The 69,696-nt window shown below is 50.3% G+C and overlaps 3 protein-coding genes across 3 annotated transcripts in view; 1 reads left to right on the forward strand and 2 right to left on the reverse strand.

The window, feature by feature from the left end:
* Positions 1-34,095: 34,095 nt before the first annotated feature.
* Positions 34,096-43,483, reverse strand: LOC128850593 (serine/threonine-protein phosphatase 1 regulatory subunit 10-like). Its single transcript, XM_054055551.1, has 12 exons — positions 43,473-43,483; positions 39,933-40,054; positions 39,747-39,833; positions 39,514-39,649; positions 38,328-38,379; positions 38,157-38,234; positions 37,896-38,066; positions 37,666-37,768; positions 35,933-36,042; positions 35,170-35,270; positions 34,944-35,091; positions 34,096-34,859 (listed from the first exon to the last, which is right to left on the reverse strand). The coding sequence occupies exons 2-12, from the start codon at positions 40,037-40,039 to the stop codon at positions 34,648-34,650; spliced, it is 1,305 nt and encodes a 434-aa protein (XP_053911526.1). The 5' UTR covers positions 40,040-40,054; positions 43,473-43,483; the 3' UTR covers positions 34,096-34,647.
* A 7,965-nt stretch (positions 43,484-51,448) lies between these two features.
* Positions 51,449-55,833, forward strand: LOC128850591 (germinal-center associated nuclear protein-like). Its single transcript, XM_054055549.1, has 7 exons — positions 51,449-51,478; positions 51,671-52,094; positions 52,191-52,448; positions 53,201-53,330; positions 54,248-54,454; positions 55,047-55,128; positions 55,675-55,833. Exons 1-7 carry the CDS (start codon positions 51,449-51,451, stop codon positions 55,831-55,833), a joined length of 1,290 nt encoding a protein of 429 aa, XP_053911524.1.
* A 10,027-nt stretch (positions 55,834-65,860) lies between these two features.
* Positions 65,861-69,696, reverse strand: part of LOC128850592 (ubiquitin carboxyl-terminal hydrolase 36-like) — a 4,614-nt gene continuing 778 nt past the window's right edge. The window contains exons 2-10 of the mRNA XM_054055550.1: positions 69,591-69,696; positions 68,805-68,915; positions 68,367-68,469; positions 67,695-67,762; positions 67,217-67,287; positions 66,885-66,967; positions 66,563-66,674; positions 66,164-66,304; positions 65,861-65,965 (exon numbers count right to left, since the gene is read on the reverse strand). The exon at positions 69,591-69,696 is cut by the window's right edge and continues 116 nt beyond it. Coding sequence (XP_053911525.1) covers positions 65,861-65,965; positions 66,164-66,304; positions 66,563-66,674; positions 66,885-66,967; positions 67,217-67,287; positions 67,695-67,762; positions 68,367-68,469; positions 68,805-68,915; positions 69,591-69,696 — 900 coding nt within the window. The remainder of the gene's footprint in view (positions 65,966-66,163; positions 66,305-66,562; positions 66,675-66,884; positions 66,968-67,216; positions 67,288-67,694; positions 67,763-68,366; positions 68,470-68,804; positions 68,916-69,590) is intronic.

Here is a 69,696-nt window from a genome sequence, read left to right on the forward strand (position 1 = left end):
AAAAAAAAAAAAAAAAAAAAGAAGAATAGCAATTTAGGAAAGACTAATAAATGAAGGTGAAATCACTATGTAATAAATCGAGATGTCAATTATTTTAACAAAGAACAACTAGTGGAACCATTGACTTAACTACATTTCTAAGCACTTTACTGCACCAATAATTTTTGTTGACAGAAGGTAAGGTTATTATAAAATGCCATTGGAGATTGAAGAAATTTAACTAATAAAAGACTCTTTATGAGAAATTAGTAACAAAATAAGAAAATGCTTGTGTTTCAAGGCATTTAGGTTAATTATTTCAACCTGGTTGACAATAGTAAGGTAAATCTTAGTTTTAGCCTTAACATTTCTACGTAAAGTAAAAAAGGTAATGACCTACACACTGTATTTAAGCTTCTAAACCTACCTTCGCATTCAACGAGATATATTTTCACCCTACTGAAAACTATATGATGACACCTGCAGATCACATTATTCCTTTTGCACATGGAACACTATTAATTGTGATGGAGCAATTATAGATGTCCTAGTTTATTGTACAATTCCATGTTTTAAAAATCGCTCCAATTCCAGAAGTGTAATTATTTGAGAACCTTGGGTTTAACTTGTATTTTAATGATTCTTAGTTTGGTTTGAATGACAAGTAAGCTGAGACTACACAGTTCTGACCACTGTGCCTATTCAGAAGTGTTTCCGACATGCCTTTCTGCTCATTCCTTAAACCTTCAGCACTCAGTGGATGCCAGGAGAATGAGCTTCTCCTAAATAAACTGGGAGACATTCGGCGATCTCAAAGATTTGGTGGCCAAGAATAAGTACCGACATTTTGTGGTTTCATGGAATACAGTCACTGATGTGGCGAAAGTCCAGACTCATCAGTCAGACTGGGATCCTTCAGCTTCAGTGTTGGAATGAAGCAAAAATCAGCAACTCGTTCCCATAGTACAACTTGTTTCAACATTGTTTCAACTTAGAAATAGCTTTCTAACAGCACGCTTCTCAAGAACCTTTAATAATCCATTTGTAACTCCCTGCGGGTTTCCAACACCAGCAGAACAAGCTATGGATCCAATCACAGACTGCATCAGTAACTGTTTCACAACTTTCAAACGTCTCTTCGTAAGCGTTCAAAATAAGGCCACAAGTAATTTTCGCTAAGTGTACTACATCACGTTCCCTCTACCTTCAGTACACAAATCACTGCTCACCGTGCCCGATTATTCCTCTACTTAGTAATCCAGATTTCATTTTTTTCTTTCATTCTACTACTTTTGCCAATCCTTTTTTTTCCTTCCCAGGCATACCTACAAAACTTCTTTATCAGAGTTAAGCTCATTTCCTAATCATGGTGTGCTTTTGCTGAAATTTTGCAAATTCTGAAGCCTCAGAATAGTCAAGCCAGATGGTCTGATGGGGAAGCCATCTCTAAGGAAGGCAGACTTCAACAGAAGCTCTTTGGCAACCAACCAGAGCAAGATATTTGCTGCTTTTTTGTCAATTCAAGGTCTATGACACACTGCAGCTGTCACGGTGAAGGGCAGACAGATAAGGCAGTCTAATGACTACAAAAATGCATTAAACCGTACAAGTTTTATAAAGTATTCACTTGGCATCTGTCTTATGTAATGTGTCTCCATATTGTATGAGGAATTTCTCTCCTTCCTCACTCTTTAGAGAGATATGAAGTTTAATGTACTGAGTGGTACTTAATCAGATTTTGTCAGCTTTTGTGCTGAATGGCATCTTCTTTCTCCCATTGACTTTCACAGCACTATTCACAGTGTAAATTATTGCCTCATTTTCAGTGAAGGTGACAGATCCGTGTACTAGCTCAGAGCACTGAACTCGGGAACTATGTTCGGTCAGGCAGATCACCTTGATGCCACATAAATCCTCACTACTGCCACAAGGAGCACTTCCACATTCTGCCTGCCTCCCTTCTGCTCTTCCTAGTACTTACATATATATATATGTGTATATATATATACACACACACACATACATATATGTATATGTGTAAATATACACACCCCCCCCACACACACACACAAACCTGCCTGGTGCTGGAAGGGGATAATTTGCAGGTTGGGTAATTTGCTGAGGAAGGGGCAGAAGGGGTGTGCTTTCATAGGCCCCCGATCTGGCTCTCAAGGGAGGCTTTAGGAATAAACCGCCCAAACTCAGGTGGTTTCGGCACCAGCCTAAGCATCATACGTCAGAGTAAAGGCATCAGGTAAACACCGGCCTACTCAGCAGAAGAGAAGAACAGATGTAAACAATGAATATATATTAACCTCTGCCACATCAGGTAATTTTATAACCACTATCCAGGTGCACTGCATCCAAGTGCACATATTCAGATGTGCTGCTGAGTGGATGCTCCCTGTTACAGAAGAAACTGGAGCAGCACCAAAATCAATAGATTTCCCATTTTAAATGAGAACGGATGGAGCACGGGGAAGAACAGAAAATGTCTGCTATTTAATTTCTGCTGCTGAATAAGGCACGGTTTACAGTGGGATTGTGCCGATTTCCCTTAGGTTCTGTCCAAAAGGACAGGTTTCTTTCTTCATATATCACTTTTGGTTCATGTTGAATTTTATATTCACCGTTCAATTTGTATCTTTAAGCTATTTATACTAATAGTTCTCATTAGTCTATCAAAAGTAATACAGTGTTCGGAAAACAGTTCAGAAATACAAGCTTGTCCCTATGAGTACCCTGATGGGGTCTATGTGTATATAAATATATGTATTTCCATGCCTTAACTATTATCAGCACTGAACACGTAGAAAGTGCACTGATTTACATGCTACTTACAGTCACACAGAAGAAGGGTGAAAACAATTCCATAATTTATCAACCTTTGGTAATCCAAGCAGTCTTTAACTTTAACTCGCCTGACAGTGTCAGTCTGATCTGACATACACACTTGCTCTCTACAAGACAGCTCAAGGACACCTAAGCAAAAACCTATGCTCTCACGTACAGGTAACGTATGCCCTTGTACTGGCTAAAACAAACACAAGAACAAAAACTCCAATCTCTTCCAATTTCTGCATCTTGCCGCTTGCCCCGTACCTTTCATCTACAGCTCTGCTCTTCTGCAGGTAAAGCCCTATAAAAAGCTGAGGTTTGACCGGTTGGTGCTACGGTGCATCAGGAAAAACCATGTCCACAACAGTGAAAACCAAAGTATTAAGGTACCATCTGGTAAAAATTAATTGATTCTCAAACAAGTCATTTCCCTCAGACCAACAAGAGACTTGGACACTAGTCTCTTGTTACTAAAACATGCCAAATTATAACATCTAACTCAAATTGCTGTGAACCAAGTTCATCTGAGTGATTTCACTGTTGACAGCAGCTATACAAGGGCCTGATTTAGTTCAGCAAACCATGTTATTCGGTTGAGAATTGATTCATTTGTGCCCAAGAAGTTAGATAGTATCAACTGGAGATTCTGTGATTCTATGAACAAAATTCCAAAACAACTGCTGGTTTAAAAACTTTGTTTTCATTACGAGGCTATTGAAAAAGACATTCAGGTCAGATGTTCGAGATCTCAATCAGGCAGACAATTAATGGAAGCCGTTAGCTGAAGAAGCCTATCCATCAACAGGAAGAACAAGCACGTGAGAGGAGTAGGCTGGAAGACCTTCAAACAAAATTCACCTCCACTCTGTCACGATGAGAAAAAACACATTCATTTCAGAAAGAGCAGCAATACAGCAGTTCTTACAGTACTCCAAACACAAGGCATGATAAGATACTATTTTAAATATAAAGTTCTGAACCACTTTGTATAACCCAGCCCAGAGCACACACCAATATTTTAGATCTCTTCTCGTCATTAGGGGAAAAAAAAAATCTAGGAAGAACGGTTGCATTCTTCATTCAAAGGTGAGGAACTGAAATAAAAATGTCATTGTCACTAAAGAGAAATAGATTTTAAAATAGGCTGAAACATTTGAGTTTCAAATCTAGTAGTAAGCTCATTTCCTGGAACTATTTAAAAATCAGCTACTGAATAAATCACCCCATTCCTCCCTTCCTCTTTATCATCTTCAGATTTTATATATCCTATTTTTCCCTGACAAATAATATATTACTGAAAACACAACTGCATCTGCCTTAAAGAAAAGAACAGGTTTCTTAAGTAATTTCATCTCATACAAGAAATCATTTAAAATAACATTACAGCTCAAGTAAATTTACAGTTCCTGCCACCGGCATACAGTAAGTATTTTCCACTTTAATTTTAATTGTGTTTATAATGAATTTCACAGATTTTGCTGATACAAACACTACCCATTCTGAAGAATTTCCTTATTAGTAACAGCAGCAGAGATGAAAATCTGAAAACAATGTAAAGTGAGACTAGAAGAAGTAAATTAAGAATGAATGATTTGGATTTTAAAAATCAACTAGAAGAACTCTTATCTATAAAAAAGGAGGCAGAAAAATTATCATCATAGCTATATTGTATACACACGCATGTAATCTGCACACAAATATACAGACTGTTATTGTAACATCTAACACGTTTATTTTGACCTTGGGGATAAAATAATGATTAAAAAAAATCTACGCCCATGCACCTTTTGAAAATAAGTTATCTGCAAAAACATGAAGAATAAAAAGGAAAAGAAAATGGAGGCATTTACAAGTTATTACTAAAGACCTTAGATTGCTCATATAACACAAATATCAGTATGTATACAATAATGGCTTTATACCATTTTCTATCACAATTTCTGTTACAGAATCAGAAGCCCCCAGAGGTCTCTGCAGGCAGAGCAGGTTGCTCAGAGCAGTGCCCAGGGGAGTTTGGAAGAGCTCCAAGACGTCAAGTCCCCCCGTGAGCCCCTCTTTTGGCTGCTTTGATGGTAACAATACACCAACAGAGCAATGCACATCCCGTCCTAAGGACGCACCTGCCCACCTCACCAAAAACTTCAGATAATCTTACAATCACACAATCATAGACTAGTTTTGGCTGTAAGTGAACTTAAAGCCCACCCAGTCCAAACCTCCTGCCATTGGCAGGGACACCTCCCGCTAGATCAGGCTGCCCAAGTTCATTTAGTTTAGTCTTGCTTAGTTTTATTAGTTCAAATCTGTTCAATCATGAATTGATGAATATACGAAACGGGACCTAAAAAGGTGAAATACCTAAGATAACCTAAAGTAGCAAAATATCCTATGATTAAACGAACAAACTGTGTATAGTTTTGGCATCAAGAACACAGAAAGAATTTGCAGATTATTTAAACTGCATTATGTGGCAAATCCAATTATGAAGAGGAACTTTTTAGAAAGCAGTTTGAATATTCTGGTCACAGGCCTAACTGCTTTGCAATGAGTTCTGAACACAGTTAGTTATCTTACCAGTTCACCACTGTGTGTGTTTAATGCCTAATTTCAGCATAATGAATGTTGTGATATTCCTAAATTACAAAGCACCATTTTTTGCTGTGAGAAATGAAAAGGTGAATTTGGCTTACCTTCCTCTACGAATTATTCAGGATATTAATAGTTTGCCAGCAGACTAAATTAGAAATCCGGGTGAGCAGTTTTAGTGTTCCAAACCTGATGCAGGTTTGGGGTACTTTTGTTTTGTTTGGAGCTTTTGTTTGGATTTTTTGTTCATCCAGCAAACCAATTGCTTGACTCTAGTGAGGACACCTACTGAAGCTGCAGTCAGTGATTTCTGGCACTGTAACTTCACCGCTTGCCGTCCCGTGTTGACACTCAATATCCTTAGATGACCGAGGACCACAGTCTTTGGACTGAAAGGAGCCACCAAAGCTTTTAATGGAATCAGGTGACCAGTTGAAATAGTGATCACCAAGTCTGCTCCAACGGCAGGATGGCGAGCTGCCTTCCACCGCAGCACAACTCCGCAGCCCCAGGAGCTGGTGAGTCCTCTGAAGTCAGGACTTCGAAATGGATATAGAATATGTATGGATATATGGGTGGAAAACATGAGTAATTCATTTTCATAACCTTCTACTGAATACCTGCGACACAAAAACTACCAGCCATGTATCTCCCAGACAGTTGATCTCGCACTGAGAATAAAAGAAATAAAAGCACGTTTTTGTTACAAAAAGCTGTTTCATAAGGAAAAAAAGGGCGTCATCCAATACTGAACACCTCTTTGTTACAGAATCCTCTTGAAATTTGAATGATACTCCAAAGGGATTTTCAACTTCAAACCATAAAACTATCAAACAATAGTTGAAAAGTTCTAGTCTCTATACAATAACTAGTCCAAAAATTAAAATACACGCAAGCTACTTTCACTTGAGGAGAAAGATGTGGAGAGGAAACAAAGATACCATCAGTCACGACAGCCTAACTTTAAACTACAACATCAGTACCAACATAAAACGGATACTGATTGCAGTTTATGTTACCTTCTACGGAAACATAAACCAGCCTATACAGAAATATTCTAAATTTGAACACTTTACGCTAGGTAAGTTACTGAAAACTAAGTCACAGTATCTAACAACATTTTTATATGCCCTCAGAAACCTCTCTCTCGAAGATTCTTCATAAGTAAAATTGCATTTGTAGGGAAGGACAGAGGACAGACTAAATAAGCTTTTCAATTAAAACTTCAAAGCTAATGAGGCAGCTGACTACCTTCATTTCTGCCCTAAACGGGTATAATTTGAGAACTGATCTTAGTTTTTCTTCTCTCAGAAATAACACTTCTATCTCTTGCAGTATTACCTTTTCAGAAGAAGTTGTCAATAGCTGCTAGTCTATGAACATTCTGAAATACATTCTCCTCACATTTTATAACTCAGACAATGATTTTTTCTGTGTTCTTAGCTAGATGAGCGTCTATATGGAACAGCTTTCTTCCTGTGCTAGCAGAACCTGCATACTATGGGAACTGGTAAGGCCAGAGAAGCTGACACATGGGGTTTTTTCCCCTCAGTATACAGAAATTGAAAAACACATTCCATGAGATGACAGTATAAAATGTTAAGGTTCACAAACAGAAAACTGCTGGCAGATATAAATAGAAGGGATCTAATTTACATGGCAAATTTTAACACTGACTAAACTATCCACATTCATATTAATAGCTGAACTATGCATCTTAAGTTTTAAATAATTTTACTATCAAGAACATCACAAATGCAAGAACATAAACACCTTCCAAGAAGTCTGTAGTCAGCTGATAGCAGATTGTTACTGCTGGAAAACATTTTGCCAGATAGAACTGGACAGTGTGTTGTATCTTCAGAAGTCTTTGAAACAGGTGATAGAAATTAATTCCTGAAGTTTCATCTCCTAATAGGTATTCCATTGTGCAGTGAAACAAAGTGAAAAAATTGGTATATAAGCAGTCCAAATGAAGTATTAATTCCACCTCTGTAAAAAACCCAAAACACTACATTAAGCAAATAGTTAACCTGAGCAGACCACCGGGGCATCGCATCGTGGAAATACAATTCCACAGCACAAGCCTGCATCCCAAACCAAGAAGTACAACGCTAGATTATACACAGATAACTACTTTAAGAAAAGGTCTATAGAAGTATGAAATGTCTAAACAGGGATATTTGGAAAATTAGTACAGAGTAAAATTAATTTTATCCCAGGAGAAAGAGTAAGTCTATCCACGGTAGAACCAGCGTCAAGATCTCATGCACCAAAATTATCACTACTTTGCAACGTTCAAACACATCCGCAGTGCCAAACAGAAACATTGTCTGCTGTGGCTCTTTAAGTACCCATAGCTTCAAATTGTAAATGTGTAGTTCTACTTCTTGAAAATTATTTCTTTTTTCGTACAAAACATGAGATAATTTCATGAGGGGGTATCATAACAGAAATAAAGGCTTTTTACAAGAGTACTGCTTTTACGAAAGAGGGAAAATGGAACTAGGTTAGATCTTGAATTCTTAAAATGAGATGGGGAGACTGGGAGATGAATGATGCCTTAACATCTAAGGGTCTTTTTGTGTCTGTTCGGACACAGGAGCTGCTTCTAGTGCCATAACAGCATAGTAAAAGCTGTGGAACTCCTGAACTAGTAAATACTAGTAAATACTCCTGATCAGTAAATACGAAGAAGACAGAGTTGAAAATTGGCCATCTCTTACATCTCAATACTTTTACTATATATTTTTGATCATGGAAATGAATTACAGGCCATAATTTGTCAGTAAATGGTGTAAGACGCTAACAATCGATTTCCCAATTGTTGCCCATAACACAAAGGACACAGTAGCTGCAGGAGATCTTCTTAAAATCTGAATGACAACTCAGAGCTGTGTCTATCTAGATACAAACCAAGGACCACGATATGTTCTGGCCCTAACAGGAAGAACACCATTCTTCCACCTCCAGAAGTAACAGTCCGTGTTGGAAGGCAGAGAGCATGTTCTAAAGATGGTGGAGGTGAAACACAGCATCCTACACAAAAATCTCCTTGTTCAGTTGTTAAGTGTCATTCAAACTCCAGGAGACATCAAGTGAGGGACTGCATTCATTTTCTTTGTACGAAGATGGCAAATGACAACACATATTGATTCAATGACACATAAAACCAGTAGGTGTCAAGAAGAATAAGCGTTCCCTTTTTCACTCATACTGTTTTGAACCATTTCATAATCTATAACACATACATTCAGAAACATATTCATAAATATCAACACTAAATCACTTACAACAAGCATTAAATAGTATCTCACTGGCAGGGCATATATTATTTTCTGGCATGTAAAAGATAAAGCTTTATTTCCATACATCTGAATACCAGAGCAACTTATTTCAAACCAGTAAAAAAACTCAAGTAACTAGAGTGTTAGATGTGGTGCTTTCACTCATATCGGAAATTGCAACAAAACAATGAACCCAGATTGACCTCAGAAATGTATGTAATAAACTAGATAAAACACATCCTAGATCTAGGTATAAACCCACCAGCCTGTACCACTGGCTAATAGAGAGCTTACTTGCCTTTAAAAAGTCTTGAACGCTTTTTATTTGGTAGTTATTCTATGCCTGGCTGGTCCCCAAGAGCCTGATTTGACTTGTATGGGCTGTCGGTGGGCCCATGGAGTCATTATGGCAGCTGTATATAAATGAAGTGTATGAAATGGCCTTGATAGTCTCCCTTTTCCTTCTCCAGGAAAAAGAAGCACTGCTCAGATGGTGAAGGTGAAGCTCACCCTACACCCACCTTGTACTACTTTTCTTGCAGTCAGTCAAGTTGATTTTAGATCAGCTTTACACTGCGGTTGCAGTCTCGATTAAGCAACGCATATAAAACCAATATCTAATTCCTCTTTATTTCCACAGATACCCTGTCTGTACTTGGGTTTGGCTCATCAAACCTACTAAGGTCAATGTATAAAACTAGATTTTATGAATATTTGGTTTGAGTTGCACTATGATATCCTATTTATCACCTACGCAATTGCTCTCTGTAATAATCAAGGATTAACAAGATAAGAACATATCCATTTGTATCCATTACTTTAATCAGCTTTTCTCTCCTTCAGGCTCACCTTTCCTCCAATGAGGTAAAACAACTGGCTCAGATTTAAAATTTAGTTGGTACAGCTGGGGCTGAGGGTTAAAAGCTGCTCTGGTTTTCCTTCCTGAGAAATGCTTTCTTTAAATCACAATGAAGTTTGTGAGTATCAAGTATTTGAGAGTATAAAAAGCCTCACGTAGTACATAAACACTGGAACTAACGAAGTCTGGATTATCTCTGGATGTGCATCTTAGAGTTGACTGCCTTGAAAAATACAGAACTTTTTCTATCCTCAAAAACATACTTGAAAACACCACACTGTTGATTATCCTGGTGTTCTAAAGAGGTCCAGTCAGTCTTCAGTGCAGCCTTTCCCTTGAGGCACTGCTAAGACCCTCATCTCGTGACTGGTCTGCTGCGACCCAACCACAGTTCACCCCCAAAACTCAGGTATCCATAATATCTGATAGAGAAAGAGTCTATTATTCATGGAAGTCAGTAATCCATGCCGAAGTATAGCCTGCAGTAGTTTCAAAGATTACCTACCTTCCTATTGTAAGATGGAGGCAGCAAGCTGGAGCTCAAACAAAAGAACAAAGATCACGAGGTGACTTTTGGAAAATTATGACATTCGTTTTTAAAAAAACATGAAAAAATAAGCCTCTAGGATTTGTCAGTAAGTGCTTAGCACTTTGAAAGGCTCTCATCAGGATGTACCTTTAATAATACATCCACGGATACTTCACAGAGAACTCAACAGTCCTGTTGAGGAACCGAAGGAGCAGCATCCACGTAAAGACATGGGAAGTCTTTCACTCAAGATGAGCCTAAGCAATAACTTGAAAACTAAGCCTAAGACAGTTGTAACTGCTCAGTGTTCACATATCATTCTGGTTTAAACTTGTACGATTTTAACTGCTACATGTGTGGAGAAAATATATTTTTTAAATTTCACACTACAATCACTAATGTCAAGAGAAAAGGTAAGAGGAAAGGCATACAGCAGCTGCAACACTTCCGGTTCCCCTTATTCGTCTACGCAAAATTAAAATAAGAATTAGTATTAGAATAACATGGGTTGTTTGATATTGTTTCTTCAGCCTTGTATGAGACACCAATCTGCAAACCTGCTAAATTTCCAGATAGTTCCATGTAAAATACCCAAATTATTTAACATTTTATGCTTAGAATGCCATTTCTATCAAGATAACACGTATATTGATATGCTGCTGATGTCAGACTCTCATCCAAAAATAGTATTTTTATTAGCCGCTTTAATGCACACATGATTAATAACTGATTTGAAAGCCTTTTGGGGTATGTTTTCAACCTGTAAGTTATCCTGGGAAGAGCGTGTTCCTGGAGGAGAACACTCGTAGGCCTTTATTCTAGACTAACTCCACTGACTGCTTCAAACTGCTTTTCTATATGAATTATTTTCTATCTTTTCACAAATTTGAGAGCAAACTATTACCCTTTTTGCTGCCAGACTAATCAGTAGCAAAACTTTACATGTGCCAAAAATACTAGAACAGGGGAAGAAGAGGGAGAGGGAGGAATAAAAATCATTCACTGAAAACATATATTTTCATTGACTTTCAGTTCTCTTTCCTTCAGAGGAAAACAATTCCTGAAGCTTACATCAATACAAAGTATTGGTTTTATGATATAAAACCAGATACTGTTAAATTTATTAAAGCATACCAATATTCTTACAGGCACACAAACTGTTCTCACATCCAATGTATAAGGCAAACTGTGAGACAAACAACAAATGGAAACCCCACACAGAGAATTCAGAGTTTCCTTCATTATCCGAGGGAAGCATTTTGAATAAGACACTTGAGATGCCATGCATTCAACAGGACTGAAGTTTGGTATCAGTTCCTGTCATGTTACCGATATGCTTATCTTTCGATTTGCTATCTTTTTAACGCAAAATTTTTTATCAATGAATAAATGTCTGAAATGAATGAATGAATAAAAGAAAGGTGAAAATATTTTTTTTTTTTTTTTTTTTTTTTACATGCTATAGCTGATTTCTGTTTGGAAAAACACATCCTTTCTCATATACTGATTCTCAGGGCTTTCTTCAACTTCAGAAGCCAGGAAGAAGAGGAACCCTGTTAATAAAGCCACACCTGAACGCAAGCATTTCCCACTTAGGGACCATATACTCCCTCTACAAGATCTCTCTCTACAACTCACAAAGGGGGATACCAGAAAAGGAGCAGGAATTTTTATTACTAACATTAAAATTTATCAGACATCATCATTTTCAATTCAGCCATTAGGAAATATAAAAGCCTAAAAGCCTTAAATCAGAGAATACAAGAACGCACCTTCACAATCCTGTTTGATAAGACGCTCAGACAAGTAACTGCAGCAATCCAATGAATTTGACTAAGTTTCCATACTTCTTTGCCTCATGCATCCTTCCAAGAGAGTTAGAAGACAAGACGCTCTATACACCACCAAGTTAAAAAGATACAATTTAAAAGCAAGTGTATATTTTGGACAAATCAGTAACATAAATCCTATTTACAGAAAACAATTCTTTATGTCTGTTTTTTCTCAGAGAAGGAGTACGGGGCTGGCAGCCGCAGTGCCGTGGCTAACAACAGTAACACACTGTTACGCCGTACAGACGCCAAGAAAACACCATATTCATTTAACATTGATTTATGATGAGATTCCACATTAGAAATGGCTAAGTGTTCACAGAATCAATTAAAGTTTATGGACTGGTATACTGTCATATCCATACCTGTCTAGGCCTTTAGCATCTCTATCAGGATAAACCTGAAAACGAGCAACAGGCCACAGAGATAAAGACTTTGCCTCTTCTCAGGATTATTTGTGCAACTAATCATGCCAGTGATTAGTACAATGTGACAAGCAGCAAAGCAGCAAACATCCGAGAGACAGGGCACAGCATTAGTTTCAAAGTGATTAGTTTTTTGCTGCATTACTCAAATTAACAGATAACTTTGCTTTGCTGAAAGACTTTTGAAAGATCATGTTGGAAATTTATACGACTTCTGATCATAAAAATCATAGAAGTTATTTAACCAAAGTGAGTGAACTATTTTTTTTAAAGTGAAGTTCTAATTTACAAAGAATAAAAGGTTTAAAAACCATAAAAGCACTTTAATCTATCTTACTGCTTATCATAACGTTTTCAACTTTTGGCCTGTCTCACCTGCTATGGGGGATTCCATCACAAGAGAAGAAAGGATGTGCTCCTCTTAGAAAACAGAGGCACTTTCAGTGACAGCTTCCAAAAATTGGCCTTTTGTACTTCAGTAGATTGACTGTAAAAGCTCACTGTCAACCAGCAGTAACAGCAACCTCAGTATACAAAGACTGAACTATTAACTGTTTACAACCTGTTCAGTGGTTTGCAGCAACATCATTCTAAAAAATGTAAAACTGCATTTGTTCTTTTTTAAGTGCAAGCGTAAAACATTTAGAGTCTACAGAAATGGAATACGTGACTGACAGTTTCATCCTTCATTTCTTTATTATAATTGATAGTTAAAAATTTGGGGCAATTACAGTGAATACTTTTGCACTGGTCTCCGATTTGGACTAACCAGAACTGCTGGCTGGACAACCCAAGATCAGCTCGACTTTGCTGTTGTAGAACTATCAAGAATCATGGAATCATAGAATAGTTTGCGTTAGAAGGGACCTTAAAGATCATCTAGTTCCACTGATCAAGAAGCAGGTCAAGTGCATGTTTCTGATCCTGGACAAAATTAAAGACACTAGAAGCACAGTTGAATGATTTATGAAACAAACATCAATCTATTCCCAAAATAGAGGGAAGAGTCAAATACCTCCAAATACTTTAATTGGCTACAGAAGCCTCACTGGCATTATTTTCCACTTCAAAAAAAAAAAAAAATTATATATATACATATAAACTGAGAAAGTATAAAAGGTATCTACTCATTCTTCAGTGATGGATTCTCAGGCAACTCAAACACAAATGAAGTGTGGCCCAAAAATGCCCAAATACCCATCAGCTCCCTCTGGCTTGCACATTTACCAGTTTGAGCAGTAAGTGAACTAAAATTTATAGTAAATCTTAATGAGAAAAAACGCTGAAACACTTGTGCAAACTGAAATAACCAGGACAAAGCCAAGACATACAAATATTTCCTAAACTAGCTAAGTCCAGCATTGTGCAAAGATGCAGGTAAGTACTTAGGATTTTGCACTATAAATACTCTCTGGAAATTATCTTTTTGCATGCATATGAATATCTGTAGGCTCAGGACCTAAAGTCACCCAGCTGCATTAGGACAGTGAAAGAACATATTCAGAATCCTGCAAGAGAATCGCAGCACACCAAATGTAATATGGAAATTGAAACGAAATTATGTATTTACAACGTCTGAACAGACACCGGTTTCTCAGAAAATGACGGCATTATCATTGTGCTTTCTAATTTCTGCACTAGCAGGTAGCAACTTACTTTATCTATGCATGCAGATGTGCACACACACACACACGTATGGAGGCACATATGTAGACATTCATGTCCATATACACACCCTGACAGAGCTACTCCGAGGTCAAGCAATAACTGCCATAGCTTTCACAAGAACCTTCTTATCGATCATCTTTTAGAAAACCCTTCAGTAGCACGACAGGATATAACATGTACTATTAATTATTCTTCAAGAAAATTCTTCACTTAAAGCAAACAGAAAGTAAAACCTTCCAAAACAAAGAAAAACAACTTAACAGAAAATGTAGAACAAAGAGTATAATTCTGTATTAACTACAATACCTGAAAGTGGTGTTACACAGAAAATAACTAGGTTAAACATAAGATCATGTGCAGGTACATAACTTGACTGAAGCATTCATTTAATATAACTTAAGTATCTCCAAAATTCTGCTTACCTGATTAGAGTAGATTGTTTGCATTTTGATTTATTGCTTCAAGATCAGTGTTCATTAAGTCACTTAATATAATGGCACCCTTACAGCTGCTACCCTATTAAATGTAATATTTTTTCCCCAATTCTCTCTGTAGCATGGTCTACTGTTACATTAAAAACAGTGTGGAGTCATTTATTAATCATGACCACGTTTTCCAGGTATAAGCATCTTCAGAAAGAATTCATAATGGTTTAAATCACATAATCGTTCAGCTTAGAAAGGACCTTTAAGATCATTGAGTCCTACCCTTAACCTAACACTGCCAACTCTTCCACTAAACCGTTCCCTAACCACCACATCTACATGTCTTTTCAATGTCCCTAGGGATGGAGACTTCACCACTGTCAGTAAAGAAATTTTTCCTGACATCAAATCTCAACCTCCTCTGCTCTAAGTTGAAGCCATTTCTTCTCATCCTATCTCTTGTTACTTGAGAGAAGAAACCAACATCCACCTCACTACAACCTCCCTTCTGGAAGATGCAGAGAGTGATGAGGTCTCCCGTCAGTCTCCTCCGAACTAAACAGCCCCAGTTGCCTCAGGCGCTCCATATAATTCCTGGTCTCCAGACCCTTCCCCACCTCCGCTGCCCTTCTCTGGACATGCTCCAGTTTCTCAAGGTCTTTCTTGGAGTGAAGGGCCCAAATCTGAACCCAGGGTTCGAGGTGCAGCCTCCCCAGTGCCGAGTGCAGAAGTACAATCTCTTTCCTGCTCCTGCTGGCCACCTCATGGCTGATCCAAGCCATGATGCTGGTGGCCTTCTTGGGCACCTGGGCCGCCGCTGGCTCACATTCAGCTGCTGCTGACCAGCACCCCCAGGGCCTTTTCCACCAGGCAGCTTTGCAGCCGCTCTTCCCTGAGCCTGGAGTGTTGCACAGGGTTGTTGTGACCCAGGTGCAGGACCAGGCACTTGGCTTTGTTGAACCCCATCCTGTTGGCTTCAGCCTGTCTGGGCCCCTCTGCAGAGCCTCCCTGCCCTCAAACAGATGAACTCAGTGTTATCTGCAAACTCACTGAGTGTCCACATAACGGGTAAAGATATTAAACAGAACTGCTTAGACTTTATTTCATACACAGGAATTATTAACCGTATTTTGTCTCATAAATTTGAATTTTTTTGGTAGCCTAGAATATTATCAGGGATACCCTGAGGTAAGCATGGAGCTGACCAATTCGTGCTTAAAATCTTCAAACAAAAGTTTCATAATGACCTTCCAAGCAGTGTTTTAAATTTCTGGCTCCTAAATAGAAGTCTTAGTTTTCAGAGCTTCTCTTAACCCTCAAATTGTACTTAAAATTGATGTAATTGCTCTGTAACTTTAAAAAAAAAATAAAACTTTTTAAATTAGAATTGTAAATATAACACCTCATCTCTCAGCACCTGGATGCGAAACAATAGGCCAAATAAATACCTGGTTTAATGATTCTGGCTGATACGTTTTACATTTTCCCTTTGCCCATTATCAAAAAGGAGAGAATAATCCTGTGATAATGACGCATTATTAACTCAACCAACGGTCAAAAGGGATTATAATACGAGAAAAGCTATAATATATGCTTACTATTTTGTTGTATTTATTTACGCTTTACGAGCTCTGGAAGACTAATAAGAAAGTATTACGTTAGACACACAAAATATACAAGATACAATACACTAGACATGACTTTCAGTAAATTCCTATGTACACCATGTTCTGTGGCATGTGGTGCATAACACATTAACAATACTGCCTCCACTCCACCAAAACACTGCACTGTTTGAAAAACTATACAGGAAACAAACATTATCTTTTAGATACAAAACAAGAAATTAGCAGCTGCAAATTCAGCGTACGAGTTATCAGATTTTCTAGTACTAATCAACACACAGGTGAACAGTGCTCATTTTTTGACGTAGAGAGCCAACGCATAATTAACATTCAAAACATCTTAAAAAAGATTGATTCATTTTCCCAATTACGTATATTAGTCTTAATTGAGAAAAAACATATCCTATAACTGTGTTAATAACCCAGTAATGATAAAATATGCAATGGCTTTTTGTTAAATCCTGATTACAAAGGCATTACCTGAAAAAATCTGGTATGATTCTCTCATACAAAGTATTTTTTCATGGTGTTATATACTGTTAATTAATCTACCGAAACTTCTAAGAATTAAACAAATTAAGTTTTGCTATACTTCTTCAGTGGTATAATGCAACGCAGTTTGAAATTACTTCCATCAACTCATATTTCATAGGTTTATTATTATATTCATTATTTTATTAGATTGCCCTGTGCTCTTTTGCTAAAGGATCAGACATCCTATCAACTCCTTTGCTATTGAAAATAAAGAATTTGTCATACAACTTTTATTACCAGCCGTTCATACGCCCAACTGTATATATTGTTACTCATCACCTTTCTTTCTGTGGTTTCTCTCCAAAATCATTACAATTAATGAGAAAACTTCCATGGCCTCCAAGGGATTCAATCCATTAATCTTTCTGTTCCATCAAGAAATGCTTATGTTTAAAGGGATAGTGTTCCTTGTTCTGTTTAGCTTCATTAAAACTGCTGTGGCTGAAGTACTTCAAAGGCACAGGGTTTTTAAGCTCTGAAGAAGCTTCAAAAGTTTTCCCAGTAATATATTAAAAATACATGGGTTTAGTACAATAATGCTTTAGAGGTAGTGAGATAAGTACAAAAGATAACAAGAGAACATGGTCAGAGAAGTACAGCTACAGAAAAATATCAGCCAATGCATCTTGGGAGTGCAAGGCAGAAGCTACAGCTCTCATTCTGCACTTTGAAGAGCATCCAAGTAGAGAATGTAGTATTAAATTAAGAACTGATTTCAACTACAAAAAATTACCATCAGAAGGATAATAAATGTTTAGCCTTGACCCATTGCAAGAAGACAAATCACAGATAGTGTCACTTGTGGATTAGTCACCTTTTAGCTAAGCTTGCATTTTAGCCTTGACTCAAGCTGGAGAAGGGGAAAAAAACCCCGACATATATGAATGCCAGAGAGCAAACTGATTTGTTCTGCAGCCTCTTTAATTTAGTATATTTGCTGTGAGACTACCATGTAACCTTATATTATTTTATAATCCAATCCATTTTACTTGAACACAAGTTTTTTCACTGAACACAGTGTCCAAAAGCAAAGTGCACCTGCAGTAAATAGCAAGAAATATATTTCCTTCACTTTAAAAAGCTGCCATACTATTAAAATACTGCCACCAATTTTAACTCTCCGCGCACCGGCGCCGCGGGAGAAGCTCCCCGTGGGGAACCCCCCTTATCATCTGGGCTACCGGAGGCGGTGAGCGATCACTCGGCTGTGGCCACGCCTTAACGGCTCTGGGTGGGATCGGTCTCACCTCCCCGGGCGGGCAGTGAGGTGCCGGGAATGTACGCGCCTTCATGGTTCAGTCAGACTATTAAGTGTGAGTTTCTTCGTTTCAGGTTTGGTGCCCCGGAGGGGACCACTCTCTGCCCGATGCGGGACCCGTTGGAGATCGGGACTCTCTTGGGTACCTGCGGGGGTTTCTCCGGGGAGACTCCTCTTCTCAAGTGGATCTCTGCGGGGACGGTCGAGGACCATCCGATTAACAGGTCCGCTTTAGAAATGTTCTTTCTGGGTTCGGGGAGCGGTGCGTTTGGTTTGGCTCCTCGTAAGTCGTTCCTGTCTGACGCGGGGTGAGCGTATGCCGGACCGGGAGCATCTCATAGGCACGCACTGAAGTTGTTAGCGTAGAGACAAACACATAACCATTCCACGTAGGTTATATGCGGTGCTTTATTTCGAGGCCCCGGGAACCAGGGGTATTCACACCCAAATCAGGTTCCAAGACGATCCCGACGCATCCGCAATTTAACCCTTAAGTGTTTCGCAATCTAATGTATATTTGTGAGAAAACCGTCACTGTCTGCAGAGACAGACACAAAGTCTGCACAAACTTAACTATAAAGATCTACAAAATTAAATGCTAAACACAATCTCTATCAAATGCTAAATACAATATACATAACCTATAATTCTAATCTTATTTTAATTGAGCCCTAATTCTTCAGCTAAATTAACATTTTTCCAACAAAGTTGCTCAGGGCTTGGTTGGAAAGGGGAATATTTGGTTTCTGCATGTAGGTCTTGTTTGTACAGGAGGATACTGGGTTTCTGTGGGGAGGTCTTGGTTGTAAAGGCGAATGTTTGGTTTCTGTGTGGCGATCTTGATATTAACTGAAGATTTTTGTGACGATCTGGTTTGTGTCGCTTTGGTTCGGAGGTCTTGGTTGCAGAGGTGCTATTAACCAAAGGCACTGGAGTCGTGTGGAAGCTGTAGTGACTCTTTGGTTTGTATGTATGTGCCAGTTCAAATTGTTCGAGTTAATGTTGTTGTGTTATGTGTGTTGTTTTTGTGGTGATGCCGTGGAAAAAAACCCCGAACCCAATTATCAATGCCAATTGGAGTATTAAGCGGGTGCGCTTTAGTAAACAGTGCGGTGGCATCCAAACCCACCTAATGTGTCCCACTAATGAGTCCCCCATTGGTTGCATGACTTTTATACTGGTTAAACATAGGCGTCCATTGTTTTCCAGGAACTTGTTAGCAAGCCCACTCTTGTACGCATATCATAGTTCCTTTGTGTCTTCTGTTTGCCTCTGATGGTCTTGATGATCTTGATAATCTCCCTCCTTGTGTCTTCTTGAAGAGTTCAGGTCTCTCCGGGTCTGTCCTTTGTTTCTGCTGCAGGACTCTCTTTGTTTCAATTAGTAAACAAGATAAACTCCCGGTACTTTTTTTTTTTTTCCCTGCAAGCTGGCCAAGATTTGATTCTTATTATTGCTTAAGCTAATTGGTTCCCTTAACATACTGATTTATTCCTTCCTTCGGTGGAATGGGGTACTTGTATAAAATTGTATTTGTTTTGTTGTAGGAATAATGGTGAGTTCTGTGCAGATTGTATATGGATGACTGATTGGTGTCTATTACATCCTGATATAATGCATGTGGTGTAACAAGAAATTGTGGGTGACTTACAGTTGGGATTTGAGTTGTCCTGAATGTAAGGATTGACACCTATACAGGGCAAGTGCTTTGCAGCTGGGGAGACAGAATACAGAACCCATAAGATGGGAGGCTGGCAGAAAGGCCGCACTTTAAAGAAAAGGCAGCTGGGGTGTACTTTAGATCGTTATAAGGTGATTGGTGGTCCACCGGGTGGTGGAGAAAATAGAAAAACCCTGATAAAATTTTTTGGTAATCAGTGGGGGCTGGTGTACGAGCTTGGCATGGGGAGAAGAGGCCCTAAGACCTTGTTGCAATGAATGTTGTTCTTGAGGTGTGCAGATAGGTTTTTCAGTTTGCAAAATCACCTGGGGTGTCAAAACAATGTGAGAAAAGACTGTGGGAAAAGAACGTGGCAAGAGAATGTGGTCTGTGATTAAGAAATAATTGGTGTGCATACTGTAGAGGAATCAGGACATGGTACCCCAGGACGGGGTGCTGTAGCTGAGCTTGAATGACGGGGACCTGGGGAATTTACCCTAGAGGATCCACTGGTTAAAATAAAGCTAGGGAAGAAGGGTGGGGAGGTTATATTTTTGATAGATAGGGGACCCTCTCTGTAAACGGGTAACTGATTCCCGCAGGTAAAAACAGAATTTTGTGATTGCAAGAGGAGCTACTGGCCAAACCGAAAAAAGCAGACTTTATGCAGTCTTCAAAATATGACTTGGGAAAACAAGTGGGTACACATGAATTTGTTTGCTAGGAGCCCCAAAACCATTACTGAGAGGAGATCTATTAAAGCAGTCAGGCAGAAATAATATTTGGATCAGGAGGTACAAAATTTAAAGTGAGAGATCATCAAGTAAGCAAGTATTGAGTTTGTCTTTAAAACAAGTGGAAAAAGAAACACCAGTAACAGCAGAGATTTTCGGAACAGGTTTATCCAGGCATGTGGACTTCTGAAATATCTGCAAGGCCAGAAATGTGGAGCATGTGAAGGTACAATTGACCCCTGTGAATGTCAGGTAATACCCTCTGCCATTAGAAGATTGCAAGGGGATAAAAATGATTATTGACAATTTTTTTTTTTTGCAATATGGACTATAAAAGAACGTGAATCAGAATATAATACTCCAATATTGCCTGTAAAGAAACCAGGTGAGAAAAGCTATAGAGTAGTGCAAGATTTGAGGGCCATAAATAAAATTGTAGTAGAACTACATCCGGTGGTGGCAAATCCCTATGCCTTGCCGACCAAATTAAAAGATCAAATGTGGTTTACCATACAGGATTTAAAGGATGCCTTCTTCTGCCTGATATTGGGTGAAGAAAGCAAAAAAGTGACTTGCTTTGAATGGGAAACCCCTGAAACTGGTAGAAAACCACAACTAACCTGAACAGTATTGCCTCAGGGTATTAAGGAACAGCCCAAGTAGTTTTGGGAAGCAGCTGGCTGGAGCCCTGGAGCCCTGGGACTGGAGCCCTGCTGCAGGTACTGTGAGTGATGTCCTGATAGTTACACAGACTAAGGAGGACTGTGCGCAAAGGACTGTAAGTCTCTTGAGTTCTTGGGACTGAGTGGGTATCGGGACTCTCAGCAGAAGGCCCAGCCTATGCAACGACGAATTACTTCCTTTGGATTTGAGATTTCCAGAGGCCAGAGAGAGTTCTGGACAGCCCGGAAGGAAGCTATTTGCTGCTCACCCGTGCTGGGGATGGTAAAGGAGCTCAGAACCTTTCTGGGAATGACAGGTTTGTGTCATTTATGGATGTTTAACTGTGGACTCTTAGTGAAACCATTGTATGAACTATTGAAAGAATATCCAATGGGATCATGAAAACTGGCATGGACCAGGGAGGCAAGAAGGGCATGTAAATAATTAAAGCAGGAATTGATGAAGGTCCCAGCTTTAGGTCTCCCTGATGTTTCAAAGCCATTCTGGTTATTTTCACCACTAACACTGTGGACCCAGCAGCTTTCCTTGGTGGAGTCACTTTGGAACCAGTAGTACGTGACTGACTGAAAACAATGGAGACAGTATACTCCAGCCATCGAGATCTAGAAGAACTGCTTATGGATGCGGAAGATTCCTGGAAGATTCAAAGGAACTCAGAAACCTGATTAGCAATATGGCAGGAAGGGAAGTAGATAATGTGTTGTTTATTGTTCCAAATGGACAAATAATAATGCCATCAGGAGTGCTATGGAAATTGGTCTTCGATGAGTTACACAGAAAACAAAGAACAACAAAACAAATAAACCAAATCCATTGGGGCACAGATGTTGTGTATAAATAATAGGAACACTTTGATGTCTTTGAACTCTCAGTAAAAAAGGGGGGTACTGGCATTTATTAGTTATAACAGACACTTTCTCAGGTTGGCCAGAAGGTTTTCCTTGCAGGACAAATAAAATGGGAGAAGTCACAAGAGTATTGTTGAATGGAATTATACCTCGTTTTGGGGTGCCTGCAGTAATATCATCAGGTAGAGGTACACATTTGTGCTAAATTGGTTAGAAGGTTAGTGAAATTTTAAGAATTGATTGGCAGTTACATACTTCGTACTGACCACAGGCTAGTGGCCAGGTGGAGAAAATGCTGATAAAACAGCAATTAGCTAAAATTTGTCAAGAAGCCAATTTGTACTGCTATCAAGAACTTCCTTTGGCCTTGTTTAGGATTCAACCAACCCAAGGTCCAAGGAAGACATTAGCCCTGTTTATCAATTGCAGTATACAGGAGAAGATCTCACAGAATTGGGTGAGAATTATTTACAATGATGTTTAATCAGCTAACAAAACCGGATGAACCTGCTTGAGGAACAAAAGAAAGAACACAACAATAAAACCCAAAACTATAAAATCCAGCCTGTATTAGCCGCACAGGCTAGAGGTTTAGATCAACCTGTACAGCTTTTTACACCTGAGGATGAGGTTTATGTTAAAGATTTTACAGGAAAACTGCTGGGAGAAAAGTGGAATGGACTGTACTGTTGAGAGACGATTGAATTATAAAGTTATACGTATTTAGAATGTCCATTAATATTAGAATAATTTACTTATTAGTTCGTTTATTAGTTCGTTTTATATATACATATATATATATAACCTTTCCTATATAAATACCTATGTGAGAAAATCTTATACTAAGGATGGTAACACTGGTAACAACCTCTAGCTAGCATGGAATGTCTATCTTGGAATGTTTTGTGCTTAGCTTGAAATATTCTTATCTATGTAACCTAGGTAATGGAGACTGCTAAAGCTAACGGAACACAGAGAATAATTCTTATCTATATAACTTAGGCAATTAAGATCACGAAAATCTAACAGAGCACAACGTGTAAAGAATGTTGGAATTTGCCCAATCCTTAGGAGGTTGAAAGTTCGCCAAGAACATAGAGGTAAAAAGGGCAAAGCGAGGAAGAGTGTTTTCTTCATCCCCAAGACCACCAAAAGGGGGGTGCGCAGGCGTAGTAGTAGATGATATGTCGCAAGACAGGGTGAAGCAATTCCTGATAAATATGTATTAGAATAGATTACATCCTTTTGAATATGTAACAGATTGAGCAACACTTTAAGGATAAATGGCGAACGCGATGTGACGGTCTTGGGAACCAGATTTGGGTGCGTAACCCTGGTTCCCGGGGCCTCGAAATAAAGCACCACATATAACCTTCTTTGCATGGTTATGTGTTTGTCTTTACGCTAACAGTTTTTGGCAACCCAGGTGGGACCTCGCGGGCATTGCTGAGGCGGCCCGCATCGATCTCACTCCAGCCGGCACCGAGTGATTCTCGGGGATCTCCATCGACTGCAGCTGACCTCTGCTGCCCCCGACGGACCAGGGATATCGGTAAGACACGGTGCTTTATCGGGAATGGTACCAACTTTGTCAGGTCTTGTGCCTAACTGGGAATAGTACTAAATTTTTCTACAGGTCTTGTGCCTAATTAGGAATTGTACCAAATTTTTCGGGGTCTTGTGTCCAATCGGAAAGGTACCGTATTTTCTGGTCTGGTAAAAGCCTGCCTGTTAGACGCGGCGAAAGCTACGCTTGGTTGGGCTAGGGAGCTCCAGAGGAAAGCCTAGGCGCTGTCCGTAAGACAGTAACGAAAGCTCTGCAGGTTCAGCATCAGTGATCTGTTCTGCATTCTCGGTATCAGTGATCTGTTCTGCATTTTCAGTAATCTGTATTATTCACAATCTGTATCATTCGTTTTGCAAGTTCGGCAACTGTATTCTGATTTTGTACTTTTCAGTAATCTGTATTATTCGTTACGTGGAAATTTGTTTAGTTTGTTGTTTGGTGCTGGTCTGGACTGTTATAAAATGTCACCGATACCTAAGTCATCACCGTTAGGGTGTATTCTGATGCATTGGAAAGAGGGGCAGTTTGGGCAAGAAATGCAAAAAAAGGAAATTGGTTGAGTATTGTAATGTATGGTGGACACAGTATGATTTGGAGGATCAGGTTCGTTGGCCAGAAAATGGAACTTTAGACTATAATATCATCCTACAATTGATGCAATTTTGTAGGCGCGAGGGTAAATGGGATGAGATACCATATGTAGAACTGTTCTTTATTTTAAGAGGGAAAGAGGAATGGAAGAAGGCGTGTGGAATAATGGTCGTTAATACAAAATGGGATGAGCAGTGTAAGGGATGTGTGACTGAGAAGAAATGTATGAAATGTCTGGCGGTGGAAAATGCTTTGCAGCATAAGGAAGATGATGATTTTGATTTATTAGTGGCTCCGTCGGCCCCACCAGCCCCCAGAGATACTGGAGTAGAAGGTGATGGGGAGGATGAGGTAGAAATAGAGGAACGGGAGTATTCCACTACCCCAGTATCCCACCGAACACGGCAACGGGATATTCAAGTTAGACAGCAGGCACCCAGTGCTATATTAGCACCGCTTCGGCAGGGGGTTGGGGCAGAAGGACCCGTATATGTTAAAGTACCTTTCACTCCAGGAGATCTGATGCTCTGGAAGCAATCCGCTGGAATTTATCGGGAGAACCCGAGTAAAGTGGCACGAGTTCTAAAGATGATTCTGAAAACCCCGAATCCTGATTGGGATGATATACTGGTGTTACTGGACACCCTAATGGACTCTACAGAGAAGGAAATGGTGTTGAGAACTGCCCGCGAGCAACTTAGAGAAGACAGTAGGCAGGGGATTGTCACAGGGACAGTTGATCAGAATTTTCCCACTGAAGATCCTATGTGGGATTATAATACTGCAAGAGGAATGGGAAATCTGAGGAGATACCAGGAGTGGATAGTTGTTGGAGTACAAAATGCTATGCCAAAACCAATCAATTGGTCAAAACTGTATAATGTCAGGCAAGAGAAAACAGAATCCCCATCTGCGTTTTTGGAGCGGCTTAAAGAGGTGGCGAGGAAATACACAGATTTAGACGTAGAAACAGAGCAAGCTAAGGTGCAGCTGGCCCTGATTTTCTTAGGGCAGTCGCAGGATGATATCAGAAAGAAACTGCAGAAACTGGAGGGCGCGGAGCTGCGTGATCTGGATGGGCTCTTAGAGACTGCTTGGAAAGTGTACAATAACCGCGAGAGGGAGAGTTCTCAAAGGCAACAGCGACATCTGCTGGGGGTGGTGCAGGGCAGAGGCCCTCATGGGTACAAAGTCTGGAAAGAGAGAGCTCAAATTGCCTGGTTTCCGGGGCCTGGAAATGAAGCACCGCATATAACCTTCCTGGAATGGTTATGTGTTTGTCTCTACGCTAACAGGGGGGGTCCAACAGTGCCGGGGGGATCCAACAGTGCCAGGTGGGGGTCCGGCAGTGCCAGCTGGGGGGGGCTACATCTGCTGGTGCCCGCGGACACTGGGATGGAGGAAAGCGCAGTTGCTTCCATACCGGCACCTGCCCTTCATCATGAAGTGCCGACAGACGGGGCGGCTCGGCAGCTCTGCGTGAGAGAAAACCAGCTCTGCGTGAGAGAAAACGGGGGGGGGGGGGGGGGAGCGCGTCAGGGGCGCCCCGGCCCCACGGCGGCCCCGGGAGAGGGAGCGGCTGTGGGGCTGGAGCCGGGGGTGGGGGGGCAGCGGCAGAGCCTCGGCAGTGGGGCTGGCGAGGGGCACAACCCAGGCCCTGCCCCATAGCCGGGGGGGGGGGGGGGGGGGGAGGGGGGGGGGGGGGGGGGGGGGGCGGCTGTGGCCCTTGAAGGGCTGATCATCTCTGGGGCAGCTGAGCCCCATGGCGCCCCCGATCCCTGCCCCAGAGCCCCATGTGGGGCAGCTGCTGCTATATGGGTCTGGCTCTGGCCATGGGGCTGAGCCCTATAGCACCCCAATCCCTGCCCTATAGCCCTGTGTGGGACTGGGCTGGTCCCTCGATGGAGCTGTGGGGCAGCCCCATAGATGCTGAGCTCTTCCTCGCCTGGCAGCCCGGTTTAACCCCTGGCAGCCCGGTTTAACCCCTCACAGCCCGGTTTAACCCCTCACAGGCCAGGTCCAGCCTCTGCCCTGAGCCGTCCCGCAGTTTTGGGGGGGAAAGGGGGGTCCCTGCACTCCAGCCACCCCCTGGGGAGGAGGGAGGGAGCGAGGGGAGGGGGTCTCCCCTTTGTGTCCCCTCCCCCTTTCCTCACAGCCCCATGGGGGGCCGTTGCCAGTCAGGTCCCCGTCCCCACGGCCCGGGGGGGCTCGAGGGGCGGGAGGGGGTGAGGAGGGGGCTACAGACTGGGGGAAGAGTGGCTGGAGAGCTGCACGGAAGAGAAGGACCTGGGGGTGCTGGTTGACAGTCGACTGAACATGAGCCAGCAGTGTGCCCAGGTGGCCAAGAAGGCCAACGGCATCTTGGCTTGTATCAGAAATGGGGTCACCAGCAGGTCCAGGGAGGTTATTCTCCCTCTGTACTCAGCACTGGTGAGACCGCACCTTGAATACTGTGTTCAGTTCTGGACCCCTCACCACAAGAAGGATGTTGAGGCTCTGGAGTGTGTCCAGAGAAGTGCAACAAAGCTGGTGAGGGGGCTGGAGAACAAGTCTTACAAGGAGCGGCTGAGAGAGCTGGGGTTGTTTAGCCTGGAGAAGAGGAGGCTGAGGGGAGACCTTATTACTCTCTACAACTACCTGAAAGGAGGTTGTGGAGAGGAGGGAGCTGGGCTCTTCTCCCAAGTGACAGGGGACAGGACAAGGGGGAATGGCCTCAAGCTCCGTCCGGGAGGTTCAGGTTGGATATCAGAAAAAAATTCTTCACAGAAAGAGTCATCGGGCACTGGAACAGCTGCCCAGGGAGGGGGTCGAGTCACCTTCCCTGGAGGTGTTTAAGGAACGGGTGGATGAAGTGCTGAGGGACATGGTTTAGGGAGTGTTAGGAATGGTTGGACTCGATGATCCAGTGGGTCCTTTCCAACCTGGTGATTCTGTGATTCTATGATTCTGTGTGTGTCCCCAAGCTGTGAGCACCCGGAATTCCCTGTCACGGCACTGCAGTGTCCCCAGGTGTCCCCTGAACTGTCCCCGAGCCAAAAGCAGATGCTCGCGTAGAGGACAGTGTCACCATTATGTCCCCAAGCCCAGAGCACCCCGATGTCCCCACAGGGCAGGGGACAGAGCCCTCCTCGTGTCCCCATTTCCGTATCCCTGCCGGGGTCCTGTTGGTGTCCCCAAGCCGAGAGCACCCCAATCTCCCCACCGGGGCGCTGGACAGTGTCCCCAAATGTCCCCAAAAGCTGAGATGTCCCTCTGTGGCACCACCCAAGTTCCCTGCAGCCCCCCCCACCCCATGTCCCCGGCGGTGTCCCCGTGTCCCCTCAACTCCGCTGGGTCCTGGCGGCTGTGGCTGCGCCTGCAGGTTCCCCAGCAGGTGCTTGATTTTGTCGGAATAATCCTGTTGTTTGAGCAGTTCCTCGGCCTTGTGGGGGCTCGGCCCACCCTGGGGACAGGGACAGCGGTCAGGGGGTTCAGGGGACACCCACTTTGGGGTCTTCTCTTGGGGAGGCACGTGGGGCTTTCCCCGACTCCAGAGTCCCTGGGTGACGTGGGGAGGGGGTTCCCCCATTCTGGGGGCTCTGGGACAGATGGGGGGGGTGTCTCCCCGGTTCCAGGGTCTCTGGGGCAGATGGGGCCTCTGGATGGGGAGGGGGCTCCCCCAGTTCTGGGGTCTCTGGGTCCCTACCATTGGTAGGGACCAGAGTGAACAGGACCCATTTGACCATCATCGGTGGGGACCAAGCTGAACACCACTGGTACCCTTCAATGAGTGTCTCCCGTAGAGCCCAGAGTGGACGCCGTCAGTAGGTTCCAGGGTGAACCCCACCTTGCATGACTGCCACCAGTAGGAACCAGTGAGCCCCAGCAGTAAGGTCCAGTGTGGGCTTCAGCACAACCACCACCAGTAGGTTCCAGAGTGAACACGACCAGTCTCCACTCACAGTGGGCTTCAGCCCAATGACCGTCAGTAGGTTCCAGAGTGAACACGACCAGTTTTCAGCCCGCACTAGGTTCCACCATGAGTCCCCACAGTGAGTTTCAGCCCAATGACCGTCAGTAGGTTCCAGAGTGAACGCGGTTGGTTTTTGCACAATTTATTATTGAGGTACAAAATATACAAAAGGAGGGGAGAGGTGGGCACAGGCCCCTCCCCCCACTGAGTTTTCACAGAAAACAGCGTCCAGCGCAACCCGTGTCCCCCTCCCATACCCTCCCCCCTGGCAGTGGTGCAACAGAGGGGAGAAACTGCTCCCCCATGAGATGGGGGGCAATTAGTCCAGGGGGGGAATTAGTGCAGGTGGAGTAAATTAATTGAGGGGGGCAGATAATTCTGCCCCCAAATACTCCCCCCGCTGAGTCCCCCCCATACCCTCCCCCCCAGCAATGGCGCAATGGGGGGGAGAAATTGCCCCCACATGAGATGGGGGGCAATTAGTCTAGGGGGGGAATTAGTGCGGGGGGAGTCAATCAATTGAGGGGGGCAGATCATTCTGCCCCCAAATACTCCCCCCGCTGAGTCCCCCCCATACCCTCCCCCCCGGCAGTGGTGCAACGGGGGGGGAGAAATTGCCCCCCCCATGAGGTGGGGGGCAATTAGTCTAGGGGGGGAATTAGTGCGGGGGGGAGTCAATTAATTGAGGGGGGCAGATCATTCTGCCCCCAAATACTCCCCCCGCTGAGTCCCCCCCACACCCTCCCCCCCAGCAATGGCGCAATGGGGGGGAGAAATTGCCCCCCCATGAGTGCCCATGGGGGGGGCAATTAGTCTAGGGGGGGAATTAATGCGGGGGGAGTCAATGAATTGAGGGGGGCAGATCATTCTGCCCCCAAATACTCCCCCCGCCGAGTCCCCCCCATACCCTCCCCCACAGCAGTGGTGCAACGGGGGGGGGAGAAATTGCCCCCACGTGAGATGGGGGGCAATTAGTCTAGGGGGGAAATTAGTGCGGGGGGAGTCAATTAATTGAGGGGGGGAGGTGTGGGGGCCGCTGTGGGGGGGCCAATTGTGCCCCGAGGGGTCAATTCTAAAGTGTTTGGGGGGCAATTTTGCCCCCAGGAGGCAATTTGCAGGTGATTGAGGGTCTATTCTGCCCTGAAGGGTGGGAATTTGCAGCCCAGGGTGGGAATTTGCAGCCCTGGGGGTGGGAATTTGCAGCCCAGGGTAGGAATTTTCAGCCCTGGGTGGGAATTTGCAGCCCTGGGTGTTAATTTTCAGCCCTGGGGGAGGTCCTTCCCATGAAAGGAGGATATGGATGGGTCTGGGATGGATTTGCGCCCCGGGAGGGGTTCCGTCTCAGCAGCCTCACAGAAGCCATAATAAATGGTTCCGGCAGTGCCGGAGGGGTTTTGGCAAAGCCATGGGGTCGTGGCAGTGCCAGGGGGGTTTGGCAGTGCCGGGGGGCTCCAGCACTACCAAAGGGGCTCCGACAGTGCCGGGAGGATCCCACAGTGCCGGGGGGATCCAACAGTGCCGGGAGGATCCGACAGTGCCGGGGGGATCCGACAGTGCCGGGAGGATCCGACAGTGCCGGGGGGATCCGACAGTGCCGGGGGGGGGAGCCGTCAGAGCCAGCTGGGGGGGGCTACATCTGGTGGTGCCCGTGGACACCGGGATGGAGAAACCTGCAGTTGTTTCCGTACCGGCACCTGCCGTTCATCATGAAGTGGCGACAGACGAGGCGGCTCGGCAGCTCTGCGTGAGAGAAAACGGGGGGGGGGGGGGGGGGGAGTGCGTGTCAGGGGCGCCCCGGCCCCACGGCGCCCCACGGCGGCCCCAGAGAGGGAGCGGCTGTGGGGTTGGAGCCGGGGGTGGGGGGCAGCGGCAGAGCCTCGGCAGTGGGGCTGGCGAGGGGCACAACCCAGGCCCTGCCCCATAGCCAGAGGGGGGCGGCTGTGGCCCTTGAAGGGCTGATCACCTCTGGAGCCCCACGGCGCCCCGATCCCTGCCCCAGAGCCCCGTGTGGGGCAGCTGTCTCTATGGGGCGGTTGTGCCTAAAGGGATGAGCCCCACGACGCTCTTATCCCTGCCCCATAGCCTCAGCCCACCCCAATCCCTGCCCTATAGCCCCGTGTGGGGCAGCTGCTGCTATGGGTCTGGCTCTGGCCGTGCGGCTGAGCCCCATAGCGATCCGACCACTGCCCTATAGCCCCCGTGTGGGGCTGGGCTGGTCCCTCGATGAAGCTGTGGGGCAGCCCCATAGATGCTGAGCTCTTCCTCGCCTGGCAGCCGGGTTTAACCCCTCGCAGCCCGGTTTAACCCCTCGCAGGCCGGGTCCAGCCCCTGCCCTGAGCCGTCCCGCGGTTTTAGGGGGGAAAGGGGGGTCCCTGCACTCCAGCCACCCCCTGGGGAGGAGGGAGGGAGCGAGGGGAGGGGGTCTCCCCTTTGTGGTCCCCCCCCTTTCCTCACAGCCCCATGGGGGCCGTCGCCAGTCGGGTCCCCGTCCCCACGGCCCGGGGAGCTCGAGGGGCGGGACGGGGTGAGGAGGGGGCTCCCCCCCCTCCCAGCCGGGCCCGGGCACCCCCCAAGCCCAGGCCCCACAGCCGCCGCCCCCCACCCGCATTTACCTCCTCCGTGGCCCCCGCCGTGGCCGCGGGGGTGCTCGCAGAGGTGGCCCCTGCCATAATCACTGTGGCTTATGGGGGGCCCTCCCCTTGCGCCGCCATTTGGGGGGCCCCCGTTGCGCCCCCCCCCTCCGCCGCGGCACCGGTATGCGGGTTCGGCGCTGCTACGGCCGCGGGGGCAGTGAAAGGGGCCCCCACCGCGCATCCCACTGCTGTGGGGGCCACCTCGAAGCGACCCCCCCCCAGTCCGGCGCGTCCCAAAAGTTGTTGCCGCCACGTTGCGGGGGGGGTGGCCCCAAAAGACGGGGACCACCCGGCATCCCCGGGCCTGGTGGGAGAATGGGCCCCCCACCGCCGCCGCCGCCGTGGGGTCCTGGGGGGGGGAACAGAGAGAGCATGAGCGCCTGGCACCCCTGCGCTCCCCCGCTTCTTCGTCCCTGTCCCCCCATCTCCTCCCATTCCTGCGTGAGTGTCCCCCTGTCCTCCTGTCCCCCCACTGTTCTGCTCTTTCTCCCTGCCATTCCCCGTTTTCATGTCCCCCGACCTTGTCCTGATGTCCCCTCCCATTCCCGTGTCCCTCACTGTCCCCACGTCCCCCTCTTCGTCCCCTCTCTTTGTCCTAGTGGTCCCCCAATTCGTGTTCCCCATCTTTGTCCCTATGTCCCCTGTGTCCCCCCATGTTATCCCCATCACCCCTCTCTTTCTCTGCTGTTCCCCCATGTCCCCTCATGTCCCCTCTCTTTCTCTGGCAACCCCCATGTCCCCTTTCTTTCTCTGGTGTCCCCCATGTCCCCTGTGTCCCCCATGTCCCCTACATCCCCTCTCTTTTCCCTGGTGTCCCCTCACGGCACCTGACCCCACTGTCCCCTCTCTCCGTCCCCGTGTCCCCCCGTGTCACTCACCGGGCAGGGGTCCCCCCGGTGGGAACTGCTGTAGGCCCTTTGGGCCGGGCGGGAAGCCAGTGGCCATGGGGCCGGGGCCGAGCAAGCCGTGGGGCACTGTGGGGAGAGGGGGGGTCAGGACAGGGGGACCCCCACCCCTCAAGTCCCCCAGGCCCCCCCCCAATTCCCTCTCTCCCACCCCGGCAGGGACAAGGCGTGGTGACACCACCCCCCCCTCCATGTCCCCAGCTCAAAGGGACACACAGCCCCCAGGTTCTCCCCTCCCTCAAAGGACAACAGGGGGTTCCCCAAGTGTCCCCAAACCCCGCTGACCCCCCCGACGGTGTCCCCAGGCTGAGGGGACACCCCCAGTGTCCCCATTTCAAAGGGACCCACAGGGTTGGGGATGGGGGTGCTCAGAGCCACCCCTCCATGTCCCTATGGGGCAAAGGACAGCGTCACCGGTGTCCCCAAGTCCCTGTGGGGCAGAGGACGGTGTCCCCAGGGTGTCTCCAAGCCAGGGGCACCCCCGTGTCACTGCCAGGGCAGGGGACGGTGTCCCCAGGGTGTCCCCAAGCTGTAAGCGCCCAGAATTCCCTGTCACGGCACTGCAGTGCCCCCAGGTGTCCCCTGAACTGTCCCCGAGCCAAGAGCAGACGCTCGAGTAGAGGACACTGTCTTCATTATGTCCCCAAGCCCAGAGCACCCCGATGTCCCCACAGGGCAGGGGACAGAGCCCTCCTCGTGTGCCCATTTCCGTATCCCTGCCGGGTCCTGTTGGTGTCCCCAAGCCGAGAGCACTCCAATCTCCCCACCGGGAGTGTCCCCACAGTGTCCCCAAGTGTCCCCAAAAGCTGAGATGTCCCCTCTGTGGCACCACCCAAGCTCCTGGCAGCCCCCCCCACCTCGTGTCCCCGGCGGTGTCCCCGTGTCCCCTCACCTCCACCGGGTCCTGTGGGCTGCGGCTGCACCTGCACGTTCCCCAGCAGGTGCTTGATTTCCTCTGAATAATCCTGTTTTTTAAGCACTTTTAAGCACAGGTGGGGCCTCTGGATAGGGAGGGGGCTCCCCCAGTTCTGGGGTCTCTGAGCTGGGGGGTTCCCCTGTTCCGGGGTGTCTGGGGGAGGCAGGGAGGGGATTCCCCCATTCTGAGGTCTCTGGGGGAGGCAGGGGAGGGGGGTTCCCCCCCTTCTGGGGTCTCTGGGTGAGGCAGGGGAGGGCGGGTTCCCCCATCCCGGGGTCCCTGGGGGAGACAGGGGTCCCCTTTTCGGGGTCTCTGGGGGAGGCGGGGAGGGGGTTTCCTCCATTCCAGGGTCCCTGGGGGAGGCGAGGATCCCCATTTCAGGGTCTCTGGGTCAGGCAAGGGGGTTTCCTCTATTCCGGGGTCCCTGGGGGAGGTGGGGGTCCCTGTTTCGGGGTCTCCATTACCATGATGGAGGTGAGGATCTCCTGGATGTTGATGGTGGTGGCGGGCGCGGGGCCCTGGGGGCTCTTCCCAGCCCCGACGCTGCCCATGAGGTTGGCAAGCACGGGCGGCAGCTTGGCCCCAGCACTGGCATCGGCCGCGGGGGAGGCGACGCTGGTATCCATGGTGTTTGGATACACCACCTCCTCAGCTGAGCAGTCCTGGCGGGGCACATGGGACACATTGGGGTGGGTTTGGGGGGCCATGAAGACACAGAAGACCAAAACGGCTCCCAGTCGGCTCCGAAACGGCACTTACCTCATCCAAGGGGATCAACTTGGGGGGCAGCGGCTCACAGGAGTCCCGATCTGGCTCACGGGGGCTGTGAGGAACGCTGTTGGGGGGCAGAGGAAAAGGAGGGGCTCAGTGGATCCAGGGAATCCAGTGTCACCTTCTACCTCCCAGGGGATCCTCAGGGATCTGGAGCCCCAATGGCGACTTCCGACTTGAGAGCCTCAAAACCCTAGTGCTTTTTCCCCCAAGACTCCAGATCCCAAGGATCCTGGGTGACCCCCAAAGACTGTGGATCCCTAGGGATCCCATTGGCTCCAGATCCTTGGGGTCTGGGCCCCAGCTCTGGATCCGTGGGGTAACTGGCTCCCACAATTCTCCCCCTTGGCTCTGGATCCTCAGGGATCTCAGCAGATCTGGGTTTCAGAAACCTCCTCCCTATTTCTGGATCCTCAGGGATCTCAGCGGATCTGGGCTTCAGAAACCTCCTTCCCTATTTCTAGATCCTTAGGGATTTCAGTGGATCTGGGCTTCAGAAACGTCCCTCCCTATTTCTGTATCCTTAGGGATCTCAGGGGACCCCTGACCCCCCCATTCAAATCCTCAGGGATGAACTCTCCCCTTCCAACCCCCGAAGATCCCAGAGGATCTGGGCTCCAGACCAGGGATCTAGGACTCAAAATGCACCCCCCAGCTCTCAATCCTTGGGGATCTGGGCTCCAAATTCCCTCCGGATCCACAGAGATCCCAATCCCAAGGGATCCAGACTCCAACAGTGCGTCTGCCCAGCCCTGGATCCCTGTGGATCCTCCCACAAGGAGGACCCTCCAACCCCACCAATCCCAGTGCTCCCAACTTCCCGCAGCAGATGCACAGGGATGTCCCCAGTGGCAGATCCCAAGGGATCGCAGGGATCTCAGCTCCAGGCTCATCCTTCAGTACAAGGATTGCATGTGCCTGATCCCAGGGAATCCCCAGACCCTGGTGAGTGGGTCTCAGCTGCCGTGCCTCAGGGATCCCAGCTGCCGTGCACCACCTCCACCCAGGACACCCCTGTGGATCCTGGCATCGGGAAGGATTCACCCTGTTAAGGCTTGGGAAGGGGATCAGGGCACCACCCTGATCCAAGGGATCCCAAGGGATCTCTAGGGACTCCCCACCCTGATCCAAGGGATCTCTGGGGACCCCCACCCTGATGCAGGGGATCCCTTGAGGGATTCGCCTCTCCTTGCAAGGCAAGAGGGACTCCACGGCTCCAAATCCGGCGTCAAGAGCGTGCTCTTCCCCAGGGATCCCGTGGGAATCCGCTCACCTTTCCTTGGACAGGAAGATCTCCTGTAGGATCCCCTTCTCACGCTCGGCCTGCGTGAAGCGCTCACGGCTGCCGCTGCCCGGAACGACAAGGGGCGCGGGGAGATCGAGGAGCCGGGGATAAACCCACGGCACCTTCTCCTCCATGGTGTCATGGCTGAGGCACCGCGCTGTGTCAAACGCCACCCGGTCCTTCAACATCTCCCACCTGGCCGCTTCGGCAAAGCCCTTCATCTTGTTGACGTTCACTGCCGGGGAAAACAGCGGCGTCACCCCCAGATCCCGCGAAGGTGGCAGGGAGGGGGGAAGGCACGGGGCTCACCTCGTTCTGTCTCGTCCCATTCGAAGTAGAAGTATTTGCAGAGCTTCCCTTCCTCGGCCCAGCTCACTCTCTTCTTCTTGCGGGCTTTCTTGGCCATCGGCCCGCTCTCCAATGGTTGGTTTCCCATGGATCTGATGTCCATGCTGCTCTCGGCCAAGCCTGTGGGAGGAACCAGGGGGCTCAGCTCCCAGTGTAACCCCTGCCGCCGCTGTTTCCCCTTCCAACTCATCCTCCTTGACTCACAAAACTCCATCGGCTCTGGCACCTCCACGGCTGGCACCGGCGTGCCAGGACGCTCCGTCTCCATCACCTCCACCGCAGCGCTGGGCTCCGGGGAGGAGGGTTTGGCCGAGGTGGCTTTGATGGGCGGCTTCCCCTCGAAGGGACTGGGCTGAGGGGCAAAGAGAGGCTGTTGGGGGGCATTCAGGATCGGGGGGGACCCCACTGTCCCGAGAGGCGCCCCCCTCACCTTGGTGGCTGTTGGGGACAGTACCTTCTTCTTCTTCTTGATTTTGATGACGGGGACGGGAGCCGAGTTGAGGGCGTCCAGGAAGCCGAGGCCTTCCATGGCTGCGGTAAGGGGGGAAGCGTCACCAAAACCCCCCAGACTGATCCCAAAACAGAGCCCAAAACCACCCAGATTGTCCCCAACTAAGGTACCCAAAGTGTGTTCCCCAAAAAGACACGAGTCGCCCCAAAAAAGGTCACAAATTGCCTGAAAAGGACATCCATCACCCAAAAGGGACACGGATCGGCCCCGAAAAGGGATACAGATTGGCCCTGAATGTGGGACACGAATCAACTCCAAAAAGGGACACAAATCAGCCCAGAAAGGGACTCGGATCGGCCCCAAAAAGGGACTCGGATCAACCCCAAAAAGGGACTCGGATCGGCCCCAAAAAGGGACCTAAGTCGCCCAGAAAGGACCTAAATTGCCTGAAAAGGACCCAAATGGCCCTCAAGCGAGGGCGTTCAGGAATGTCCCCTTGGCAGTGGGAGGGGGGAGGTGCCACCCAACCCCCCCAGATGATCCCCAAAACCAGCACCCAGGTGGCACCCAAACCCACTCAAATTGAACCCCAAAAGGACCTAAAATGGCACCCAAAGCATGTTCCAAAATGGCACCCAGGTGCCACTCAAAAGTGCCCCCCAAGAAGGGCCCAAAACACTCCCCGAAAGAACCCAAATTGTCCCCAAGGCTCCTCAAAATGCCCCCCAAAGGCTCCACTCACGCTGAGGGGGAATGGTCTTCACTTTGATCTCCTTGGCGGCATTGGGCGCCGTGTTGAGCGGTTTATATTTCTTCTTGGCTGGAGCAGCCTCTCCAGACAACACCGAGACGCTGCGGAGCAGGAACACGTCAGAGAGACCCCAAAACCAGACCCCAGACCCCCCCAAATCGGATCAGAGTTCCCTAAAAGGAGCCCCAAGACACCCAAAATGGCTCTAAGATGCCGCAAAGCCATCCACAGATCCCCCCAAGCAGCCTCAAATCTTCCAAAACAGCTCTAAGGCCCCCCCCAAAAGTCACCTCCAGATCCCTACGAGCTGCTCTGAGCCCACCAAAGCTGCCTCCAGCCTCACAAAAGTGGCTCCAAGGACCCAAGAGTGGGTCCAGGCCTCCAAAATAGGCTCCAAGGATCCAAGAGCGGGTTCAAGCTCTCTAAAATAGGCTCCAAGACCTCTTAAAGCTGCCCCAAGACCCCCAAAAGTGGCTTCAAGAACGCAGGAGTGTGTTCAAGCCCCCCAAATTGGCTCCAAGGCCCCCAAAAGCGGCTCCAAGACCTGCAAAAGCTGCCCCCAGACCCCCAACAGCAGCTCAAGACTCCTCATCTCCATCCCCAACTCACTTTTGCCTCTTGACGGGCATTGGTTTCAGGCCGTATTTATCAGCGCCCGAAGCAGAGCTCATTTTCTTCGCGGGCGCTGACGAAGGTGTCTCCATCTCCAGACCTGTTTTGGAGGGGGGAATCGCTGTCAGTCTGTCCCCTTGCAGCATCCCAGGAGCGACCGCACCCTTCAAGTTCCCCCAAATCCCCAAAACAGCCCCAAAACACTGCGCAGCCAGAGGAGGAATTACCAGTGGAGCGGAACTTGGCATGGCTGGGCGCCGTGGTGCGCAGAGATTTGGGTTTCTCCCGCTTCTTCTCTGGCACCTCCTCGGCTTTAGCCTCAGCTTTGGTTTCTTGGGGTTTCTCTTGGGGTTTTCTTGGCACCCAAAGCATGTTCCAAAATGGCACCCAGGTGCCACTCAAAAGTGCCCCCCAAGAAGGGCCTAAATCACTCCCCGAAAGAACCCAAATTGTCCCCAAGGCTCCTCAAAATGCCCCCCAAAGGCTCCACTCACGCTGAGGGGGAATGGTCTTCATTTTGATCTCCTTGGCGGCATTGGGCGCCGTGTTGAGCGGTTTATATTTCTTCTTGGCTGGAGCAGCCTCTCCAGACAACACCGAGACGCTGCGGAGCAGGAACACGTCAGAGAGACCCCAAAACCAGACCCCATGCCCCCCCAAATCGGATCAGAGTTCCCTAAAAGGAGCCCCAAGACACCCAAAATGGCTCTAAGATGCCGCAAAGCCATCCCCAGATCCCCCCAAGCAGCCTCAAATCTCCCAAAACAGCTCTAAGGCCCCCCCAAAAGTCACCTCCAGATCCCTACGAGCTGCTCTGAGCCCACCAAAGCTGCCTCCAGCCTCACAAAAGTGGCTCCAAGGACCCAAGAGTGGGTCCAGGCCCTCCAAAATAGGCTCCAAGGATCCAAGAGCGGGTTCAAGCTCTCTAAAATAGGCTCCAAGACCTCTTAAAGCTGCCCCAAGACCCCCAAAAGTGGCTTCAAGAATGTAGGAGTGTGTTCAAGCCCCCCAAATTGGCTCCAAGGCCCCCAAAAGCGGCTCCAAGACCTGCAAAAGCTGCCCCCAGACCCCCAACAGCAGCTCAAGACTCCTCATCTCCATCCCCAACTCACTTTTGCCTCTTGATGGGCATTGGTTTCAGGCCGTATTTATCAGCGCCCGAAGCAGAGCTCATTTTCTTCGCGGGCGCTGACGAAGGTGTCTCCATCTCCAGACCTGTTTTGGAGGGGGGAATCGCTGTCAGTCTGTCCCCTTGCAGCATCCCAGGAGCGACCGCACCCTTCAAGTTCCCCCAAATCCCCAAAACAGCCCCAAAACACTGCGCAGCCGGAGGAGGAATTACCAGTGGAGCGGAACTTGGCATGGCTGGGCGCCGTGGTGCGCAGAGATTTGGGTTTCTCCCGCTTCTTCTCTGGCACCTCCTCGGCTTTAGCCTCAGCTTTGGTTTCTTGGGGTTTCTCTTGGACAACCGTTTTGCTTTTGGTTTCCTCTCTTCGTCGCTTTCTGTCACGTTCTGGAGGGATGAAAGAGAGGGGGGAGAAAGGGTGAGACGGTGGTGGAGGACAGAGGTGGGGGAGAAGAGGAGCGTAGTGCGGGGGCTCACCAGCGGGCTGGACGCTGCTCTGGGAACGGATGACACCCATCCAGTCACTGACGAGGATGGCAGCAAGTTGGCGCAGCTCTGCAGGAGAGAAGGGGTTAAAGTAGGGGGCTGGGGGGATGTTGGGGGGTTCTTTTGGGGGATCTGAAGGGTGTTTGTTTTAGGGGTGCTCACCTTCATTGTCATGCGATTTGCTGAGTCGTTTCACCTGCTTGGCTGTGTTGTTCTGGAAAAGGGGAGATGGGGGTGAGAGGTGAGGGGAGCAAAAGGCATTTAAGGGAACTCAAACTCCACCTGGGTGACCCAAAAGTCACCTCGGGGAACCCAAGTGTCATCGAAGAAGGCTCAAAAGTCACTCTGGCAACACAAAAAACACCCGAAGAAGATGCAAAAGCCATCTCGGTGGGGACACAAGCCACCCATGAGGGACTGAAAAGCTACCCCGGAGGACATAAAAGCCCCCCAGGAGACAAAAGCACCCAAGGGGACCTAAGAGTCACCTTAGGGGACTCTAAAAGTCCCCAAGGTGACCCAAAAGCCCCCCCAGGTGACTCAAAAGCCATCCCAGAGAGAGAAAAGCCACAGCAGGAGGACACAAAGATCACCCAAAGCGATCCAAAGCCACTCAAGGGGACCCAAAAACCACCTCATGGAGACAAAAGGCCCCCACACAACCCAAAAACCACACAGGAGGACACAAGAAACACCTGAAGGGACCCAAAAGCTACTCAAAGGGGACTCGAGCCAGCCCAGGGACTCAAAAGCCACCTTCAGGGACTTAACAGCCCTGCTGGAAACCCAAAAGCCACTCAAGGGAGACAAAAGCTACCCTGGGAGGACATAAAAATCAGCAAGGGGATCAAAAGCAACTCAAAGTGACCCAAAAGCCCCCTTCAGGACACAAAAGCCACTTATGCAGACAGAAAGCTCCCACATGACCCAAAAGCCATCTTGTGGGACACAAAAACCACGCAGAAAGACACAAAAATCACTCAAGGGGACCCGAAGGACACCTTGGGGGGGGAGACAAAAACCTGCCAAGTGACACAAAAGCTACAGTGAGGACACAAAAGCCACCCGCGAGGACATAAAAATCACCCAGGGAGACCCAAACAGCTCCCTAAGGGGATCAAAATCCCTTCTGGGGACATAAATGCCACCTCAGGGAGACCTAAAAGCCACTAGAGGGACACAAAAGCCACCTCAAAGAGACAAAAGCCACTTGGGAGGACCCAAAAATCAACCAAAGGAACTCGAAAATCAGCCTGGGGACCCAAAAACCCATCCAAGAGAACAATAAACCCCATTCATGGGGACCCAAAAGCCGCACTGGAGGGCAGACAGGGAGGTTAACCCCAACCTGTTTGAGGTGATCCACGGTGAGTGGCAAGTGCTGCAGGGTAAGGAGGATCTGCTGCAGGAAGGCGACGTTGTTGGAGGCTTTGGCAGCCGTCAGCCAGGTGTTGAGCAGCTTGTAGCCTCCTATCCGGATAAACCTGGGTGGGAGAGAGGGAAATCCATCAGGATCCGGCCAGGCCGGGGCGATTTACCCCCCAACAAACTCCCCCAGATCCCGTCCCGCGCCGCTCGTACTTGGCCAGGATGTCCTGCGACTGTGTTTGCATCAGGATGTTCAGGTAGATGCAGCGACTCACAAGCTTCTGCGCATCCTTCATCAAGCTGGTTAACGAGAAATGAGGCGTTAGAGCCCCCCCAAAACACCGCGGTGACATTAGGGGGGACAGGACATGAGACAGGGGACTTTTTTGGGGGACTCACTTGAAGATTTTGGAGATGCTGTCCATGTTCTTGACCTCGCCATCGTGGCCAAGGAAGCAATCCAAGCCCTTCAGGAGCTCTTTGGGGTCAATCGGGCCGGAGCCCATGGCAGAAATACCCTTCTAGGGGTGGGAAAAGGAGGAGAAGGGGGGTTAGGACAGTGGTGACAACACCCTGTGCCCCCCCAAAACCCCCTACATCCCCACCAGCCCTTTGTCCCCTCCCCACTCCCCAATTCCCATGCCTTTCCAAAGGCTGACGATACCAAACAAACATTTTTCAACCCCAAAATGGGAGGAAACACCCCCAAAATGCAGCTATTGTGAGGAGGGGGGGTCCAGGGGGACCCCCAAGGGACACTAAGGGGGGGGGGTCTCACCACCCCCCTCCTCCCCGTCGAGGTGACAAAGTGGACCCTTGTTCGTGTTTCCCAGGGGGACAAGGACAAGGATTCGGGGTGACATCGGACGCAGCACGAAGGTCGAGGGGTACACAGCAGCCCCATATTTCACCACACACAGTTCTACCTCCAGGGTTAATTAATGAGTCGGTGCTTAACGAGGCACCGAGGTGACAAACGCATTGGACGGCGGCGCAAGGGTGAGGGGGACAGGGATGACGGCGCAAGATTTAGGGGTGTCACCCCCACAATACAGGCCGCAATTAAATCCATGAATTAATTACCATTGCCTATTAATTAGCTGACTAATAATTAAAACCAGTTAAGTTCCCCCTTCAAGGTTGATTAAAGGATACAGGCGGCAGGGCCCCCCCTTTCCCATTTTCTGGGTGTATTTTTTGGGGGGGTCAGCAAGCCAGGCAGCAGCCGCCCCTCTGAAACGACACAAAAGCAAGTTAATTCCAGCACAAACCCCCCCAAAATATCCCCCTCCCTCAAAAAAAAAAACCCAAAACCCACAATTAAAAGCCATGAGGGCAATAGATTTTACCCCAAATTGGCCTTTTTGGAAGCACAAAGTCCTCTACAACCTTTGACCCCCCCCGTGGGATGAGCCTTGTGGTTAATGGGGGACACAAAGGGGGGTACACGACCCCCCCCCATCAATTTGGGGAGGTTCCCCTTCATTTTGTGGTCCCCCTTCCCTTTTTTCGGGGGGTTCACAGAGAAGCAAAGTGACCCAACAGCCCCATAGTGGGGGTGACGGCGCTCAAATACCACGAGGGGGTGGTTAAAGGGGTTTGGGGGGGACCCCAAAAAGCCCAAAGCCCCCCAACATTCCCCCCCTCCCCGAGGGGTAAAAAAAAAATCACCTGGGGAGGGTGGAGGGCATCCCCCATTTTAGGGGAGGGGGTACCCCAGCTTTGTCTGGCCCTGCCAGCAATGGCCAAGCAAGGCCTGACCCCCCGACACACATTTGGACACCGGTTTTGCTCATTTTTCCCCCATAAAACAGCTTTTTGGGGGGACAAAAGCCCATTTTTGGCAAATGGGGGGAGTCACAGACCCTGAAACCACAGGTGAAGGGGGGGCTACAACTTGTGTCCCCCCCAAAAATGGGAAATGCTACCACTGGGCACAGCACTGGGAAGCAAAAGGCTTAATTTGGGAGGAAATGAACTAAAAATTTAATCATTTTGTTGCTAAAATTCATTATTTTGATTAAATCCCTCCACTTTTCACCAAAATCCTTCAGATTTGGGTGTCGAGCGGTTGGCCGGAGCGAGGAGGGGGGGGGGGCGGATAAAAATAACCCAAGCTCCCAACCCAGCGCAGCGTCCGCATGCACCGGGAAGATGGATGGGAAGAGGGAAAAAAACAAACAAAAAAAAAAAAAACAAAAAAAGGGAGATTTTTGGGTTTTTTTGGTAATTAAAAAATCCCATTGAAATGAAGGTTGTGAAATGTAATTAAGACCAGAAAGGTTTTGTTGCTCACGGGGCGGATTGCAGTTGTTCCCCTCCCTTTTGCTGAGGTAAAACCAAGTTCCCTTCGCTTCCTAAGCCTGCACCTCTGCACTGCCAAAACGGGGCAAATTCAGGGTAAATCGGTAAAAAAAAAATTAACGAGCGAGGTTTTTGGGGGTGCGCCCCCTCCAAAAAGCAGAGGGTTTTTTTTTTGGGGGGGGAGGAAAGCCCAGTGATAGCATTGCCCTGTCACAATAAATTCAAGATTAAATTCCTTGCGGATGTTGAATTATTTTTTCCCTATGAACCCTAAAAAATAGAGAAAAGGGGAAAAAGAAAAAGGGTAAAAAATTATAAAAACTCAACCGAATCCTGGGTTTTTTTTGAGGAGGAAAAAGGGGATTTTTGGCAGAACCACAGGAAGCAGCGGGATCGCTCTACAGCAACGGGAGCCTGCGGACGAAAGCCGGGGGGGGGTTCATTGGGATTTGGGGGGATTCAGGGGACCCCAGCGGAGCGCGGTGGGAGGGGTTTGCCGGTTGCATCAGCCGTTGGTGAGGCCAGGCGCCATCTTAGAAGCCGACAAAAATCAACCAAAAATTGGGTTTGGGTTTTTTTAATACTTGGGGGGTACACACACATACACACGATACAGATATCAAAGCAAAATCAAACGACCCCCCCACCTCCACCACCACGCGACCTCGATGCCAATTAACAGCGATTAAATCCGACGGGATTCACGATTTGCGACACCCACGACCACCATCAGCACCCCCCACCCCCCTTTCACCAAATACAAAAAAAGGGGCTGCAGAGCTGCCCCCCCCCAAAACCTGCAATGAAATAAATAACATCAAAATATTGAAGGGGAGAGAAAAAAGGGAGGGGGAAGAAGAAAAATGACTTTTAAAGGTGAAAAACTAGAAGACAAAGCGCGCGCGAGCGGCTGCGCCATCTTGGCCCTGGAGCTCCGCAGCTGCATTATTTTTTGGGGGTGATCGGGGGGCGGGGGGGGAAATTTGGTTGGTTTTTTTTTAACGCCAACCCTGACTTTTTGCTTGAAAAAAAGCAATTTTTTCTTTTTTTTGGGTAAAGCCAAGCCTGCCTCGCAAGCTTTATTGCTACCCCCCCTCCCCAGCATTTCCTCTGCGCAAAACAATCCTAAAATGGCACTTAAAAAATAAAAATCTAAATCATTGTTTGAACATCGAATCGCCCCGAACCGCCCCAGATCCGCTGCGTTTCCAGAGCCGCCCCGCAATCTTTATGTACAGATTGCTCGATCGGGTTTCTCCCCCCCCTTTTCCCCCCCCCACCCCCCCCATCACCAGCCCTCAACTCCCTCCCCCTCAAATTTTCCATCTCCCCCCTCCCCGCCAAAACCAAGCGATTTGGGGTGTTTTGTTGATTTTTTTGTGGGTCCCTTTTGGGTTTTGTGTGAGAGCTCACCGACCCACCGGCTCCCACACCTTGTTTCTGAACAAAATACCCCCAAATTCCACGTTTTAACCACTTTGCAGCAAAGCCCACGTCCTCCTCAAGCACACTCGGGGCTCTTCCTCCCATTTTTTGCTCTTTTGAGGACAAATAAAGGAGTTTTCGGGGGGGGGGGGGGGGAATTGGATTTGTTTTTTTGAGGGGAATTCAGCTGGTTGAAAATTCAACACTTACTATCCAACAATTTTTCTCACCTACAGCACTTCAAGGTTTGGATTTTGGTATTGGTGGTGGTGTCAGAGCGAAAAAGCAATTGGTTTTGGTGATGGGTTTAAAAACGCAGCAACTTCTTTTGTTTGTTTGTTTTGCAGCTTGATGGGTTTTTCTAAGTGTTTGTTTGTTTTGTTTTTCCCCCTAAAAGGCTGAGTTTTTTTCAAGCTAAATGATGGAAAAAGGATTTAAAAAGCTGCTTTTTTTTTTCTTTTTTTTTTTTTTTTTTTTTTTTTTAAAAAAAAGGGATTTCTACCTTTGTTTTCTGGGGGCAAAGAAGAGGGAGAATATGTTTTGAGAGTGGCAGTTTCCTTCGAGTTTGGAACGGCTTCCAAGGACAGTCCAAAGGACGGAGGCTGCGCTGGCAGCTCTTCCACAGCACCGGGAAAGGGGGGGAAGAAAACGTGTCCTTTCCCCCCTTTTGTCTTTGTTGGTTTTGTGTTTGTTGTTTTTTTTCTCGGTATATTTCTGTATGGGTTTTTGTACCGTTTTGTATGATATGGTTTTGTCTGCTGTTATTTTCTCGTTGCAAAGGCGACAGCGTCTCTCTCGAAAAGAGCGACCACAAACCTGGAGCAGGGAAAAAAAAAGGAACAAAAACGTAAAAAAAAATTAAAATAAATAAAAAAAAGAAAATCAACAAAAGAGAAACGGGGGGGTGGGGGGGGTTCATAATAAATAAATTGAAATAATGGGAACAAAAAATTAGAAGCAAAGAAGAAAAGACACGAAATGATTAACAGTCGTGATCCCCGGGAAGAATTTAAGTCTTGAAAGGGAAGTGGGGAAAGAATAAAAAGCCAATAAATCGCCCTTGCGGGGGGGGGGTCGGGGGGGGTGTCGGTTTCTCCTCACCGCGGAGGAAAAGGGCGAAGGGCGCGGCCCCCCCGCAACAGGGAAGGGAAAAGGGGAGCCTTGGTGTTAGTAAAGGCTTCCTTAGAGCGTTTAAAAGAGGGAAAAATCGGGGTTGAAGGGCGTCTCCCGCCCGCCCCGCGCCGCAACAGCGCTCCCGAACCCACCTACGCCAACTCAGAGTGGCACCAGGGGCAACGGGACGCGGCCTTTTATAGGCAGCCCCGCCCTGCACGCGTGCGTCACACAGCGTGACCACCCCCCCCCTCACCCCATTAACGTCCTCTGGCAAATTCAGAAGCAAATTCTTCTGCCTACGGAACACCATTTCCTCGAGCAGTCAAACAAAATACTTAAAGCATTGCGGCATAAGACAGATTAGAATTGAGAAGATGATCGTAACTATCGTAGCAATAAATAATTGTTTTAGCCAGGTAAAATCAGGTAACCAAGAAGTTAATTTCTCCCACAGTTCTGAAAACCCTTACGAGGTTTCATCTAAGGTTACACCATGCAAGACTTTGGCTGTTTCCAAATTTCATCTATTTCTACTGATAATTCCAGTATGATAAACACAGTTATTTTCCATCCTTTCGCTGGATTCGGAGCTTTAGGGGTCCAGTCAGTGTTGATTCCCATCGTGGCGAAGGAGCCTTCTTGATTCTGGTACGATGTATCCACGATGCGTGTTCCTCAATCCCGACTGCGGTACGAGATGTTAGTAGAACTTGGAAGGGCCCTTCCCACTTTGGCTCCAAAGATGAGTCTGAAATAGATCTGACATATATATGATCGCCTGGCACAGTGTTTTGAATTGATCCGTCAAGACCTCGCGCTCGACGTCCCAAGATCTGTCGTTCAACCTTTTGGAGCTGTTTTTGTAAACTTATCACGTCTTCAGACAATACCTCATTTCCAATTTGCGGTGTTGGACCCATTTGTATATCATGAGGTCTTCCATGCAATATTTCAAATACTCGATCCTTCCTTGGCTTCGTTCTAACTCTCAGTAGGGCCAAAGGTAACGACTGAGGTCGGGGCAATCCAGCTTCTTGCCTCGATTTTACAATTGCCCACTTAATCAAATGGTTCATCTTTTCCGCCCAGCCGCTTGCTTAGGGCGTGTAAGGCGTACACAATTGACGGTGTATTCTCTTTCCACCCCCTTTTCCTCTTTGTACCCCACCTTTTTTTCTTTTCCTCCCACTCTTTCCTTTTCCTCCCGTTTTCCTCTTTTTTTCCCTCTCCTTCCTTCCCCCTTTTCTGTCTTCTTCCCATGCCCCCTTTTCCTCTCCCCATCCACCTTTCCCTTTTCACTTTTCTTCTCTTTTCCTTTTCCTCCCACTTTTTCGTTTTCTTTTCCTTTACTTTTTTCTCTTTTTCCTTCCCCCTTTTCTTTTCCTCTTCCCACTTCCCTTTTTCCTCTTTCCACCCACCTTTTCCTCTCCACTTTTCATCTCTTTTCCTCCCCTTTTCCTCTTCTTTTCTCACCTTCCTTCCCCCTTTTCCTCTTCCCACCTCCCTTTTTCCTCTTTCTACCCACCTTTTCCTCTCCGCTTTTCTTCTCTTTTCCTTTTCCTCCCCTTTTCCTCTTCTTTTTTCTCACCTTTCTTCCCCCTTTTCTTTTCATCTTCCTGCCCACCCCCCCTTATTCCTCTTCGCTCCCTCCTTTTCCTCTTCCCCTTTTCCTCTTCCCACCCCCCCCTTTTTCCTCTTCCCACCCCTTTTTCCTCTTCCCCCCCCCCCAACGTGAAGCTCCTGGACCAGTTCATTTGTCCGCACTCCGGCGTCATCTTCCACCCCACGCACACGGGTGAGGAGGGGGCAGCTGGGGGGGGCCCTGGGGGCACTTGGGGGGCTGAGGGGGCACTTGGCTTAATTCTTATCCTTAGGAGTGCTATTGGTAACGCCTGTGGCCATTTAATTTTACCCTCCTGACATATTTTACTGATTTGCCACTTAATTGTCTGATTCATCTTTTCTACTTGTCCGCTTGACTGTAGTCTCCACGGTGTATGGAGGTTCCAAGAGATTCCTAACATCTTGCTTACCTCTTGAACTATAGCTGCTACAAAGTGTGGTCCCCTATCTGACGATAGGCCTAGGGGCACCCCAAATCTTGGAATAATCTCTGGCAGGAGCCATTTCGCTGTGTCCTTAGCTTGGTTGGTGCGACAAGGAAAGGCTTCCGGCCATCCAGAAAAAGTGTCAACTCCAACTAATAAATACCTGTATCCTTGACTTTTAGGCAATTCTACAAAATCCATCTGCCAATAATCACCCGGTTCCATACCTACTTTGATATATCCCATTTCTATTCTTTTTCTAACCACCGGATTGTTCTTCAAACAGATTTATATCAAGTATACACAATCTCTATCAAATGCTGATACAATATACAGAACCTATAATTTTAATCTTATTTTAATTAAGCCCTAATTCTTCAGCTAAATTAATGTTTTCTAACACCCCCGGCACTATCGGAGCCCCCCGGCACTGCCAACCCCCCCCTTGGCAGTGCTGGAGCCCCCTGGCACTGCCAAATCCCTCCCCTGACGCTGCCAGAGCCTCCGGCACTGCCAAACCCCCCTGGCACTGTCAGAGCCCCCCGGCACTGTCGGATCCCCCCGGCACTGCCAAACCCCCTCTGGCACTGTTGGAGCCCCCCGACACTGCTGGACCCCCCCAGCACTATTGGAGCCCCCCGACACTGCTGGATCCCCCCAGCACTATTGGAGCCCCCCGGAACTATCAGAGCCCCCCGGCACTGCCAAACCCCCCTTGGCAGTGACAGAGCCCCCTGGCAGCGCCAAACCCCTCCCCTGGCGCTGCCAGAGCCTTTGGCATCACCAAACAACCCCCTGACACTGCCACGATCCCCTTGGCCTTTGCCATCCACCCTCCCGACAGTGCCGGAGCTCCCTGGCACCGCCACAGCGCCCCCCCCCACCCCCGGCACAGAGTCCCCCCAGCTTTGCCAGACCCCGATGCTGCCAGAATCGCCAGCATTGCCAAACACCCCCTTGGCACTACCAGAGCCTTTGGCATCACCAACACCTCCATGGCACTGCCACGACCCCATGGCTTTGCCAAAACCCCTCCGGCACTGCCGGACCCCTTTATTATGGCTTCTGTGAGGCCTCTACAACGCTCCAGCGCTGAGACCGAACCCCTCCCCCGGCGCAAATCCATCCCAGAGCTGTAAATAATATCCTCCTCTCATGGGAAAAACCTCCCCCAGAGCTGCAAATTCCCCCCTCGGGGCAGAATTGGCCCCAAAAAGAGATCATTCTGCCCCCAAATACTCCCCCCAGCGAGGTCCCCCCCATTACTCTCCCCCCCAGCAGTGGTGCAAGAGGGGAGAGAAATTGCCCCCCCCCATGAGATGGGGGGCAATTAATCTAAGTAGGGGGGAATTAGTGCAGGGGGAGTAAATTAATTGGGTGGGGGCAAAATGATCATTCTGCCCCCCAAATACTCCCCCTGCGGAGTCTCCCCCAATACTCTTCCCCCCGGCAGAGGTGCAACGGAGGGGGAAAACTGCCCCTCCATGAGGTTGGGGGGCAATTAATTTCGGGGGGGAATTAGTACAAAGGGAGTCAAGTGTTGGGGGAGGAAGTGGGGGGGGGGCGGACAGCTGTGAGGGAGCAATTCTGCCCCAAAGGGTGAATTTGCAACTGTTTTGGGGCCAATTCTGCCCCAAAGGGTGAGTTTGCAGTAGCTTCGGGGCCAATTCTGCCCCAAAGGGTGAATTTGCAGCTGTTTGAGGGTCGATTCTGCCCGGAAGGGTGAATTTGCAGCTGTTTGAGGGTCGATTCTGCCCCGAAGGGTGAATTTGCAGCTGTATGAAGGGCCAATTCTGCCCGAAAGGATGAATTTGCAACTGTTTTGGGGCCAATTCTGCCCCAAAGGGTGAATTTGCAGCTGTTTTGGGGCCAATTCTGCCCGAAAGGATGAATTTGCAACTGTTTTGGAGCCTATTCTGCCCCAAAGGGGTGAATTTGCAACTGTTTTGGGGCCAATTCTGCCTCAAAGGGTGAATTTGCAGCTGTTTTGGGGCCAATTCTGCCCGAAAGGATGAATTTGCAACTGTTTTGGGGCCAATTCTGCCCCAAAGAGTGAATTTGCAGCTGTTTTGGGGCCAATTCTGCCTCAAAGGGTGAATTTGCAGCTGTTTCAGGGCAAATTCTGCCCCGAAGGGGTGAATTTGCAGCTGTATGAAGGGCCAATTCTCCCCCAAAGGGTGAATTTGCAGCTGTTTCAGGGCCAATTCTGCCCCAAAGTGTGAATTTGCAGCTGTTTGAGGGGCAATTCTTCCCCAAAGGGTTAATTTGCAGCTGTTTTGAGGCCAATTCTGCCCCACAGCGTGAATTTGCAGCTGTTTGAGGGCCAATGCTGCCTGGAGGGGGGAATTTGCAGGTGTTTCGGGGCCAATTCTGCCCCAAAGGGTGAGTTTGCAGCTGTTTTGGGGCCAATTCTGCCCCAAAGGGTGAATTTGCAGCTGTTTCGGGGCCAATTCTGCCCCAAAGGGTGAGTTTGCAGCTGTTTTGGGGCCAATTCTGCCCCGAGGGAGGAGGATATTCTTTACAGCTCTGGGATGGATTTGCGCCCGGGGACGGGTTCTGTCTCAGCGCTGGAGCATTGTAGAGGCCTCACAGAAGCCATAATAAAGGTGTCCGGCAGTGCTGGAGAGGTTTTGATCTGCCCCCACCTGCAATTCATTGACTCCACCTTCACTAATTCCCCTCCTGGACTAATGGCCCCCCACCTCATGGGGGGCAGTTTCTGCCCCCCGATGCGCCACTACTGGAGGGGACGGTATGGGGGGGACTTCACGGGGGGAGGATTTGGGCGGGGGACACGGGCTGTGCCGGGCGCTGTTTTCTGTGAAAACTCAGTGGGGGGAGGGGCCTGTGCCCACCCCTCCCCTCCTTTTGTATATTTTGTACATCAATAATAAATTGTGCAAAAACCAACCGCGTTCACTCTGGAACCTACTGACAGTCATTGGGCTGAAGCCCACTGTGCGCAGAGACTGGTCGTGTTCACTCTGGAACCTACTGGTGGTGGTTGTGCTGAAGCCCACACTGGACCCTACTGCTGGGACTCACTGGTTCCTACTGGTGGCAGTCATGCAAGGTGGGGTTCACCCTGGCACCTACTGACGGCATCCACTCTGGGCTCTACGGGTGACGCTCATTGAAGGGTACCAGTGGTGTTCAGCTTGGTCCCCACCGATGACGGTCAAACGGGTCCTGTTCACTCTGGTCCCTACCAATGGCATTGACTCGAGCCCCTGGTCCCCGTTCCCCCTGGCCCCTACTGAGGACCCTGCGCTCCCGTTCACCCTGGCCCCTACTGACGATGCCACGTTCTGCCTGCTGTGGTTTACTGGTCGCTCAGTCACGGGGCCGCGCCGCCACCACCACGGCCTCGCCAAGCGCCTCCAGCACTTCACGCTTGTAGTCCTCGAAGTCGCCGTCGATCTGGCTGAGGCTGCGCTCCTCCACCACCCAGAGCTGGCAGCTGGTCTCGGTGATCAGCTGCGAGTTGTGGCTCACCATGATGATGGCTGAGGGGACACCGTCAGTGCTGAGGACGTGCCACGAACCCCCAAAAACCAACCCCCCCGTCCCTCTCCTCCACGGTATTCATTGATGGCGTCGGCCAATGCGTCGATGGATTCGATGTCCAAGTTGTTGGTGGGTTCATCCTGGGGGGAGGGCAGGGGGTGAGGGGGGGACCCCATGGAGGAGGGGTTAACGGGGATAGGGGGGTGAGGGGAAACCCATGGAGGTGGGGTGAGGGGGAAATGGGGGGGGCTGGAGAGTGGGGGGACCCTGGGGGTTGGGGAGAGTGAGGGCGGAATGGGAGGGGCATGTACTCTATTATTGGGGGGCTGAGAGGTGGACCCCATGGAGGGGGTTTAGGAGTGAATGAGGCAGACACTCCATTATGGGGGGGCAGAGGGGAACCCCAAGGGGGAGGGGAGACCTGTGGGAGGGGGACCCCCCATGGGGGGTCGAGGGTGAGGGGGGAGGGAGGGGCCTGAGGGGACCCCTTCTGGGGGAGGGACAACACCCCATGGGGGAGGATGGGGAGGGGGAAAATCCCACTGAGGGGGTGTGAGGGGGGACCTGGGGAATGGGGGAATCCCATTTGAGGGCGTAAGGGGGGGTCTCTGGGTGATGGGAGTCCCCCCCAAGGGGGGTTTGGGGGGACTCTGGGTGATGGAAGTCTCCCCCGGGGGGGTTTCGGGGGGTCTCACCAGGATGAGGACGTCGGGTTCATGACACGCCAACTCTGCAAAGACCGTCCGCACCTTCTGCCCACCTGGGGAGGTCAGGGGGGACTCAGGGCGGGCAGAAGGGCTGTGGGGTGCAGGGCTGTGTCCCCCCCCATCACTATCCCCCTCCCAATGTCCCTGTGTGTCCCCCAATATCCCTCTCTCCCCCCACCGGACAGCTTGGCGATCTCTTGGGGTGCAGGGCTGCCCCCAACCCCATCCCTGTCCCCCCCGGTGCCCCCACTGCACAGCTTGGCGATCTGCAGGGTGTGCGCGTGCCCCTCGAGGCCGAAGCGGCCGAGGCACTTGCGGGCATCCTGGTGGCGGAGGTTGAAGCTGCGCTGCAGGTACTCGGCCGCTGTCTCCTCCAACCGCAGCTGCTCAGCCGCCTGTTGGTTGAAGAACCCCACTTTCTGCGGGTATCCCCCCCCACATTTTGGGGGTCCCTACCGGCGTCAGCTTCCCAGTGAGCAGCTGCAGCAGTGTGCTCTTCCCCACGCCGTTGGGGCCTACGATGCAAACTGGGGGGAGGGTAAGGGGGGGTCCCCAGCACCCCAAGTTACTGGGGGCGGTCTCTGGGGGTCTCCCCCATTTCCATAGGGCCCCCTCAGTTCCTCACCTCATGACTTCATGTCGATACCGAAGTCGAGGTTCTTGAAGAGCAGCTCCTGCCCCTCGTAGCCAAAGTCGACGCCTGTGGAGGGGGGGCTGAGCTGGGGGGGGGGCTCAGAGCCCCCCCAATCCACCCTGAGATCTCCCCCAAACCCTCATAGCACCCTCAGTGTTCCCTGAGCTCCCCATAATGAACCCCAGCCCCCCAAACCACTCCCCTGTGCCACCCCAAATCCTCCCTGAGCCTCCCCAGAGTCCCTCAAATCCACCCTGAGCGCCCCCAAACCCCTTAGTGTTCCCTGAGCCCCCTGTAACGAATCCCACTCCAAATCCCCCCGAGCCTCTCAATCCACCCCCCAGTGCCCCCAAAACCCACCGCTAGTGCTCCCCAGCCCCCCAATCCACCCCCCAGTGCCCCCTAAACCCACCCCTAGTGCTCCTTGGGATCTCCAAGGCTGTTGGCTGGCTGGTTTCCCAGTACCCTAATTGCCTTGAGCTCTGCAGTCAGATGATTCAGGAGTATGTCGAGGATGGGATTGCATGTGAATTTGGCACGCGCTTCTACCGTGACTGGAAAGAGAGGCGTTCAGCTGGCTTGCCGTCTCAGGAGCCTGGGGTCATCATTGAGCTGTACAACAGTGTGCTGCAGTTTCTTTCTGATGTGGCATCCTCGGAGCATCTTTGTGACTTGTCCTGGCCTATTACTGAGTTTTCAGAGCCTGGGGGTAACAAGCTGTTGCCTCACCTGCACTGGAACATGCCTGATCATCTGGCCTGGCTGAAAAAGGCTGTGCTGTTCTTCCAGATCCCCTACCTAGATCTGCCTCCATTAGGTGGTACGTGCTCTGCACTGTGTTGAACTGTCTGGCTGTAAGGTGGGTGGTTTGGCTCTGTCACAAATTCTTTCAATTTGATTTGGTTTTAATCCGTAGCTCCTTGGCGTCCTGTTTGCCACATGATTCTCCAGTATGCGTCTCGGATTGCTAGTTCGTCCAGCACTCGACCACTGATCCTGTCTCAAGTGGAGAATCTGCTGAGCAAAACTTACCAGAAGTGGGAGGACAACACATCTGGGAACTCTGATGAAGATGGACCTTCTGTTGATGACATCCCTTGGGATGCTATCTTGGCAGCCTGCATTGATCATAAACTGAGAGATTGGAAACCACCCGAACTGCCGATTGCTCCAGGTATCGCATGTCCTTCCACAGCATGGATGATGCTTCTTGTGCAGCTGTATTTAAGATTTGACAGGTGTGCCTTTATATGTGGCAGTTAGTGATACATAACAGGGAGGGAATTCTGCTCTTGGTCCTCTCATTCACGCTGCGGAATGACACTGTGCTTTACTGCACGTCTCTGCTCTTCAGAGTGCATATTTAGTGTGGCTTATGACTTGGCCTGATCTTGTGCTGGAAAATCTTGTCCCTGCATGGAAGAAGAGGGATATGGTCAGTGTCTTTCAGCCCTCCTCTCCCAACAGAAGAGAGTTTACGTTCAACCCAAAGCTGAGAATTGGTCCCTCAGAAGCCTCGTAAGCACCGGTCAGCTGAGATCGCAAGCTGCCACTGTTAACGAGCACTTCCATGGGTTAATGAAGTATGTCTTGGATTCTTTTGCCTTTCAACTGCGTAGGGTTCTTTTGGTGCCCTGTGCGGCTTAAGTATAGGCAATCTCTTTTAGCGCTAAACCCACTGAGCTTGGACGCACTAGAATTTTTAAAATGAAGACAAAGCAGGGTTTTCCAACTTTCCCCAGTAATCTAGTATTTGTCGAACACTAAAGCAGCCCAAGAAGGCTCCTTTTGATATGGAAGTTATGTCTTAAAGCTACTTGAAAGTGAGCACACAATTTTTCTTCGAGTTGGCTTTTTAATGCCAAGTTTTTCATCAGAAGGGGAAAAAATTTTGACAGCAAACGTTTGGTTTGGTTTTATTTACAGAAGCAGTAAGTGACGATGGTCAGATTCGTGTGTACTTCTTCGAGGAGCATTTGAAGAACTTCACTCTCCCTTTTGCATGGGAACAAGCCAGGCTGCGCACACAGGAGGAGATCTGGCAGGGCCATGAGAGGTGAGACAGGTGCTGGCACTGCCTGGGGGAGTAGCATTCAGCTGTCCATTGTGCCATCCTTTGCTCAGTGAGCTCCAATGAGGTTGCTCAGGGACCCTACCATGAGCACAGTGGCGACAGCAGGCTGAAAAGCGGCGTGTGGCATCTTCCTAGAACATGATTGTGCCCATCTGATCTACAAGGGTGTGCAGAGAGAGGGTAGTATGCAGATTTTACTTCTGCAGCATTACTTGGCTCTCAAACTGATTGCTTGGGAGGTTCTTCAAGCATTATGAATGGAGAAATTAACTTCTACCAAAGAAAAGAGTGCTGAGGCTTTGGAATTAGTTTATTCGTGTCCCCTCCCTTACATTCACTTTATTTTGCAGCCTGGACCCTGACACGTGAATTACGTATTAGGTGATTTGCACATTTACTCTTTAGCAATTGTGTTAATTTTGCAGCATTTTGAATTCCAAAGGAGGCTTTCTCCACAGCTTGTGGGAAGACATCGGGAAAGTCCTGCTGCTAAGAGGAAATGCCAGAGATGGAGAGGGAGGATGCTTCAGAGCTCTGTGGCATTAAAGTATTTGAGATCTCAAGGGTCTGGCTTACATCTCTAATTTTGTTCAGGGTGAAGCCAGTCTCCCCTCGCTCTTGGAAGCTTGTCTGCTGCTCTGGTTTGTAGCAGGATATGTTGGGTACGTACCTTTCTTTTGGGGTGAATTCCAGCCGCTGTCAGAGTAATTCCTTTCAAGTCCTCTGCACAAGTTCCTCTGGTGGAACGTTTGACTCAGCTACAAGAGAATTACATCTCCAGGTGATCAATTCTTACTCCCTGCTATTTCCAAACTTTAAGCCAGGAGGGAAAGAACAACACACTCATACTGATTTCAGTGTTTTTGTTTGGTTGTTTGGTTTTTTTCCTTCTTGCTCAGGTCAAGGATAAAACGTCCCAAGTCTTCTAAGAAACCCTATAGCATCTCCAAGATGTCAGGTCAATGTGGATATGACGTGAGCGTGCTGTCAGGTCAACAAAAGAGCCTTACCAGTGCAGGTGAATTCACAGAGACGGCCTCAGACAAGGAGCTTTTCCCAGCGCGTCTGTTGGCACGGTTGCAAATGGAGAGAAGAGAAAGCAGGAGGTGAGTTCCCAGAGCGCCATCCTTTCCCTGTGGCTCTGGCCCAGGACTGTAAACAATTTCCAACTTGTAGGTAATGGAAGTTGAAGTCTAGCTTTACTAGGAACCATCCTAGACTATCTCCAGTTTCATCAAGCACGTCAGTGCGGTGCAGTTCCCTGCTAGCTCACAGGGACAATCCAGGGTGGTAGAAGTACTTGGAGCTTTGAGGAATGGTTGGAAACCGTATGTGGTCAATCGAGGCACCAATACTAAAGCCGTATAGTTTGTGCAGTAGTCTATATGTTCTGCAGTACCATAAATCTCTGTAAAGTCCTCTGGGATGTCAGTTGGGTGCCTGTATGCAATACAGATTGCAAAGCTGAAGAACAAAAGCCAAGGTTGGCCCAGGGGTTTCTTATCTTTGCTGCCTTCAGTCTGTGCGGCTGCTTTCTGTACCACAGCTTCCTCGGATGGATTTTTGTCGTAGCAGCGGAGTATGTCAGACAGATCCTTCTTGCAGTCACCTCTGAACCCTGAACTCTTGGCTAACCGACTGGTTACAAGAGAAAAGCCAGGCTGCAATTTCACTGGTGCTCTTCATCTTTCTGTCCAGGTTTGAAGAACAGTTGCACCGATGTCTCGCCGAAGACATGGAGCCCCTTGGTGCTTTCATCGGTCTTCCTCTCTACCTCAGTGTCTGGTCTCTAACCCAGCTGTCACCTGTCCTTTGGTGAAGAGTCCTGTGTCATCTCAAGAGGTGAGAGCAGGTGGCACGGAGAATTAACTATAGCTGTGAGGAGTGCAGTTGCCAAACTGCTACACTTGCAAAACCTTTCGAGGTTTGGTGTGCGGTGTTCAGTTGACTTGGGAAATAAAGAATTGAAAACCTGCCCCTTGGAAATCCCTTCTTTCCAAGGAGGGGAATGCTTTCTGCAGATCTGGAGTAAGAGATCTTTGCAGGTCTTAATGCTTTTGGCTGCTGGCAGTCATAACGGGATCCCTTGTGGTGCTGCACTCGTGACTTGGAGAATGGCTGTTCCGGGTCACCTTCCCCTAGGTAAAGGAAGGCTGGGACAGAAATATCAGGACAGCTGCTTTTGCTGTTTCTCGTCAGAGGTGGAGGGTGCTGGCCTCTGTAGTCCTTCTCAAAAGCAAGGGAACAGCCAGTAAGCTCAGAAGTCTCTTGTTGCTACTGAGTATTTCTTCTTTCTCAGTCTTCTCTCTTTTTTCCTTCTGTCCAGGCTGTGAGTCGAGAAGATTGCAAGCGTCTGATGAAGGAGCCAAGCCCCACACTGTCAGACAGACTGAAACACTTGCAGCAGCTCCTCAGAGCGAAAAAGGAGGCTGAAGCTGCCTCTGAGCTCCACCTCTCTGCTCCGGTTGACATGGTGAATATTTGAGTGCAACTGAGACACCAGTGCTCCTGGGAAAAACCCGAGACTGTTTTTGGTTGTTTTTGGTTGTGTTAAATGTGTTTTGTAGCTAATAAATTTTTTAATGGCTTACAATGTGCTGCGACCTCATTGCTGTACCTGTTAGTCCAGGATGCGATCAGCTTGGACTGGGAGCTGTTGGAGCCGGTCCAGAGAAGGCCACGAAAAATCACAGAATCACAGAATCACCAGGTTGGAAAGGACCCATTGGATCATCGAGTCCAACCATTCCTAACACTCCCTTAAACCATGTCCCTCAGCACTTCATCCACCTGTTCCTTACACAGCTCCAGGGAAGGCGACTCGACCCCCTCCCTGGGCAGCTGTTCCAGTGCCCGATGACTCTTACTGTGAAGAATTTTTTTCTGATATCCAACCTGAATCTCCCCTGACGGAGCTTCAGGCCATTCCCTCTTGTCCTGTCCTCAGTCACTTGGGAGAAGAGCCCAGCTCCCTCCTCTCCACAACCTCCTTTCAGCTGGTTGTAGAGAGCAATAAGGTCTCCCCTTCTCCAGGCTAAACAACCCCAGCTCTCTCAGCCGCTCCTCGTTCGACTTGTTCTCCAGCCCCCTCACCAGCTTCGTTGCTCTTCTCTGGACACGTTCCAGAGCCTCAACGTCCTTCTTGTGGTGAGGGCTCCAGAACTGAACACAGTACTCAAGGTGCGGTCTCACCAGTGCCAAGTCCAGAGGGAGAATAACCTCCCTGGACCTGCTGGTCACGCCGTTTCTGATACAAGCCAAGATGCCATTGGCCTTCTTGGCCACCTGGGCACACTGCTGGCTCATGTTCAGTCGGCTGTCAACCATTACCCCCAGGTCCTTCTCCTCTGTACAGCTCTGCAGCCTCTCTTTCCCCAGTCTGTAGCACTGCATAGGGTTGTTGTGCCCCAAGTGCAGGACCCGGCATTTGGTCTTGTTAAACCTCATCCCATTGGTCTCGGCCCAGCAGTCCAGCCTGTTCAGATCCCTCTGCAGAGCCTTCCTACCCTCCAGCAGATCCACACTTCCTCCCAGCTTAGTGTCATCTGCAAACTTGCTGAGGGTGCACTCAATGCCTTCATCCAGGTCATTGATAAAGACATTGAACAGAGCTGGACCCAGTACTGAGCCCTGGGGAACCCCACTTGTAACTGACCTCCAGCTGGAGTTAACTCCATTGACCACCACTCTCTGGGCCATCCAACCAGTTTTCAACCCAGGAGAGTGTGCGCCCATCCAGGCCAGAGGCAGAAGCTTTCAGTTTCTGAAGCAGAATGCTGTGAGAAACTCTGTCAAAGGCTTTACTAAAGTCCAAGAAGACTCCATCCACAGCCTTTCCCCCATCCAGTAATCGAGTCATTTTGTCATAGAAGGTGATCAGGTTAGTTTGGCAAGATCTGCCTTTTGTAAACCCATGTTGACTGGGCCTGATCACCCCGTTCTCTTGCATGTGCTTCATGATAGCACTCAAGATTACCTGTTCCATGACTTTCCCCGGCACTAAGGTCAGACTGACAGGCCTGTAGTTCCCCGGATCCTCTCTGCAACCCTTCTTGTAGATGGGCACAACATCAGCCAGTCTCCAGTCTAGTGGAACTTCCCCAGTCAGCCAGGACCGCTAGGAGATGACGGAAATGGGTTTGGAAAGGACATCCGCCAGCTCCTTCAATACTCTTGGGTGGATCCCATCCGGCCCCATAGACTTGTGGGTGTCTAGGTGGGCAAGCAAGTCTCTAACCTCCTCCTCTTGGATCATGGGAGCCTCATTCTGCTCCTCTATCTCCTGGGTTTGTACACAGAGGGAAAAACTTCCCTTGCTATTAAAGACTGAGGCAAAGAAGGCATTAAGTATCTCAGCCTTGTCCTTATCCCCTGTCACTGTTGTTCCTTCTGCATCCAATAGGGACTGAATATTCTCCATAGTCCTCCTTTTCTTGTTAATGTATTTGTAGAAAGATTTATTATCTTTCACAGACTTAGCCAGTTTGATTTCTAGTTGGGCCTTAGCCCTCCTGATTTTTTCCCTGCACGATCTCACTTCGTCCCTGTTGTCCATCCAAGAAAATGCCAAGCAAAGGGGATCACAGAAGAAGAAACATCTGTTCAGCACAGGTCACATGGAACACAAGATGTTATCATCTCCAAAGAATGAACAGTGCCTGGAAAAACACTGCTAAAAAGAAACCATGGTCTCAGAAGTACATTCTGCTTAACTTTCAAAGAACACAATGACTTAGACAAAGCTTTACTTGAGCTAAAATGAAAATATTCCACTTTCTGTAATAGTACCCACTTCCTGTGTCACCGGGAGTGGGCACACTTGCCAGAAGGGCACCAAAAAGCCATCACCAGAGCCACGCCAGCCCGGGGACCCGCTGTCATAGAATCATAGAACAGTTAGGGTTGGAAGGGACCTTAAAAAAAACCACTCCATTGACACTCAAAGAGGGGGAGGGCAGTGGGTACCAGCCCTGTCCAGATGGGAGGTGGAGAGAACGAACAACGGCCAGAACTGGGCAGGGAGCAGGAGCTCAAATCCAATGTCTCTGGCTGGCTCCCTTGGCAGGGGAGTACTGCTTCAGAACCAACGCTGGCAGGGAGAGCTTCTTTTCCTAGTCCATTTCATCATTCCTTTAAATTTCATCTTCTTTACGTGTGCAAAGGCAGGAAGTGTCCTGGGGTCAGAGCACAGGGTTTTCTGTTTTCTGTTTTCCCCGCAGCCAGAGGGCTGGACCCGTGCTGCTGTTCAGGGAGGAGGCAACTCTGCATCTCTCCAGCTGTGGCATCGCCTCTCCCACTCGCCCCAGGGGACGCGCTGCCCCGAGAAGGCTGGCGAGGCCGCCCCGCTTCAGGGATGGCACAGCCGTATATTTTGTTCATGGAGTCCTTAAGTAGCTCCTTTGCTACATGGGATGCTTTGCGGCTCCCGGGTGGTGTGCTGGCCTCATGGTCTGGCTTGGGGCTCTGGACAGCTGTGGAGAGCCTGGCTCCATCGCCAGCCTGGTGTTGCCAGGCACACATTGCTGCTGCACAAACAGGACAGACCGCAGCCCCTCAGCTGCCCGAAGACAGAGTCCCAGAAAGGCACTCTTTTGACTCCATTCTCCTCCTCTTCTTCACCTTCTCCTTCCTCTTCTTCTTCTCCTCCTCCTTCTTTTTCCCCTCCTTCTTCTTGTGCTCTGCCCCCAACTCCTGGCAGCCTGGCTCCTTCAGGTCACCGCTGCGACTCTTGCCTGCCTCCTCCCCCGTGATGGACACCGAGTCCCTGTGTGCGCAGCTCTTCTTTCTGGGCGGGCTGGAGGTGTCATCTTTGCCATTCACAGATTGAGATTGAGGGCTGCCATCTGCCCCATGGTGGCATTTTTCAGAGGGGAGCTGAGGTCCTCAAGGGTTGAGAATTTGATGATGATTTTCAAGGGAGGCTTTTTGGATTCGGCAGTTTCAGCGCAGATGAAGATGTGCTGTAGGACAGGAAAAGAGGCAGACATGGTCTGAAAGCCAGGTACTGAGTGGGAGCCCCTCCCTTCCTCACCATCCCAACACACACGAGCACAGCAACTGCTGCCTTCTCAGCCACAAAATCCAAATTAGACCCTGCTCTAGGGCAGCAGCAGCTGCAAAACCAAAACAGACTCCAGCCCCTCACCTACCCGAAGACAGAGCCCTTCTCCTCCTCTTCTTCTTCTTCTTCTCCTTCTTCTCCTTCTCCTCCTTCTTCTCCTTCTCCTTGTGCTCTACACTCAACTCCTGGCAGCCTGGCTCCTTCTGGCCACCACTGGGACTCTTGCCTGCCTCCTCCCCCGTGATGGACACCGAGTTCTCGTGTGTGCGGCTCTTCTTTTTGGGCAGGCTGGAGGTGTCATCTTTGCCTTTCACAGACTGAGATTGAGGGCTGCCATCTGCCCCATGGTGGCGCGTTTTCAGAGGGGAGCTGAGGTCCTCAAGGGTTGATAATTTGATTGGTTGATAATGGTCATCTCTGCTCGCCACCTCTGGTGTGCTGCCCTGTAGTTATGGACATGAATAAAAACTTGGTGCACTAAAGGAGAAACCAAGAGGAGAAAATTAAAAAGGGGAGTCCAGAGAAAGGGGAGGGGGACAGGCAGCCTGGGGAAGGAAGTGGGAGGTGGTAGAAGAAGAATCAGAAGGTGCCCACTGAAGACTGGGCAGAAACTCAGACTCACCTTTTCTGCAGAGTGCCAGCTTCTTGGCTGGTGGTGGAGATGCGGAGCTGCTCCACTTCACAGTGGTCAACAGGGAGCACTCCAGTTTAACCAGACAGCAGCTGTCAGGAACAGCTGGCACAACTCCAAGGACTGCAGAGAGGTGCTGTCTGGGCTGCTGCATCTTGAATGACAAGTGTGGCTTCTTGGTCGCTAAGAAGCTACACAGGGGCAGTTCCACTTCGGCCTCAATTGTTCGACTTCACTTGGGGTTTTTTGTCTTGTAGTCTTGAAATATTCTGGGTCCATGAAGCAGGACGTAGCGATTTATCTTGAATGAAGGGGGTGCGTTCTGTGGCAGCTTTGGTGGAACCATAACATTTGCCAGGTTTGGCCCTGTGCTGAATGTTCTACGGGACACAGAGACCCCAACCTCCTCCTGCCCAGACAGCTGCTTTGCAGGCTGCGTCTCTGGTTTCTAGACAAAGAGACAGACAGACAGAGGTTCAGTGAGGAAAGGATTCAAGGGGCACAGCTCACCCAGGAACCCTCGGCTCAGCAGGGTACCTCCTGCAAACGGTCCTCCCTTGTGCCCACCTTCCTCCAAAGCTGCAGCCCCCACCCTGGCAGAGTGGACAGAGGGGCAGCAGCTCCCAGGAAGCGACCGTTGGGACTCACCTGGCCCATCACTGGCTGGCTGGGCAGGATGGACACAGCCTTGACCATGGGTCCCTCAACTCTCTTGCCGGTACCGCTTGTTCTGGGAAAAGCAGAGAGGCGCATGTGTTAACTGTGAGGGGGGCGCCTGCAACACTCTCCTCAGAGATGCACAAAAGACCAGGCTGGTGCCTCCTGATCCCAGGGGACACCAGTACATGGCGAGGGCCTGCAAAGCTCCCTCCCACGCTGTGCTAACATCAGAGACACGGCCCTGCATCTGGGATCCAGAGCGGGCCCTGCCAGCCCAGGAGAACAGGAGAGCCGGCTGCCAAGATCACTCCTCCAGCCAGCTGCCAGGCCAGGCAGTTGCTTCATGGAGTATCTCAAGATTGCTATTGGCCTTGCTGCCTGCGAGCAACTGGCACCGCTCACCTCAACTCGCCAGAAGGCTGGGAAGTGGAGTCACGGCGCGTGGTGCCCATGGAGTTCTGTCTGCTCCTGAAGCTGTGGCTGAGGTTGTCTGTAATGGTCACCTCTGCTCACCGGCACCGGCGTGCTGCCCTGTAGTTATGGACATGAATAAAAACTTGGTGCTCTAAAGAGGAAGAGATTCTGTAACCCAAGAGGAGAAAATCATAAAATGGAGCCCAGAGAAAGGGGAGGGGGACAGGCAGCCCCGTGAAGGAAGTGGGAGGTGATAGAAGAATCGGAAGGTGCCTACTGAAGACTGGGCAGAAACTCAGACTCACCTTTTCGGCAGAGAGTGCCAGCTTCTTGGCTGGTGGTGGAGGCGTGCTGCTTCGCTCCACAGCGCCGAAGGCCAACAGAGGCCTCTTCAATTTACCCCACCTGGAGCCTTCTGGAGCAGGTGGCTTGACTCCAGGCACAGCAGAGAGGGGCTGCCTGGGCTCCTGCAGCAGCTTGGAGGAGGTGGGAAGCTTTGGCCCTGTGTTGGACACAGAGACCCCAACCTCCTCCTGCCCAGACAGCTGCTTTGCAGGCTGCGTCTCTGGTTTCTAGACAAAGAGACAGACAGACAGAGGTTCAGTGAGGAAAGGATTCAAGGGGCACAGCTCACTCAGGAACCCTCGGCTCAGCAGGGTCCCTCCTGCAAACGGTCCTCCCTTGTGCCCACCTTCCTCCAAAGCTGCAGCCCCCGCCCTGGCAGAGTGGACAGAGGGGCAGCAGCTCCCAGGAAGCGACCGTTGGGACTCACCTGGCCCATCACTGGCTGGCTGGGTGGGATGGACACAGCCTTGGCCACGGGTCCCTCAACTCTCTTGACGGTGCCGCGTGTTCTGGGGAAAGCAGAGAAGCGCATGTGTTAACTGTGAGGAGGGCGCATACAACACTCTCCTCAGAGATGCACAAAAGACCAGGCTGATGCCTCCTGACCCCAGGGGACACCAGAACATGGCGAGGGCCTGCAAAGCTCCCTCCCACGCTGTGCTAACATCAGAGACACAGCCCTGCTTCTGGGATCCAGAGCGGGCCCTGCCAGCCCAGGAGAACAGGAGAGCCGGCTGCCAAGATCACTCCTCCAGCCAGCTGCCAGGCCAGGCAGTTGCTTCATGGAGTATCTCAAGATTGCTACTGGCCTTGCTGCCTGCGAGCAACTGGCACCGCTCACCTCAACTCGCCAGAAGGCTGGGAAGTGGAGTCATGGCGCGTGATGCCCATGGGGTGCGTCCGCTCCGGAACCCGTGGCTGAGGTCGTCTGTAATGGTCACCTCTGCTCACCGGCACCGGCGTGCTGCCCTGTAGTTAGGGACATGAATAAAAACTTGATGCTCTAAAGAGGAAGAGATTCTGAAACCCAAGAGGAGAAAATCATAAAATGGAGCCCAGAGAAAGGGGAGGGGGACAGGCAGCCCCGTGAAGGAAGTGGGAGGTGATAGTAGAATCAGAAGGTGCCTACTGAAGACTGGGCAGAAACTCAGACTCACCTTTTCGGCAGAGAGTGCCAGCTTCTTGGCTGGTGGTGGAGACGTGCTGCTCCGCTCCACAGCACCGAAGGCCAACAGGGGCCTCTTCAATCTACCCCACCTGGAGCCTTCTGGAGCAGGTGGCTTGACTCCAGGCACAGCAGAGAGGGGCTGCCTGGGCTCCTGCAGCAGCTTGGAGGAGGTGGGAAGCTTTGGCCCTGTGTTGAATATTCTATGGGACACAGAGACCCCAACCTCCTCCTGCCCGGACAGCTGCTTTGCAGGCTGCGTCTCTGGTTTCTAGACAAAGAGACAGACAGACAGACAGAGGTTCAGTGAGGAAAGGATTCAAGGGGCACAGCTCACCCAGGAACCCTCGGCTCAGCAGGGTACCTCCTGCAAACGGTCCTCCCTTGTGCCCACCTTCCTCCAAAGCTGCAGCCCCCGCCCTGGCAGAGTGGACAGAGGGGCAGCAGCTCCCAGGAAGCGACCGTTGGGACTCACCTGGCCCATCACTGGCTGGCTGGGCGGGATGGACACAGCCTTGGCCACGGGTCCCTCAACTCTCTTGACGGTGCCGCGTGTTCTGGGGAAAGCAGAGAAACGCATGTGTTAACTGTGAGGGGGGCGCCTGCAACACTCTCCTCAGAGATGCACAAAAGACCAGGCTGGTGCCTCCTGATCCCAGGGGACACCAGTACATGGCGAGGGCCTGCAAAGCTCCCTCCCACGCTGTGCTAACATCAGAGACACAGCCCTGCTTCAGGCATCCAGAGCGGGCCCTGCCAGCCCAGGAGAACAGGAGAGCCGGCTGCCAAGATCACTCCTCCAGCCTGCTGCCAGGCCAGGCAGTTGCTTCATGGAGTATCTCAAGATTGCTATTGGCCTTGCTGCCTGCGAGCAACTGGCACCGCTCACCTCAACTCGCCAGAAGGCTGGGAAGTGGAGTCATGGCGTGTGATGCCCATGGGGTGCGTCCGCTCCGGAACCCGTGGCTGAGGTCGTCTGTAATGGTCACCTCTGCTCACCGGCACCGGCGTGCTGCCCTGTAGTTATGGACATGAATAAAAACTTGATGCTCTAAAGAGGAAGAGATTCTGAAACCCAAGAGGAGAAAATCATAAAATGGAGCCCAGAGAAAGGGGAGGGGGACAGGCAGCCCCGTGAAGGAAGTGGGAGGTGATAGTAGAATCAGAAGGTGCCTACTGAAGACTGGGCAGAAACTCAGACTCACCTTTTCGGCAGAGAGTGCCAGCTTCTTGGCTGGTGGTGGAGACGTGCTGCTCCGCTCCACAGCACCGAAGGCCAACAGGGGCCTCTTCAATTTAGCCTGCCTGGAGCCTTCTGGAGCAGGTGGCTTGACTCCAGGAACAGCAGAGAGGTGCTGCCTGGGCTCCTGCAGCAGCTTGGAGGAGGTGGGAAGCTTTGGCCCTGTGTTGAATATTCTATGGGACACAGAGACCCCAACCTCCTCCTGCCCGGACAGCTGCTTTGCAGGCTGCGTCTCTGGTTTCTAGACAAAGAGACAGACAGACAGACAGAGGTTCAGTGAGGAAAGGATTCAAGGGGCACAGCTCACCCAGGAACCCTCGGCTCAGCAGGGTACCTCCTGCAAACGGTCCTCCCTTGTGCCCACCTTCCTCCAAAGCTGCAGCCCCCGCCCTGGCAGAGTGGACAGAGGGGCAGCAGCTCCCAGGAAGCGACCGTTGGGACTCACCTGGCCCATCACTGGCTGGCTGGGCGGGATGGACACAGCCTTGGCCACGGGTCCCTCAACTCTCTTGCCGGTGCCGCGTGTTCTGGGGAAAGCAGAGAAGCGCAAGTGTTAACTGTGAGGGGGGCGCCTGCAACACTCTCCTCAGAGATGCACAAAAGACCAGGCTGGTGCCTCCTGATCCCAGGGGACAGTACATGGCGAGGGACTGCAAAGCTCCCTCCCATGCTGTGCTAACATCAGAGACACAGCCCTGCTTCAGGCATCCAGAGCGGGCCCTGCCAGCCCAGGAGAACAGGAGAGCCGGCTGCCAAGATCACTCCTCCAGCCAGCTGCCAGGCCAGGCAGTTGCTTCATGGAGTATCTCAAGATTGCTACTGGCCTTGCTGCCTGCGAGCAACTGGCACCGCTCACCTCAACTCGCCAGAAGGCTGGGAAGTGGAGTCATGGCGCGTGATGCCCATGGGGTGCGTCCGCTCCGGAACCCGTGGCTGAGGTCGTCTGTAATGGTCACCTCTGCTCACCGGCACCGGCGTGCTGCCCTGTAGTTATGGACATGAATAAAAACTTGATGCTCTAAAGAGGAAGAGATTCTGAAACCCAAGAGGAGAAAATCATAAAATGGAGCCCAGAGAAAGGGGAGGGGGACAGGCAGCCCCGTGAAGGAAGTGGGAGGTGATAGTAGAATCAGAAGGTGCCTACTGAAGACTGGGCAGAAACTCAGACTCACCTTTTCGGCAGAGAGTGCCAGCTTCTTGGCTGGTGGTGGAGACGTGCTGCTCCGCTCCACAGCACCGAAGGCCAACAGGGGCCTCTTCAATTTAGCCTGCCTGGAGCCTTCTGGAGCAGGTGGCTTGACTCCAGGCACAGCAGAGAGGTGCTGCCTGGGCTCCTGCAGCAGCTTGGAGGAGGTGGGAAGCTTTGGCCCTGTGTTGAATATTCTATGGGACACAGAGACCCCAACCTCCTCCTGCCCGGACAGCTGCTTTGCAGGCTGCGTCTCTGGTTTCTAGACAAAGAGACAGACAGACAGAGGTTCAGTGAGGAAAGGATTCAAGGGGCACAGCTCACCCAGGAACCCTCGGCTCAGCAGGGTCCCTCCTGCAAACGGTCCTCCCTTGTGCCCACCTTCCTCCAAAGCTGCAGCCCCCGCCCTGGCAGAGTGGACAGAGGGGCAGCAGCTCCCAGGAAGCGACCGTTGGGACTCACCTGGCCCATCACTGGCTGGCTGGGCAGGATGGACACAGCCTTGGCCACGGGTCCCTCAACGCTCTTGCCAGTGCCGCTTGTTCTGGGGAAAGCAGAGAAGCGCATGTGTTAACTGTGAGGAGGGCGCCTGCAACACTCTCCTCAGAGACGCATAAAAGCAACAGAAGTGAAGCTCCAATCAGACGAGCTGCTCTTGACCTACAGCTCTTGATCTACAAGGGCTGGACCTCTCCCTGCCTCCCTGCTCTGAGCCAGCTCCGTCCCACACCCTGGCTCGTGCTACCAGCGCTGTCCCAAATGCCGAGACCAGTGGCCAGAGGGGCTGGGAGACACACGGTGCTCTCACCTCAGGTAGAAAAGCACATAGGCCTGCTGGTTCAGGACCACCTTGATGGTGGTGAGGCCGACAGTGGCATCATTCATTTGGTACCACTGCCCATCGCTGGCCTGCAGAAGAAGAGAGAACGGGGTTGGGTTGCATCCGGGGACCTTCCTGGCCTGAAGTGCAGCAGGAATGGCGCCTGATGGCAGAGCTCCGCTCCACAGAATGCACGCGTGGCTCAGGGCCAGGAAAGGGGAGCTGGTGAAAGAGGCCCCACCGGCACCCAGCCCAGAGCAGGTGCCAAGAGAGCGCACTGGGCTCACCTTCACATAGCAGTAGTAGTGCCCTGAGTGGCAGGAGTACCCAGAGTGCACCAGCACGGCATAGAGCTCATAATTCATAGGGTCCCCTTTGGCCTCTGACAAGTAAGGTCGGATGTCCAAGACCTCAGGATATGTCACGTCCTGTGGAGAGACGACATCTCAGGAGCCCGCACAGCAGCAAGAGCTCAGCTGTCCTCGGAGTCCCATGTCTTGAGAGAGGAGGACTCGCTCTCCCCAGGCAGAGGTCACAGTGAGCAAGACACCAGGATGAGCTGAACCCCCACTGCGCGGCTGGAGAAGGGCTGCAGCAGAGCTCGCACCGTGCACCTCCCACCCTGCTCTGGGCCACAGGGCCTTGGGCCAGGAGACAGCCCCAGCTCTGCAGTGCCAAGTACTCACCTTCTTGATTTTGTCTCCGCTGAAGATGGAAAAGCGCTTCAGCGAGACTATGAGAACACTGGAGGCTCGGTGGATGCTGAAGCGTTTGATGGCTTGCACTTTGGTCTGGCACCTGTACAGGAAGAGCTCGAGCTATTCAAGCTGTTCCATGGCACATGGAACTGTGATTGCCAGCTGGTTGCCAGCCCTGGTCAAGCGGCTCCAGTGCAGGCTTCCATGGCCACGTACCTCCCGGTTTAGCCATAGAGCAGCTAAAGAAGCCCTGCCTGCTTCCCCCTGGCACACCCGAGGGCCCCTTCCCGCCACAGGCCCACACACTCACTTGTTACACATGTAGGCGTTCTCCTCACACAGCATCTCTGGCCTCACAAACAACTTCAGTGCCTGCTCAATGCTTTCAGCTTCCTGCAAGGACAGAGGAGAGGTCAGGGCACGAGCGGCCTGTCCACGCCACAGCCTGGCTCCCTGCCCAGACACTGGCCCCGAGAGACAACACACAGTAGGAGGCAGCGCAACAACAGCATCTGCTTCCCTGCCGCCTGCACTGGGACTTGACAGCAGCAGCTTAAGGAACCCTGAGGCACTAACGGTGCAGCTGCCACAACAGCCCCTCCGAGAGCTGAGCTCCTCCCCATCGCCACCCTGACACACTACCTCGATCTCCACCGCCAGGTCCAGGAAGGGTTCATACGTGTCCGAGGGCCAATTGCACACTCTGCACATCACTGCAAAAGACAAAGCGATGAGCACACCCTGACACAACGCCAGCACCCACCACCACCTCAGCACAGCGCAGGCAGTGCAGGATTCCCCCTCTCCGCCTCTGGGCACCAGGATTCACCACCTGGCAAGGACAAAGGCTGGCAAGTCCACTGCATGGAGGGACAGCAAGAGTTGCCAGAGAGCTGGCAACACGGGTTCCTTTGCTGGTGGCAATGAGCTGGGGACCCACAGCCAACAGCTTTTACCATCTCCACCACAGGCATCACGGCCCGCAGGGATTGCACGAAGGACCAGCTGCAGCTCCAGATAATTTACACATACTTAGTAATTGGCCCAAAAGATTTTCCCTGTGAGGATCTCAGGGAAGCAGCAGCCCCGACAGCTACAGGCCCCGGCAGCCAGCACTCACCACGTGACCGCAGGAAGCCACCAAAGATCTGGTGAACCAGCGTTGTGGTTTGGCTCTGCTGATCCAACCTAGAGACAGCAGCACGGTATCTCACACCGCCCCTCCGCAACGGCCACCCCACAGGCCACCGCTGTGCCCTCAGGACACCTCCCCGGTGTGTTCTGGCCAGCAGAGAGCTGGCAGCAGGCGAGTCACAGCCCCTGTCACTCTGCTCCCCGGCTGGCACAGCTCCAGGGATGGCACCAGGCTGCTCGAAGCAGCACAAACCCCTGCCTGGAGCTCCGCGCTGGGCACTGCAGGCAAAGGCAACGCAGCTTCCTGGGACACAGGGCTCCAGGAAGGCCTCCCACCTGCAGCCACAGAGACGGGACTCAACTAGGAAGCATACATGCATTCCTCGGCACCTGGGACAGGATCCTAAACCCATTGCACCCTTGGGATTTGGTGAGAGGAGCACAGCTATGCTGGGCCAGAGGAGTCAGGGCAAGGGAGCAGGCAGACAGCAGCCCAGAGCTGTGTCACCGTGGGGCAGAGCTGGGCCCCGGAGGCAGCACCTCACTCCAAACCAACCCGGGGGACACGTTCACCCCACAGTCCCCTCCCACAGGCACACGGGAACAGTGACGGGACAGCAGAGAACAGCAGCACAGGCTGTCAAGGGGCCCCACGTACTGGGTGCAGCCATCCAGGCAGGCCCTCTGCATGGCATTGATGGTGAAACTGAGGAACTCGTGTGCATCCTCCTGGCGGCCTAAGCGGATGTGCGTGGCAATCTCTGTAGGAGAGGAAGGATTCAGTCCCAGCACGCGCTCCAACACATGCAGGCCTTCCTTTTCTCCCTCCCTCCTTCCCTTCCTCCCTCTCTCCCTCCCTCAGGGCAGGGAATCTGAGCTTGAGCCCCCTCAACTCAAACCAGATGTCAGACTCAGGCTGGCCATGGGGGAAGCCCCACGCAGCCCCTGACAGACTCCAAGCGCAGCCCCTGGCAGACTCCAAGCGTCAGCTCTGAAGAGCAGTCTGCCAAGACCTGTCCTGATCTCAAAGGTTCTGCTCCTGCATCGCTCACTGTTGCCCTGCATGGCTAAGAAAGGGGAGCACAGCTATCCTTACTCTTGATGTTTCTGACGAAGGCCGTGGGCTGTATTGCGCTGCCGCTGCTACTGAAAACCTGCAGTACGTGCTTCTCCATAGTGCACAGCATGCAAAACTCCCCTCGCTGGCCTGAAGCAGGAGAGAAGACGTTGGGGACAAAGCCAGGAGAGATGGAGGCAGTCCACGGGACGGAGGATCTCTGGTCCCGTACAGCTCAGCCACGCGCCGTCTTCCCAATGAGCTTGGTGCTGTGGTGCAGTTCGGGGCCATCCTGGCTTTGCAGGGAGCAGCACATGCCACCCCCAGCTGACGCAGCCCCAGTTGCAGCACCGGCTGCTGCAACATCCCAGGCGGGACAGCATCCATGTGGATGGAAAACAGATCCCAGGGCCAATCCCACCAGAGTCCTAAGGACAGGGCTGGAGCGCCGCAGGCTCCCCTTTGTCACAGCTTGGAGCAGTGCACACCGGCACAACCCCCGGCAAAGTCCCCCAGAACCAACGGCGCCTGCCGGTGCACCGTCTTCTGCCCTGTGGGTGACTTCACGCAGTCCCCACAGGCAGAGACTGCTCAGCCCCCACAAAGCCAGCAGGTCCCATTGGACCAGTCTTAGTCCTGGGTATGCCCAGCAGAGTCAACGCCTTCCCAGACAAATGGAGGCACAGCTTGGGAATGCTGCTGTGGCTGCAAAAAGTCAGATGGACACAGGAACGACCTCTTGATGGAGAAACGAGGCAGGAGGGAGCAGACAAGGCACGTCCTGACACCCACACACCCTCGCCAGAGCCATGCCTCCCCACTCACAGGTCCGGCTGTGCTCCCTGGACAGCAGGTAGTTGGCGAGCGGAGGCGTGTAGGTGAGGCACTGCACGGTGGAGTTGAGGAAGCACGTGTTCCCCAAGTTTTGCAG

This window comes from Cuculus canorus, unplaced genomic scaffold, assembly GCF_017976375.1.
Source record: "Cuculus canorus isolate bCucCan1 unplaced genomic scaffold, bCucCan1.pri scaffold_108_arrow_ctg1, whole genome shotgun sequence".
Classification (NCBI taxonomy): domain Eukaryota; kingdom Metazoa; phylum Chordata; class Aves; order Cuculiformes; family Cuculidae; genus Cuculus; species Cuculus canorus.

Excerpts from the sequence above, each read along its gene's own strand:
- LOC128850591 (XM_054055549.1), top strand. The coding sequence starts at position 51,449 with ATGAACCCCAGCCCCCCAAACCACTCCCCT. Across the intron at positions 53,331-54,247 it reads ATCTGGCAGGGCCATGAGAG|GTCAAGGATAAAACGTCCCA; the intron begins GTGAGACAGGTG and ends CTTCTTGCTCAG. Across the intron at positions 54,455-55,046 it reads GAGAGAAGAGAAAGCAGGAG|GTTTGAAGAACAGTTGCACC; the intron begins GTGAGTTCCCAG and ends CTTTCTGTCCAG.
- LOC128850593 (XM_054055551.1), bottom strand. The coding sequence starts at position 40,039 with ATGGGCTCCGGCCCGATTGACCCCAAAGAGCTCCTGAAGGGCTTGGAT. Across the intron at positions 38,067-38,156 it reads GAGCAGCGTCCAGCCCGCTG|AACGTGACAGAAAGCGACGA; the intron begins GTGAGCCCCCGC and ends TCATCCCTCCAG. Across the intron at positions 36,043-37,665 it reads ATGCCCATCAAGAGGCAAAA|CGTCTCGGTGTTGTCTGGAG; the intron begins GTGAGTTGGGGA and ends CCTGCTCCGCAG.